Genomic DNA, 57,381 nt, shown 5'->3' on the forward strand with positions numbered 1-57,381 from the left:
TCCATCACTTCCATTGAAACTATGACTGTTCAACGAATTTTTGCCAATTGTTTGGCGAATATACATTTTTCTCAAAGGGATAGACAGTTACTGGGCGATACTGACCATCAAACTCCAGACCACTCTCAACCAGTCTGTGAATACCCATTTTTCACTCATGGTAGCCGTTTCCAGCTGCTCGCAGACCAGTTTCCAGGGGTGTGTGAGTGTGGTGTTATTCACTAATCCCTATGTCATCACCATTATTGTAACACGTTCAACATGGCAGACAAGCTAACATTGCATGGTTGCATGTAATGTTAGCTGTGTCTGGAAAATCTAAATATGACTGTAAATCTTTTTGCAAACACAGATCTCGCCATCTGGTGGCCTTCAGATAGAGTGTAAGTTAAGGAGGTTCTGGAAGCTATGTCCATGTTTTATATGTTTTATAGTGTTTATGGTTGCCACTACATTGATAAATTTGCTCAACTTGCGTATATATATATATATATATATAAAAATTCCCCGCTTGCCCCTGCGAGTGGTCCTCTACGATAGGCCTGGGAGCTTGAGGGTCCTGCGCAGTATCTTAGCTGTTCCTAGGACTGCGCTCTTCTGGACAGAGATCTCCGACGTTGTTCCTGGGATCTGCTGGAGCCACTTGCCTAGTTTGGGAGTCACCACACCTAGTGCTCCGATTACCACGGGGACCACTATTACCTTCACCCTCCACATTTTCTCGAGCTCTTCTCTAAGCCCTTGGTATTTTTCGGGCTTCTCGTGTTCCTTTTTCCTGATGTTGCTGTCATTCGGAACTGCTACATCTATCACTACCACCGTCTTCTTCTGTTTGTCTACCAGCACCATGTCCGGTTGGTTTGCCACCATTTTGTCTGTCTGTGTGTATGTATGTGTATGTGTATATATATATATCTAACGAGAGAGAGAGATACAGATATATAGATATATTCTTTTTATTTATTTTTTGTTAAAATAAAGTAAAATACAGTAGCAGCTTTACTGTTAAACGCCATGCTTGCCCAGAGATTTGTTAGCTACAAAGACAAAAATGGCAATAAGCCCCGCCTACCCGTGACATCAGAGCACAATCAATATTTTGGATTTTGGAGGGGGGGTAGTGTGCGTTCCAGTTAATTGTTGCACTGTGAAATACACTTTTTTTCTGAGTTTTGTTCAGTTAAACCCGGGATTATTTCCCAGCCGTTTATGCCCGTTCCCCACCCCCACCCCTCGGCGGGGTTAACAGAGCCCGCCCTTCTCTCCCCAGCAGCCTCCGCCTCTCTTCCCTGGTCTGTCATCCACACCGCTGTTGTTGCAGCCATTTTACCGTGGAGCGTCGGCAGGCACAGCGACCACCGGAGGATGCCGAGGGAGCACCGTTAAAAGGTAATTCCGCTTTTTTCACGAGCTCTTTAAATTCAATGGGTAATCTTTACATTTCTGACCGTGCAAATGCGTCGGCTACTGTCTGACGAGTGGAGGCCCAGCCGGCAGGAGGGAGCTCAGGGAGCCTCAACAACTCGTAGCTGCTCAAAGAGAAGAAAGATCGTTGGGAGAATGTTTGGCGAGCGAAGCTTTCTGCTGCCACTTCACATATCCGTGCGAAAAATGGCGACGTCTCCTATGAGACTGCTGAAAGTTGTAATATAAGCTTACATGCGTTGGCTTCGTTTGATCCAAGTTTAAGCGCGCTGTAAAAGCAATGTTTTTGTATAAATTGGACTGACTCACGTTGGCGCATTCGGCAAGGGGGCGCACGAGAGCAGCGCGAAGAAGGGGGGGGGGGGGCTCGAGAGCTTATTTACCCGTCGATATTTCCGTTTAATCATTAACTGGCTAGCCTGTTTTTAAATGCGTTCTGTCACTTTTTACTTAATAGGAACAACATTTTTGAGCTTCTTTATTCATTCTAATTAATTAAACATGACTTTAAGTCCATTAGTGTACTGTTGAAAATAAGGTAAGGCTAGCTGAACTTTTTGTTTGGGGCAAGTCACGCCCATCACCCAGCAATCCGATTGTTAAGTGATGACGTGACGAATCCTACTTCCGGGTCTAAAGTAGTCTGCGTTTAATATGGCTTTTGTGTTGTTAACATGTTTAATGTTATGTATTTTCTTCTATTTAATCTCAAAAAGCTCCTAAAACAGTCAGTGATCACTGTTGACCTCCCTCGGCTTTTATTACCGCTAATCATTTATTTAAGCTCGGTTTTTAAAACCTTAGGATGTAACTACAGCCCATCCCATGCAGTAGTATATGAATGACTAACCTCGTATTGTGGATGGATTATCTCAGTTGTTCTCCTGGCTGAAGTTTGGTCCTTTTATAGCATCCTGCCATGCGATTACATTTGTTCCTGACCACCGAGAACACTCACGTTAACTTTTATGGAGTGGAAAAAAAGTTAGCTTGTTTATATTATGCCAACATAGCTGTGTCGCTAGCGGTCACGTAGCACATCGTTATATACCAGCTAGCCCAACTTCAGTAACCCTACAAACGGCACTGCTGTTTAGTTTTCTGTCTTCATTTATGCTGGAAGTGATAACAGAGCTGTACGTTTTAATTTGTTTCCAAAACCCCGCAGTCAGGACATGCTATATTGTATTTAGATAGAAGCTAGCAAGCTAACTCCCTGCTAACTTCTAACTCCGTTAAATGTCATGAATTCCGTTTTCATGGATGCCTGGATGTTAAACTCAATTGTTACACCTGGTAGAGCAGAACGCTGATCATTTTATTAAAGATGAAAGACTTTAGACAGTTTTTCAACTCTCAGTAATGCCATAGTGATCGTTTGATATATGGACCTGCAGCGGAGTTTAGGTCCAGACACGGCTAGTGACGTCAGACTGAACAACCGGATAAGTTTGGAGCGTTGTCAGTTTCATATTGCTAGCATTCATTTATAGTTTCTTGTACTCATTTTCCTTTTTAGGCTTACAAAAGTGTGTTCATGCCAAACAGAAAGTAACTTAAGCTTCATGTTACATCTACTGTTTGTAAAAACCTTAAGATATTTGTTTCGAGCAGCTGGTGGGAGGTGAAGTAGGACTCCTGCTAGGTGGAATCAAGTTGCAGAGCAATGACACAAGTTCGTACACAAATGTTCAGTTTAACTTCTTTGTTGTTGGGTTTTTTTGTGCTCATTAAGTCTACGCTTTAAGTACATCATAACCACAAAGCTCTCAGAAATCCTACGTTGTAACCTGACATGCATCTACACATTACATTGCCCCAACCCGCAACTATTATGATTGGTCTTCTCAGTACTGTTGATTCCTCATTTGTTCTTCTGGTGATTTTATGTCACCACTTTTAGATTTTTATTTTATTTTATTTCTTCAGTAAAAGAATACAAATGTCTGCCTCGACAGAAAGGCTCTGATAGTAGCAAATTCTTGAAGGCTGGTTGCCAAAACTAGCTAAAATGTTTGCAGGGAATGTTGAAAGTGGAAAAATTTGAGCAGTGAATATAAATATATTTTCTTTAGAAAAATATTAAAACCTGACCACAGCAAAGAGTGGGCCTCTTCGTCCGGGTTAGGTATTTAAAAACATCTTGGTGAGTGTTAGGATTAAAACTACTCTGAATTAGGATGTTGTGGTTTGGGTTAAAATACTGTCGTCACTACTTGGTGTTGGGAGCTTCTTTTTTTTTTTTTTTTTCTTTTTTTCATAAATAGAGGCGAGATTTCAAGGAAAAATACAGTTCAGTTTTTAATGGGAATTGTTTGACAATTGTGTTAGGTTGGTATCATGCTAGCTTTACAGAATGAAGTTTGGATTGGACTTAGCTTTTGTTTTTTGAAGGAGTTCCACACAACGCTAGCTGTGTGGTCACTTCAGCACACACGGCACTTGAACGAGCCCTTTTCCACTGACTCGGGTCAGCTTCACATGACTCAACTTGGTTTTTAGTGTTTTCCTTTAGGATGTACTATTTGGTACATGGTACTTTTGTAATACCTACTCTGCTGGGATTCCAAATGATCTGAGGTAATCCAAAAGTCAGTAGACTGCCGATTTGGTACATGGTGGCAGCACGTGAGCCATGAGCGTGACTGCGTTACAAAAATCAAAAGCATTATTTTGCAAACCTGGCAATGAGGGGACTGACTACACAACAAAACAAAAACTGTGGTCACTGTCTGACAAAAAGCCATACAACTAGCAGCAGAATTGCCTCGATGTCCTTTATTGCTGTACTGTTCATGTCGCATAAAAATGACGTTGCAGGACTTTAGGTTGCATATATAATGACCTCACAAGCATAATTACAGGGTTCGTACGGGTGCTTGAAATCCTTGAAAATGCTTGAATTTTAATGTTGTCTTTTCAAGGTTTGGAAAGTGCTTGAATTTCAAATGTGGTGATTAAAAGTGCTTGAAAGTGTAACTGTATTTCATTCACCACAAATAACTATCTGAATAGTTTTCTTGTCAGATAGAGAACTAAAATGAGTCGCAAAATGTAAAAGCAACATATCTCCGCCTGGGCTGCCTTACGTCAGTTTCAATGTGTGACCCCGCCCCTCCCTCGGCCAGTTGGTGATGAGTGCGCTAACATACCTGTAGGTCGCTGTTTTAATGAGTGTTTGATGGAAAACGACAATGGCGGAGTTTGTGCTCTCTAGTCGCATGATAGGTGAGTCCTAGTAAATAATTTTCCAGTACGTGTACGTTACACATGCTATTTTTTTAAAATTATGATTATTATTTTGCTAGCTATCAAACTCACTGGGGAAATGATTGAAATGCACTGAGTGATGCAGTATGGCAGCGCTATTATGAAATATGCTGTGAACTTAGCTAACATTACTTAGCAGTAATGTGAGTTAATTTACTCAAGTGAAAGCTTTAAACATTAGCCCGATACATAACTAGCCAACTTAAGGCTTTCTGATTAACCCTTTGGGGTTGACAGACCCAGAGTCTCCATTTCAACTTGGGTTGAATGTGCGGACTTCAAACTATATACCAGTTTTTAAATTATGTTGATAGGCCACGTAAAACCGATGTGTTTTTTTTTTTTCTGAATAAAACAGTGGCGTTTACTCTGGGAAGAAACGGTTAAAACGCAGTTTTCTAAGGAGAGTGCTAGAAAACACGCTTTGCTTGTGAGTGAAAAAAGAAAAAACACTCCTTCCATATTGGTGGAAAAATGTACCATGTCGACCAATCAAAAAATGATATTGCAACATGTGGCATTTGGTTATTTGGGAAGAGGGGGAAGTTTTAGGAGTGACCGGCAAGAGAGAGAGCGAGCGAGTGAGTGAAAGAGAGAGTTTTGATACATGAGAGATTTGTGACGTTTATCGTGTTTGGAGTCTCAAGTTAGTGTGTTGTCTTGTGTAGTTAGTGTGTAGTGTAGGCGTTGTTTTGTTTTGTGTGTCAGTTCTACTAGTGAATGTCACAATTGCTGCAAAAAAGCCACCAAAGGCAGATTGCAGTGTAAATGCTGAGTGACACACCTGCTGTCAGACCTGCAGGTTTATCCCTGTGCTGTTCTCATCTGTTTTATAGTGGACACAAACTATTTTTTGGAGTTGCATAAATAATTTGTGTGCCTTCTTATTTGATGCAGAACACTTGATTGTTCTCTAAATAGTTTTAAATGGTTATATAAAAAAACGTCTGAGCCTTGGCTGCATTTTTAGGTAAATAGTACCATATAACTTTGTTGTTTGCAAAGCTTGTGCATATTTTTTTTTTAAATGTACAATTTCTATTTGCATTACAAGTTATGAAAATGATTCGTTAAACATGGCTGTGGTTTTTACAGTCTAAAATATCACTTTCTACTCGTATTTTAAATTTTGTCTGAATTTAGATAAATTGTGCTGATACAGTTTGTCAAAATGAGAAAATAACAGATTGGCAAGATGAACAGGTGAAATATAGAGGCCAAATCAAAAGTAGTCAAAAACAGCCAATTATACCCTGGACTCCAGAGGGTTAGAGGCTAAAAGCAAAGTTGTCACCAAGTACTGTTTATATTTGTGTGTATTGCTGCAGCTTTTTTGAGTATTAACTTGGTGCTTTTGGGTGAAGTAATGGTAATATGAGGGAGCGATCCATATGGTCACAAAGAATAGCCACTTGTTTCTGTGCTACCAAAGTTCCCCGGCTTTCATTCTAAATGTGTTTATCGTCAGCACCTACACATTAAACTACTTAAACATTATAAATGTCTTCAAGCTCACACTGAGGCCTGTGGGGCACTATCCAGCACTGAGACTGTAGACACATTTATGTGTTTTTGTATATGAATATTTCATACTTTAAGGTAGGGGTGGGCGATATAAACGATATACAATAGAAACGATATAAAGTTGGCCAACAATAGAGCGGTATAGTCATAATCTCTATCGCGATAGTGCATGTTGATGATGTCATCAAGCTGCGCCTGTTTTGGTCGAAAGCATCGCAGTGGCTCCAACCATTATCATCTGCAAATTATGCCAACAGTCATAGCAAAGAGATGAAGCACTTTTGAAATATGGGGAAAGCCAAAAACTGCGCTTCCTCCACTTCCGTAACATTGACACATTAATCTTGAATTCTCTCGCAGCAGTTCTATTCCCATGTTGTTGCAGTATATTAATAACTAATCTTGTATTGTGGATGAATGATCTCAGTTGTTCTCCTGACTGAAGTTTGCCCCGTGTATAGCATCCTGCTATGCGATTGCATTTGTCCCTAACCACCAAAATCCCTCACGTTAACTTTTATCGAGTGGAAAAAAAAGTTGGTGTTCATCCTCTAGCTTCACTGTGCTAATGTTATGCTAACATAGCTGTGTCGCTAGCAATCACGTAGCACAACATTATATACCAGGTAGTCCAACTTCAGTAACCCTGCAAACGTCACTGCTGTTTAGTTTTTCTGTCTTCATTTATATCGGAAGTGGTAGCAGAGCTGTACGTTTTAATTAGTTTCAAAAATCTCTCAGTCAGAACATGGTATGTCATGTTTAGGTGGAAACTAGTGAGCTAACTTCCTGCTAACTTCTAACTCCGTTAAATTTAATAACTTCTGTTTTCATGGATGCTTGGATGTTAAACTTAATTGTTACACCTGGTAAAGCAGCAACGCTGATGATTTTATTGAAGATTAAAGAATTTAGACAGTTTTTAACTCTGTGTTCGTTTGACTTTGGGACCTGAAGAAGACGGAGTTTTGGACCCAGATTATAGTGATGGGATTTCCGGCTCTTTTTAGAGAACCGGCTCTTTTGGCTTGGCTCTTTAGGTTGTTTTGTTGATTTAATTAATTTATTATTAACAATAATATAAAATTATGCACAAAAGGAATTACTAATGTAAAAAAAGTGGTTTTATTTATATATGTTTATATATAAATATGTGGTGGCCCCTAGAGACAAAGCACGTACAAACTGCAAAACACTTTTTTTTTTTTTTTTTTTTTTTTTTTTAGTATTTTATTTGTTCCTGAGTAAATCGGTTTGGCTGAGATTAAAGTTATAGTTTTTACATCCATCCATCTTCATCCGCTTTATCCGAGGCCGGGTCGCGGGGGCAGCAGCCTAAGCAAAGAGGCCCAGACCTCCCTCTCCCCAGCCACCTCCTCCACCTTATCCGGGGGAATACCAAAGCGTTCCCAGGCCAGCCGAGAGATATAATCTCTCCAGCGTGTCCTGGGTCTGCCCCGGGGCCTCCTCCCGGTGGGACATGCCTGGAACACCTCACCCAGGAGGCGCCCAGGGGGCATCCTTGTCAGATGCCCGAACCACCTCAGCTGGCTCCTTTTGATGTGGAGCAGCAGCTGCTCTACTCTGAGCCCCTCCCGGATGGCCGAACTTCTCACCCTATCTCTAAGGGAGAGGCCAGCCACCCTTCGGAGGAAGCTCATTTCTGCCGCTTGAATCCGCGATCTCGTTCTTTCGGTCACTACCCACAGCTCGTGGCCATAGGTGAGGGTAGGGACATAGATCAACCGGTAAATTGAGAGCTTCGCTTTTACACTCAGCTCCCTCTTCACCACGATGGACCGGTGCAGCGTCTACATTACTGCAGCTGCAGCCCCAATCCGTCTGTCGATCTCCAGCTCCCTTCTCCCATCACTCGCGAACAAGACCCCGAGATACTTGAACTCCTCCACTTGGGGCAGGAACTCATCCCCGACCCGGAGTGGGCACTCCACCCTTTTCCGGCTGAGAACCATGGCCTCAGATTTGGAGGTGCTGATCCTCATTCCCGCTGCTTCACACTCTGCTGCGAACCGTTCCAGTGCGAGCTGGAGGCCCTCACCCGATGAAGCCAACAGAAACCACATCATCTGCAAAAATCAGAGATGAGATTCTGAGGCCACCAAAGCGAAAGCCCTCCGCCACTTGGCTGCGCCTAGAAATCCTGTCCATAAAAATTATGAACAGAACCGGAGACAAAGGGCAGCCCTGGCGGAGCCCATCACCCACCGGGAACATATAGTTTTTACACAGCTGAATAAACGTCAAGCAGACAACTGATTATTAGAAGTGTGAGATGCTCTAGAATATACTCTGGTGTCCCGTTATATTTTAGATAGCAAGGAGTTTATTAAACTTCACCGAAACGATCTGCAAATTTCATTAAAATGTAATAAACTATCATCTTGTCTTTATTTTTAGTTAGCACATACCTTAAACACTTAAAGCTGTAAGCTAATGATAGTTATATAAGAGCAGATGCATGCTGGTGCAATAAGCTGTACATTTTACGTCCAATGGATGCATGATCTGATTAGTCAACTAATCGCAAAAATAATCGGTGACTAGTCGACTATCAAAATAATCGTTTGTGGCAGCCCTAATTGTCACACATCCCTGAGTGCATCTTGAGTTACAGCTGGTGTATAGGTGACTTACAATGCAAGGCATATAAGCTAATTTGAATTCACTAAGACTCAAGATTCCTTGTTACAGGACTATGGGATTATAGTTCTCTGGCTTTTCTGTGTTGTGCAACCTGGATAAATATGTTTTAACAAACGGAGTCTAGTGATGTTGGGGAAAAAAAAAACCTAGTAAAGGATTAATAGTTCTTTCACCTTTTGATGTTTAAGCAAAATTTCTACCACTTGTTATTTGATGGATCTATAAAATATTTATGTGCTTTCCAAAACCTTTCATGTTAGTGAGCTGCACAGAGTTAAAATTTTGTCTGGAAATATTTGGACAGAGACAATTGCCATAATTCTGCTGTATTACCAAGCATTGAGTTGTCTTCTTTGTAATTATACTTCTTCTACTTACCCTAACTGTTCTCAGTTTCTTGTTTTGTTTTAGGTTTTTTGTTTTAAGGCGTACTGTGTCCGGTTGCTTCAATAATTGGCATTGTGTGCTTCAGATCATGAGCCAATAGTTTGAATCTTGTAGTGAGTCTTATGCATTTTCTCCAAACGTCCTCCATTCATAACAGACTTGGATGACGGCCTGATTCGTGCAGTCTCCTCTGAACAGTTGATGTAGAGATGTGTCTGCTGCTAGAACTCTGTGTGGCACTTATCTGTGCTCTAATCTTAGGTGCTGTTAACTTCGGATTTCTGAGGCTGGTGACTTAGATTATTTTTATCCTCAGCAGCAGAGGTGACTCGTCGTTAATAAATGCTAAAAAGAGACCAAGAAAGAATCAGAATCAGAAAGGGGTTTATTGCCAAATGTTGAGCAGGTTTACAACATTAGGAAATTGCTGCGGTGCTTCAGTGCAAACATAGTGTCATAAATAGCACTTAAATAGACATGAAAAAATAAAAGTAAGGATAAGAATTAAAAGTGCTACGTAGAAAGATATGTGCATGAGCTATGCATGAGATATATACATGAGAATAAGAATTAAGAGTGCTACGTTGAAAGATATATACATGAGTGCAGGTGGTGATCAGTGCCAATCATGGAATGATGCAGTGAACACAGCGTAGGGTCATGTGTTAGTAGCGGGAACAGTCATATGGTTATTGTTCATGTGTCCAACAGCAGAGGGGAAGAAACTGTTCTTATGGCGAGAGGTTCTGGTGCGAATGGACCGGAGCCTCCTGCCTGAGGGGAGCAGGTCAAACAGACTGTGTCCAGGGTGAGAAGGGTCAGCTGAGATCCGAGCTGCACGCCGCAATGTCCTGGAGGTGTACAGGTCCTGCAAAGATGGGAGTCTGCAGCCAATCACCTTCTCAGCAGAGCGCACAACACGCTGCAGTCTCTGTTTGTCCCTGATAGTGGCTCCAGCGTACCACACGGTGATGGAGGAGGTGAGGATGGACTCGATGATTGCGGTGTAGAATTGCATCATCGTCCGTGTTGGCAGGTTGAATTTCTTCAGCTGCCTCAGGAAGTACATCCTCTGCTGGGCTTTCTTAATGACGGAGGTGATGGTGGGCTCCCACTTCAGGTCCTGGGTGATGGTGGTACCCAGGAAGCGGAATGAGTCCACAGAGGTGATGGGGGTGTCAGTCAGGATGATGGGGGGGGAGTGGGGCTGTGTGCTTCCTGAAGTCCACAATAATCTCCACTGTCTTCTGGGCATTCAGCACCAGGTTGTTGTGGCTGCACCAGGACACCAGACGTTCAACCTCCCTCCTGTAGGCAGACTCATCCCCGTCCGAGATGAGTCCAATAACGGTGGTGTCATCTGCAAACTTGATTAGCTTGACAGACTGGTGGGTGGAGGTGCAGCAGTTGGTGTACAGGGAGAAGAGCAGAGGAGAAAGAACACAGCCCTGAGGGGAGCCGGTGCTGATGGTCTGGGAGTCCGAGACATTCTTTCCCAGCCTCACATGCTGCTTCCTGTCCGTCAGGAAGTCAGTGATCCACCGGCAGATGGGATCAGGCACATTCATCTGGGAAAGCTTGTCTCGGAGATGGTCTGGAAGGATGGTGTTGAAGGCAGAGCTGAAGTCCACAAACAGGATCCTGGCGTAGGTTCCTGGGGAGTCCAGATGCTGCAGGATGAAGTGTAGGGCCATGTTGATGGCGTCGTCTACAGACCTGTTGGCTCTATATGCAAACTGCAGGGGGTCCAGGAGGGGGGCCGTGAGGGTCCTGAGATGGGAGAGAACTAGGCGCTCAAATGACTTCATGACCACAGATGTCAGAGCCACGGGTCTGTAGTCATTTAGTCCAGTGATCCTAGGTTTCTTGGGGACAGGGATTATGGTGGAGGACTTGAAGCAGGCAGGCACATGACATGCCTGCAGTGAGGAGTTGAAAATGCCAGAAAACACTGGGGCCAGCTCGTTTGCACAGTGTCTGAGGGTGGCAGGAGACACGCCGTCTGGGCTGGGAGCTTTCCGAGCATTCAGGTTCTTAAACTGCTTCCTCACATCTGCTTCATGAATATGAAGAGTTGTGGTGGGAGGAGGTGGTGTGAAATCCTCTTTTGTGTGGGGTGAGGAGGGGGGTGTTGTAGGTGAACAGTTTGAAGGTGGTGATGGCTCTATGGAGGGGGGAGAGGTGGGGGAATTAGTGTCCAAAGTGCCTCTATTGTTGGGGCCGTTGGAGGTGTGAAGGCTGCCTGATGGCTCGTCAAAACGGCAGTAGAAGTCGTTAAGGGTGTTGGCTAAGAGCAAGTCATCAGTGGAGTGGGGGGTTTTAGGCTTGTAGTTTGTGATATTCCTAAAACCTTTCCACACAGAGGCAGAGTCATTCTCTGAGATCTGCTGCTGCATCTTCTCAGAGTGCTGATGTTTAGCAATGTCCACTTCTTTAGTGAACCTGTACTTGGCCTCTCTGTAGCAGTCCCTGTCTCCGCTTCTGAACGCCTTTCTCTTTTCCAGCCACAGCTTTTTGAGTTTAGGAGTAAACCAGGGTTTGTCATTGTTATAACTCACCCTGGTGCGTGATGGCACAATGCTGTCCTCACAGAAGTGGATATAGGAGGTGACAGTGTCCGTAAACTCGTCCAAGCTGTTAGAAGCAGCCTTCAATGTGTCCCAGTCTGTGGTCTCCAAACACGTGCGAAGCTCCTCCACAGCCTCGTTGCTCCACAGTTTTTTAGTCCTCACGACAGGTTTGGAGAGCTTCAGCCTCTGTCTGTACGCGGGGATTAGGTGGATCATGACGTGGTCAGAAAGTCCGAGTGAAGCGCGGGGCACCGCGCGATAGGCCCCGCTGATCGTGCTGTAACAGTGGTCCAATGTCCTCTCCTCTCTGGTCGGGCATTTAATATACTGCTTATATTTCGGAAGCTCATGGCTCAGATTGGCTTTGTTAAAGTCCCCAAGAGCAATGATGAGAGAGTCCGGGAATGTCCGCTCCGTGTGGAGAATCTGCTCCGCGAGTGCGCACTGAGCTGCCTGCGCATCTGCGTCTGGCAGGATGTAAACAGCGGCCAGGATGAATGAAGCAAACTTCCGCGGAGAATAAAACGGTTTGCAGTGGATAAAAAGATATTCCAGAGAGGAAGAGCAGTGCTGAGCAATCACTGTCACATCTGTGCACCAGCCACTATTGATGTAGAAGCAGAGACCTCCACCTTTGGACTTACCGGAGAGAGCGGCCTGCCGGTCCGCGCGCAGCAGATGGAAGCCCTCCAGCTTGAGCGCGCCGTCTGGGATGTTCTCACTGAGCCACGACTCCGTAAAACATAAGACACAGGAGGAGGCAAAGTCTCTGTTCATGCTTCTCATCAGGGCCAGTTCGTCTATCTTATTCCCGAGTGAGCGTACATTGGAAAGGAAGATCCCAGGAAGAGCAGTTCGCAGTTCGCAGTCCGCGTCTCCTCAAACGCACGAGTGCGCCGGCTCGCTTCCCTCTCTTTCGGCGTCTCGCTTTCCTGGTCAGAGTCAGCAGTAAATCTGCCGCAGATGCGACAAATATTGGAAATAAATCCACAGGCGTTGTAGTCCTGTAGTTAAGGAGCTCTTCTCTGGTGTACGAGTATCCAGAGGAGTGCCCAGACACAGAAGAAATGCACAAAAACAAAACAAAAGTAACGCACTGAAGCACCAGGGCGACCATACGCGGCGCCATCTTTGACTGAAAAAAAAAAAAGGGGTGTTGATGTGTCAGACAGGTGTTGTTCAGTGATCTTGCCTGGAAAAAAAACATGTATTTCAGTTCAAGTCAACCCCATAATAATAATAATTGTTATTGTTATTATTATTGGAGGGTTTTTGGTTTTCTGAGAATGGGTTAGGGTCCTCCATCGTAATGTACAAAAGGCTTGAAATTCAAATTTCAAAATCGGAGGACACATCAAAAGGCTGAGTTCACAACAAATCTTCAGTCAGAGTATCTTTTATCATTCCTCTCAATTCAAACAAATTGTATTTATATGGTGCTAAATAACCACAGCAGTTGCCTCAGCGTAGGGCTGTGCGATATGACCACAATCTTATATCCCGATATAAGAATTCTATCGTCCCGATAACGAAATGAATCACAAAAATGTAACATTTTCTGTAAATTCTGTGACTCTCGGGCAGCTGGTCTTGTGTAAAGTGTTTCCAGCTGCGCGTCATGTAGCTGGAGTCAAGTGTTTTAAACGATGCATGAAACTATACATTTTTAGACATAAGTTGTAACAGCCGCCGTTTTCTTTGTGTATTTATTACACGGCGTGCTGCGGGGAAAAGCCTGTTCTAACTTTTGAGTCTAAGGTTTATTTTTTAGCACCTGGCGGCTCCTTTTTACTTCTCATCCGTAAATAATCTGCTCTTTCACGTGATTTAGTTTATTTTGAAAAGTCTCAACAGGCTCTTGAGCTTTATTGTGAAAGGTTTATGTGGAACATAAACAACCGGATACGCGATGGTGTTATCGTCGTTGTTGCTAACCGCAATGCATAAAAACAGGTGCTTGTCCGTCTGTAGTGTGGTTATATAAAATATAAGAGAAAGAGAGAACTTTAAGAAATTAATATAGCCACTACAGTGACCATCAAAACGATGAAAAAATATTGCCGTAAACAGTTTATTTTGCGACACCACGAAACAAACGATAGCGTAAAATGAAACATTGGACGTTTTTATATCGTCATCCGATATATATCGTTATATCGAACAGCCCTAGCTCAGCGTTCTCTATATTGTAAGGTAGAGACCATAAAAGGGTCTTCAGTTGCAGTACTGCTGTAATGTCTACTGTGTGTGAGTGAGAGAGGGTAGTTTTCACCAAATCTATCTATTCCTGATTGTTAATGTCCTCTTGAGCACTTCGCCCAGGCTGAGCTACCTGAGGCTTTGTGGTAGCTTATGTCACCATGTTCAGACTCATGCTCCTTCAAAAGTGCAACAAACTGTCTGGGGTTCAGTGCCATGGCTTTGATGAAGCTAACTGTTTTAGTTAGTTAATTAAAATGTTGCTGACATAACTTTAGCACCGACTTGCAGAACACCTCCCGCTTATAATGCAAAAATACCAGTTTCAGTTCCGGGTTCCTTTCAGCCATATTATTTTGCATCCGCTTAAAAAGTCTGACATTTTGTCCTATCAGATTTTGACAGCAATCACTTTTAACACCTGCTACTTTGTCCCATTTTTGTTGTTTTGTTCCCTGGATGTGTAAAGGTTGCTTAAACGTACTTGTTGCTTTTGCAGCTTTGCTAGCAAAGGTTTTGTTATCTGTTCCAACTCTGCTTAAGTCAAGTTCTTGTATTTCATGGGGTAATCCGGTTGTTCTAGCTTTCTCAGCTTTCCAAACAAGCTGTACTAACTTAATCATGAGTCAGATTTTGTTGTTTGTTTTGTTTTCACCAAATTAAACCATTCAGGTGTGGAAAAACATCTTTATCACCTCCTAGGCAGTACCAAGCAGAATGATTGACAGCAGATAAGTGTTGAGTGATGTCTTAAGTTCTTACAGCACAGAAGAAAAATCTGCATACTTTAAATCTACTGCTGCTACAGTATTGTTTGAATAATACTCATAATTTTGGTATACAGCATGAACTTGGATGCGATCTGTCAAGTCAAGTTGGCTTTATTGTCACTGGCTACTTTGTCTTTGAGTGTCTGCTCTGGCGCATCAAATGAGGCACTTCTTGTTCACTGGTTAACTGGCCAATCCCGGACGTTTGTATCGGCCTGCTTAGACTTACTGCTCTATAACCACACAGCTGCATCGGCTGCTTGCAGCTGCATTTTCACTCTGAATGAAACCTGCAAGTGAAACGGCATCAACCAAATAGGCAACCAGTCCTTTCATTTGGTAGTAGTCTGTGTTCTAGTAATCTCACAGTCGACTAAAGCACATCCAGGGTGTGCTTAGATCGTGTATTAGATTCCTCTTCTTCCTTTTTTATGTGTTGTGTGTGTGTGTGGGGTTTTCTTTCAAAATTTTTTTTTTTTTGTGTGTGAGTTGGGCTTGGTTATATATATTTAGGGTATATTTTGTCTCCGATGTAACTTTGATTTGGAAAATGCTTTGAAATATCAAGCTCTGCTTTATAACTTAACATCTTAATCTTTAAGTTCACTGTTCACTATTTTTCCACAAGAGATAACTGTTGGAATTGGTTTAAATACTAGTATTGGAGCAAAACATACGGGTGGGCACAATTTTGGTATTTTGAAGACAAAGCGCATCAAATGTCTGTCACAATTCTGTTTGAAACTTGGTGGCTTTCCATTCAAGTTAATGGTCTTTTTACTCTGCCAAAAATGAAACCTAAAGCCAGTAGTGGTTAAAAATGTCTGTTTAGCATTTGGGGGGGCATTCTAGGTTAAAAAGACAAAGGGTTTTGTGTATGTGCGGCAGTGTTTGAGATCACTACCTCTGCCACGCATCATGTGATCATTAAAACGTCAGCTGAACACTCAAATCGTCTAGGTCCTCAGAGAAACAAAGTAAGTTTCAGGGGACTTGCAGCCAACTGAAGCATTTCAAGTCAATCGCTCTGGTGTTGAACCATTGAGATAGAACTGGAGAAAGTTACATAATACCCAAGTTTAAAGGCATTTTAGCATTTTTAGTAATGCACCCTGCAGTTTAAAAAAGAATGTGGTTTTTTTTTTTTTATGTTTTGCTTTTTTTGTCAACTAATTTAAGAGTTTCTCATGTAGTTAAAAACTTAAGTCATTGCAGTTGGTTGATGACCTTTGCTACATGTTGTTACTGTTTACTGTCTCTATAGAGATCGACAGACCACGTGACTTTCGCGCGTTGCATTGTAGGTACGAGTGGCAGGAAAATCAAAACACTGCATCAAGCGCTAGCATTTCCAGCACTGGTAACCATTAATTCTGCGGTTTTAATCCATACTTGCATTTTATTTGCCCCAGAAACAGTTATGTACAAAACGAAGGAGAACACGGCAGGTCCGTACAAAGACTTGACAAAAAGGCAAAAAAAAAAGGCAAGAGGAAAAAAATCAAAGGAGTGAAACAGTTAGACCCATACGAGCATACAGAGTGGACTAAAGACGTGAATCACCAATGAAAGGCTCAGAAAATGAGACTAAGAACCCACGCTGAAAATTTAAAAAAGTCTTTGCAGATGTTTAAAATTTAGCAAAAACAGAAATACTGTATTTTCCATTGCCGGTGTTTTTTGCACCTATAAGTGTTATTAGTAACCTTTTAGAAAGTGTTGTTAGCATGCAACAGTTTGCATATCAAAGTACAGATAAGCTTAAGCAAAACTGAAGCTGATGTTAAGGTGAGGTTGATAAACACAGTTGGCAATTTGGTAGGACTTGTTTCAGTGAAACATGGTCTCATGTGTTTAACCTAGATGAGTAACTACCATGTAGCAAGCAGTGGCAAGTCAGAGCTGTAGAGCTGACTATTAAAGAAAGAAAATGGGCTGGTGTTTCAGCATGCAGCAGTCATTATTCCAGTAGCCTTGTTAGACCACAGTTTGCAGTACCAAAACACATAAAATTGCTCTCAAGCTGATGGTAAATCACACACTTCTGGAATGTGGGTATAAATTTAGTCACTTGGAAGCAAATGGTTACAGAGGCTGACAGCCTTTAGCTGTGTTCTTTAAGGTTTTAATTACTAGGTGCCGATAAAAGCGACATAATTTGTGTTACTTCCACTGTATACCTACAAAAGAAGCCCAAACAGTATTTTGAATTATCGTGATAATTATTTTGAATTTTAAATCCTATTCTTCTATTTTATCTACCTAACAAAGAAAGAAGGACAAAAGACAAATTGTAGAAGAGAATTGGAGATGAATAATAACTAATTAAAAAATGGAGAGTCACAGGACAGCCAGTAGCCTAGGCTTTGCAGTGTCATTGGGGGAGAATTCAGAGTTACCTGAACCAGTGCTAACTACATGCTTTATGGAAAGGGGAAGTTTTAAGCCTAATGTCTTCATGCTTGCTCAATCATCCAGGTAAGGATATATTTAAAAAAAAAAGTTGAATCTGTTCATCTGGATGTAGTGTTTTCAGTGGAGAAGCATTTCGTCTCTCATCCAACTAACTTCTTCATTCTAGTAACTTGACTGAAGACAAAGTGACTCCCACTGAAAGAAGTGCTCTCTTGGGGTGATATGATACTATGAGGACTTTAAGATAAGATGGGACCTGATTATTCAAGACCTTGGATGAGTTAAGGATTTCTTGATTCTATTATGGATTTAACAGGGAGCCAATAAAGAGACGTCTGTATCGGAGAAATATTATCGCTTGATGGTCCCTCTCAGTACTCTTACTGCTGGCCAAGGTAATACCATCCAGAATAAGAATCGGACACAAACATTTTTGGCCAAGAATAATGACTTAAGTTTTTTGTGAATTTAAAAAAATAACTTGCATTAAAAATTTATAAGTCATCCAGGTTTTTATGTTTTAACGACATACTGGGAGTTTAACTAATTGGTGTGTGTCGTCTGGGTTCATGGATAGATAAAGCTGCAAGTCGTCTGCATAGTAATAAAATATATGCCATGCCTTCTGATAACACTGCCAAAGGGAAGTGTTACGTTGATCCCGGTGAAGACCAGTGTGGAATTTAATTTGCCTTATGTATTTTAAAAAAGGAGAAAAAAAAAAAGGACTTATTTGAGATCATTAGATCAATATCATTCAAAACGGTGAAGTATCTTTAAATACCTACAGCACAGAGCGGAGTCCACTCTGAGGCTATGAAATCATTTAAGCTTCACTATGGTGAGATCTACTGCCAGCTTGAAGGCCTGTGGTACGCACTGGATTAATATAAAGAGGTTGAGCATATGTAAGCTTGAAGCATTAATAGTACGACGTCTTTGAGCAGTCTCAAAGGAATGGGGTCTAAAAGGCACGTCAATTGTTTGGAGGAAGTAATTGCTGAAGTAACTACTGAAGTTAACTCAAAGAGAAACCTACAGTTGTTATATTTATTTCAGTGATGAATAAGTAAGACTTTTGCAGTGTAGTAGCAGTTCAGGGTTGAAATGGCACATTAGCATGAGAGAGCAGATGTTTCTCTGCTAGACAAATGTACTGCGCTGTTGAGAGCTGTTGCATGAAGAAAGAATGATTTCCTGTCTTAGTGGCAGCGGGAAGTGAAACCACTTTCTTTAACACTTCAAGCACTCACTCTTCATTAAACAAGTGTTCAATTCAATTTTATTTATATAAAATTATATCAAATCATGTTTTTAATCTTGTATCATAATTTTTGGTTGAAATGATTAAATTACACCACCTCAGCTGATAAACACATTTAAAGTTCTCAGTTTAAGGAGCCAGGTGGAAACTATTACATGGCATGACCCATATACACCATTTGGTCTCATTGCTATAGAATAGCAGTGTCTAGTTCTTTTCAGAAAACACAATGTACAAGTATAGCAGTATTTCTACAAACTGGGTGTGTTCACAGAAATATGTTGTTTCTGACTTTTTGCTATGTAGTGCTGCAGATAAATTGTTTGGCCATTTCATGTCTTGAAATATTGTAAACCTTTATTTATTCATTAGTTTTTTGTTTTTTTTGTCTGTCTTTATGCCCTGGTTTCCAAAGTGCATAACGAGGCTTGATCTGAAGAGGTATAAAGGTGGTAAGGTGGCTCTGAAGGTTGATATTGTCTAATAACGAGCCAGCTCTCAATATTTGCTGTTCCAGCTGTATAGTGATGTCTGATTACACTGCTGCTGTCAGTAAACTGACTTCTCCCTCAAGCATTAATCTGCCTATTAAAAGTCTCCAGCCCATGTGTTCGCAGCTGCAGCAGTACATACTGATGTTAACATTTTATGTTCAGGCGCCTCTTATCAAAACATCTCACTGTGAGCTCAGCTGCAGGAGTCCGAAGGTCACAGCATCCAGGCCCAGGAGATAGCACAATGGTAGATGACTTCCCATGCATGGACAGTACAGAATCTAAAAAATGTACAGATGATAAAGATGATGCAGCATTTGCAGTTCTTGTAGTCAGTTTGCCCCAGTTTGAGACTGGGGAAAAAAAACGGTGTGAGAACCAGCGAGATGAATTGTAAAGTGCCCAGGGTTGTTCTCGCTCCTCAAAATCAGGCAAATGCTGCAAAACTGATCAGACAGCATATGATCAGTTTTGCAAATGATGAATGAAGTCAAAATTATTTAACAAACCAAATTTGGCATTGTCCAAACTAACTGACCTAATTGTATTTACACAGACTTAGATTATTAATTCAGTGGTACTAGAAGTTCCCAAATTTCTTTAAACTCTTTTGCTGTCAGTGATAATGTTTATATGTAGCATCAACCTCTCACAATAAAATGGAGATGTCGAGATGTTGAAGATCTAAAATGTATGGTATAAATATTTATTTTAAAGCCTGACATTGCTTTATCATTAAATTACATGATAGCTAAATCTTCAATCTTTTAATGGTGCCAGTAATAAGTTTTACGGACCATTTATAGGGATTTAATGTAATTGTAATGGAAACACAGAGACAAGGGCATAATTTTAATTTTGGCAGTATTGTGCAGAGAAAAGAGAGCTCTACATGTTTGATGGGCAAGTTAACGTATATTTTCTGGTCAAAAACGATGTGGAGTAGGACTTGAGGCATTGATCTGTCTGTATCGGTTATAATTCTTGAATCATTGTTTTCTGCAATTTGTTTTGATCAAATGTGGTAATTTTTTCTCCTGACAGAATTCAAGTCATGGCTTATGAGGCACAATGTTCCACGGTCGGCCGGCCATTGGTGTTTGCTAATGAAGAGCGGAGGGCTGTTCATTCCTGGTCCCGGATCTCATCAGCAGGACATAATGTCCTCCTAGATGCTTTGAAGATTCTCAGCCCAATGTCCCGTGACCTTTCAAGCACTGAGGAGCTTGTCACCTTCCTGCAGGAGCTAAGTGAGGAGGGTCACAAGCCCACCGTGCTTCGCAGCAAGGATGTGTATGACTACCGGTCGTGCACAAGCCAACCCCTGACTGAGGACATGCTGAGACCACCAAACAGGAATGTCAAACCCACAGCTAAGAGGCGGAGGAGAAGGCCTCTGACCAAGAAGAGGGAAGTTCACCCATCCTGGAACACCTCTGAGAGGAGCAACCCCAGGATTCAAGGCATTCGCCCTCCAGAACCATTGGTGGACCATCGCATTATCGTTTGTAGCAGGACACCCAGTCGGATTGTGGCAAATTCAAATGTGGACATGCAGCCGTGCCTCAGACTGACCAGTATTGAAGGTCTATCTGGCTTCCACACAGCCAGACTCCAAATCCACACTACTCCACACTCATCCTCTGAGGTGGCCTCTAGTGGCTTTTTACAGCAACAGTACCCGCCAGCGATTTCAGGAATACCTTCTCAGCCTTCTCAGAACGGTGACGGGGCACCCACCAAAGCTGTGGCCTTGTTCAGCCAGAAGACTCTGTCCTGCCCTATCCGACTAGATGGTGCTCTAATTGGAGACTCTGCACCGGTTTTGTATGCTAATGGTCGGGCATTCCCACAGACTGACACAGAGCTGACCAGCAACGGCTGGAGGAGCAATGGTCTCCATAGAGACGTTCATGGCCCCAAGGATCTGAACAACCCAACCCGGCAGAGAAATAGTTGGAAGGACAAGAAAAGTTTTAGAGGGAAAGTGATAAAGGTAGATGACTCTCGGTCTGTGGAAGAGGCCTGCAGAAAAGCGCAGAAGATACTACAGGTCAACCTTTCCCCAGTGATTCAGATCCAACCTCTCAACCATGTGCTGAGAGGCTTCAGATACCAGAACAAGTGACAATTCCTGTTTCTTTTAGCAGATTTTAGTGTTTTACAGTAGCCTCCACCGGGAGGTATCCGGTGTTGAAGATTGACAAGATGTTGATCTGTTTGTGGAACTGCTGGTTCCTGATGGAGACATCTGGGATTTAAAGGCATTTGAAGTTAGGTGGTATTTTCCTAGCAGGCTGGGAAATGACTATTGGCCAAATGCTGGTACATTTTCACTGTTGATGTTTGTTTATGCTACGCAACACTTCAAGCAAACATCCTTCTTTGCTTTGAGTTGTTTGGGACATAAGTGAGCTTGTACCAGAATCAGCACCTTTAACGGTGTAGAGTATTTAAACTCATTTGAAGTAGAGCGCCATTTTTTTTTTTTTTTTTAATTTAAATATAAAGGTTGTTTCGTCTTTCTTTTTTGTTTCCAACTTGCTATGTCACTCTGCAACACCACTGGAAAGAAGGAAAAAAGTGAAGCTAGTGCTGAGATAACCACCGCTGTTTAATTTCTATAAATAAACTAAATTAAAGGAGGGGAATTGTATCTTCCTTCTGTGAAGTTTTTGTTTCTGCTGGAAATCAGGACGGTGTTCTGTGCATGAGTACAGCATTGAACCAAACATTTAAAACTAGAGACCATCACAAAGTGTTCCTTAGGTTTAGAGAATCAGTAAACAAAAATAAAATGACCATTAAATAATCTTTGTCTTAAAATGACAAAATATGAATTGGTTGAAGAAAATGAGTATGGAAGAGTTCTCAGGTCTTGTTATCAGTCTTTTTGAAGGTACCGGTTATGGTGATATCCAGCTTCAAAGTTTATTCTAACTTTGCATGGTTCACAGTTCAAAATAATAAAAATAATTGAGTTATTTATTACACTGAGCATTTGTGCACTATCTGAAACCATCCAGTTTACCTAGATGGTTTGTAAGCCATCTTTCTTCTGATTGGCTGCCCTTCACATAGTTGGCAAAACTATTACCCACTTACATCTAACTTACTGTGATAAAGCCAGCCAAAGCTGGGTTGGAGATGGCCTTATAAGGACATCCTCTCTCACTTACATCACACAAAGCCAAGAGTGGAGTCATCTTGGTGCACTGGGATTAAAGGGATATTTTTTTATTTTTATTTTTTAAATGTTTGGTTAAATTGATCATGTAATGGTGTAAACCTATTATAGCAAATGAGAAAAAGCATAATAATTCCACACAGATTTCTGATAGTAAAAAAATTCAAGCTTAAATCTCAATATTTTCTCATGTTTTCTAAATTTAAAACCCAGGTTATACAACTTGATTTATAATTTTTAATTAATAATTTCATTTCCTCTACTTAGTGCGTGGCTCTGGTTTATACCCATGAGTTAAAACTATTTCACATGAGGGGGAAAAAAAGAAAAAATATCCAATGCATGTACTCAGGATCAGCTGCTGCTCCAGTTTCCTGTTTTCCAGTACCTAACAGGCAGAAAACAGAGAGGAGTCCTGATGGAACACATTTGTTTGACTGAGTTGGAGACATTTGTGGTGGAATGTGTTTACTTGAGTGGCAGGGCAGTTTGTTTCCTGTCCAGTGTTACAGCAAGTTTGATCTACTACCAGAACTCATGTTCTGTATTTTGTTGAGCTGAATTTGCCCAATTTGTTTTTTTTTTTTTGTTGTTTTTTTTAAACTTCCCAGCTTTGATTTGAGTGATGTCGCCCACCTTCTGACTAAACAAAATGCACTTTGACAGTGTGCCAGTGCTTTACTGTCACCTGTTCCTGACATGGAAGTCTTTAATGGTCTTTTCCGCTGCTTCATTTAGAAGATATCTGAAAATCTGATTTCTTTTAACTCCACACTGGTTTCCTCTACAGGTGCTAATCTTCCAAAGGTGGTGCTGAACAAAAAGATTAGTGCAACATAGTTTCTCGTCTTCTTAGTCAACTTGATGCATTTAAGAGCAGGAACTTCCTGTTGAGGGACTGATAGTTCGTCTGCCGGTTGGGATGAGCACGCCAAACCGCCTTTTGTGCTTTCCAAAGGGTTTCTACTGTGAGCAAGTAAGGAATCTGTTTTCATGTTAGTTGTGACAAACATCTGTATTTCCCTCCAGAAATCCACATTCCACTAGACAAATATTGTTGCGTGCCAACTTAAAAAAAAAAAAAAAAAAAAATCAGTTTGATATACATAAAAGATCTTAAAGTCAGTCTCCATAGATTTTCTGAAGCTTTTAGTGAACGCAAGACCATTAAATGAAGCTCTAAATCCAGAAAATGTAACTTAAATTCCACTGTCTGCCTGTACAATCCCAAGAAAATAGACTAATTTAATCTCCAGCCCAGTAAATAATACCTGTCTTTGGATTTCCGAAACACTGATGTTCAAATGCTGTTTTCTTATGTGGGATCTGTAGCAGAAAGAGCACATTAAATTTGATGATTGATCTAGCAATATGTAATTTAGGTTACAAAGTAAGATTGAGGAATTGGAAACATCCCCACGTTGTTTGAACTGAGACCACATCTGCTGTCTGGCGTCTGTCTTTGCAGATTACCCACATCTGTCCTGGTGAACTTTTTGTTCTGGGAGTCTGGTTTGTTGTACCCCCTCGCAATTGGTCTGTCTTGCTCATGCCCTTTTCTAGATCTGCTTTCTGTTAGTCTTGTTTGTGCAACACTTGTATAATATTGTATTTCCTACATGAACTTTGAAAAATGTTTTTGTTCAATAAAACTGATCTGAAATGTATCTGTACAGTCTTTTATCCACCTGTAGGTCCACTAACGCAGGTGCCCTATGATCAGACATTTCCTGTATATTTATCTAGTAACCCTAACTCAAATCCTGTGGTGTTAAAACATCTTGCTGTGAGGGGGGGAATCAAAACCTCTAATGGTTGAGCCACAACATTTAATTAATGATATCCATGTGTTTCTATGAATTTTTCCATTTTTCTGCTGCTTATGTGGGGTCAAGTTGTGGGTGCAGCGGTCTTAAGCAGACAAGCTCAGACATCGCTCTCCTCAGCCATCACCTCAAGGATATTGAGGCCTTCCCAGCTGAGGGAATCTCTCTCCAGCATGATCAAGCTCCTTACACTATCTCTAATTAAGAGCCAGGTAGATTTTTAGAGGAAAGTAATTTATGCTATCTCATTCATTTGGTCAGTAACTAGAACTTGCAGTCAGGATAGGAGGAAGGTGGAAATACTGACTGGCTGGTAAATCGACAGCTTCACCTAAACATTAATGCAGCGTCAGAGTAAAGAAAATTCTGTACAGAACTGTTGTAAAAGTGATAGCTCAGTCTCCTGCTTCACTTTTCCTTCATTCATAATCAAAACCTCCAAATACTCAGAACTCGTCATCTGGGGAAGCAGCGCCTCCCTGATCTCAAGTGGGCTCTTCACCTTTTCTGGCCAATAATAATGGCCTTGAATTGGAGGTGCCAATTTTCTTTCCCACCGCTTGAAATTCTGCCTCAAAATTGTTGTCACCACCTGAAGCCAACAGAAACAGATCATTGCAAAAAGCAAACACAACACCATGAGGCCACCAAAGCAAAAAAAAAAAAAAATTCTGCAATCTGGCTACATCTGGAAAATTTCCATAAATATTCTGAGCAGAACTGGTGACAAAGGACAACCATGGTGGAGTAAAACACCCACCGGAAATGGGTCGGTCATTAATGGCAATATGGACCAAGCTCTGCGTGTACAGGGATACATATAGGGTCTTGGGGTGAGCATACTAAACGGCGTCCAGAGGATGGTCTGTTTATTCAACCTCATCTCTGGTGCTGGTGACCACCTCTTAATTTTAAATACATGTAGAAATTGAGGGTTCTTGGGAGGGGCCATGCTGACACTGCTGTTATAGGGCTGTTTTGGTTGACACATCTCTACAATGTTGTGTGGAGATCAGGGGCGGTACCTCTGGACTGGTAGACCGGGGTGGTGATTCCCATCTTTAAGAAAAGGGGCCGGAGGGTGTGTTCCAACTATAGGGGGAATCACACTCCTCAGCCTCCCTGGGAAAGTCTATACCAGGGTGCTGGAAAGGAGTGTCCGTCTGTTAGTCGAACCTCTGATACAGGAGGAACAATGCAGTTTTTGTCTTGGTTCTGGAACACTGGACCAGCTCTTTTTCTCAAGGATACTTGAGGATGCATGGAAGTTTGCCCAACCAGTCTATATGTGTTTTGTGGATTTAGAGAAGGCTTTTGACTGTGTCCCTCAGTGTCCTGTGGGAGGTGCTTTGGGAGTATGGGGTGTTTTACCCATTTGTCACAGTACGGCTGTGTGCAGGCAGGAGAGGACCCAAACGCAAACTCACAGAGACAAAAGGTAAACTCAAAAAACACAGCTTTATTGCTGGCGTGGGACACGAAAAACAATACAAAATAAACTAAACTGGGAAAACTAAAGCACAGGGAAAAATCATACAGCTATGATGGAGACTACGACACTGACAAAGAGAAACACAGGGCTTAACTACACAGAGGGATAACGAGGGAATGAGACACAGAAGGAGGGCACAGCTGGGAGAAATCAGGACTGGACGAGACAGAGACGCAAAACTAGAAACACTCACATGAGGCATGGACCTTCAAAGTAAAACAGGAAGTATCACACAGAGACGCGAACTAGACAGTGGAGACAGCAACTAAGAAACAGAGACAAACCATAAGGCAGAGGTCTAAGAACCAAAATACACAGAGGGAAATACTCAGCTTTGAACACAAGAGACTAGACTAGAGGGAGTAACAAAAGACCAACCATGAGAACATAATGCACAATGCAGGGTGACAGAAAACAAGAAACTCAAACATGCAAAGACACACCATAAACAGAACAGAGGGGGCACAGAGAGACATGAAGGGCAGGGGAGACTTAACATGGGTTGAAACACAAGGGGGAACTAATAAGCAAATCAACATAGGAGGCCTAATGAGCTAAACATACTATAAACATCAAAATGAACTAAAACTCAAAACACTGGGTCCTAAGACCCAGGATCGTGACAGAGCCCCCCCTTCAAGGGCGGATTCCAGACGCCCAAAACCAGGAAAAACAAAACCAAACCAAAAACAAACCACCCAGGGCGGGCGGCGGGGGTCCAGGACGGAGGGCCAGAAACAAAGCCACAAAAACACAATGTCCATCAAAAACACAGGAGCGCAGGGAACAGTTCACAACTCCTCAGGGGGCCGACCCGGAGGGTGACTGTCCAGAAGTCCATAGTTCATTTGATCAGGGGGCCGTCCGTGCGGACGGAAACGGCGGCGACACGGAAACGGTTCAGGGGGCCGACCTCGACGGCGGTGACGTGGAAACAGTTCAGGGGGCCGGCCGTGCGGAAGGCGACGGCGGCGACTCAGGCGATGGCGATCAGGGGGCCGGCCGTGCGGAAGGCGACGGCGGCGACTCAGGCGATGGCGATCAGGGGGCCGGCCGTGCGGAAGGCGGCGGAAGGCGACGGCGGCGACTCAGGCGATGGCGATCAGGGGGCCGGCCGTGCGGAAGGCGACGGCGGCGACTCAGGCGATGGCGATCAGGGGGCCGGCCGCGCAGAAGGCAGCGGCGGCGCCCAAGTGTCAGGCGTACCGGCCGAGGCTTGGAGGGCACAGGACCAGGCGACGCTGAAGCAGAGGCAGGACCAGGCGACGCAGAAGCACAGGCAGAGGCCGGACCAGGCGACGCAGAAGCACAGGCAGAGGCCGGACCAGGCGTAGCAGAAGCACAGGCAGAGGCCGGACCAGGCGTAGACGATGAAGCAGAGGCGGCCACAGGTGGCGGCCGGACGGGCTCCTCGGGCCCTCCAGCGGTGGCCGGACGGGCTCCTCGGGCCCTCCAGCGGTGGCCGGACGGGCTCCTCGGGCCCTCCAGCTGACGTGGCGGGAGGCCGGACGGGCTCCTCGGGCCCTCCAGCTGACGTGGCGGGAGGCGGCGTGGGAGCCGCGAAGTGCTGAGCAGACTGTTGAGCGGTTGGTTGTTCAGATGATTGGGCCAAAGAAAGGGGTATGGGCGACAAAACTGAAGCCTGACCTGGAGACAAAACTGAAGCCTGACCTGGAGACAAAACTGAAGCCTGAACACACGACTGAGCTAACTGAGCAACAGACTGAACTATGGAAAAAATGAGAGGTTGTAGTGATTGTGGTAGTTGTTGCTGACATATCTCCGAGCCTACAGAACACAAGGACAGGGGCTGGATAGGCTCGTCTGAGACTTCAGCGGACACAGGAATGGGTGCAGGCACCCGCCGGACACGAGCCGCTCCCACCCGAGGAGTAGGTACGGGTGCGGAGGTAGGCTGTGCCCTGGCTGGCCTCACCCTGGGAGCCGGGACAGGTGGTGGAGAGCGGAGCTCAGGAGCGGTCACAGGCGTAGGTAGGTTTGCAAAGGCAGTTTCTGAATAAGCTGACTGGTGAGCAGCAAAGTCCAGGGGTGAGGCCACACCCAAAACAGTCACTTGAGGTGCAGGTTGAACTTGGTCTGACTCTAAAACATGGTGAGTGTGTTTGAACATGGCTGGCTGTGGAACACAAAATTCAACTTGATTCATGAGCTCAGTGGCATCAAGTCCAAGTCTTCTAGCCAGTTTAACTATGGTGGGAGGCACTCTGTTACTGTTTACACCTCCCAGCTGAGGCACAGAAAAAATAACTGCCTGAGATACTGGAAGAGCGTCACGTAGAGTCCCAGACACAGGATTGGAATCATGAAGGTTCGGAGGAGCTGGTTGAAAAACTAAAGTGTTCATAGGAGCAGCATGACTAACAGTGGATGAAATGGCAGAAGGTTTGGAGTCAGAATGTGGCAAACAGTCACTTTTACTCACAAAAACGGTCTGCTCAGCTGCTGTGGAGCGATGGCGGCGTGAATGCCGCTTTCTCCTGGAAGAGGGAGGAGACGAGTCGGCCCGCAAATCCTCAAGCGGACTCGTCTGAAAAGCCTCCGGCTCTTCACACAGGAGTGGCTGCTCAGTGCAGACACGCACAGTAGAAACAAGGAAGTCCTGGATTAAAGGGTGGAGCATGCCAAATAACCAGGGGAGTCCAGAGATCATCCGTTGTAAGCGGAGAGCTAGTTCCTCCTGGTATTCCTTAAATGGCAGCGCAAACCACTCCTGGCAGAGAAATTCTACCGTGTAGATCATGTCCTCCTGGAGCTCAGCAGAGGGATTGTGAGCTGCTGGGTCCATTGTCTGGTCGTAGTCTTCTGTCACAGTACGGCTGTGTGCAGGCAGGAGAGGACCCAAACGCAAACTCACAGAGACAAAAGGTAAACTCAAAAAACACAGCTTTATTGCTGGCGTGGGACACGAAAAACAATACAAAATAAACTAAACTGGGAAAACTAAAGCACAGGGAAAAATCATACAGCTATGATGGAGACTACGACACTGACAAAGAGAAACACAGGGCTTAACTACACAGAGGGATAACGAGGGAATGAGACACAGAAGGAGGGCACAGCTGGGAGAAATCAGGACTGGACGAGACAGAGACGCAAAACTAGAAACACTCACATGAGGCATGGACCTTCAAAGTAAAACAGGAAGTATCACACAGAGACGCGAACTAGACAGTGGAGACAGCAACTAAGAAACAGAGACAAACCATAAGGCAGAGGTCTAAGAACCAAAATACACAGAGGGAAATACTCAGCTTTGAACACAAGAGACTAGACTAGAGGGAGTAACAAAAGACCAACCATGAGAACATAATGCACAATGCAGGGTGACAGAAAACAAGAAACTCAAACATGCAAAGACACACCATAAACAGAACAGAGGGGGCACAGAGAGACATGAAGGGCAGGGGAGACTTAACATGGGTTGAAACACAAGGGGGAACTAATAAGCAAATCAACATAGGAGGCCTAATGAGCTAAACATACTATAAACATCAAAATGAACTAAAACTCAAAACACTGGGTCCTAAGACCCAGGATCGTGACACCATTGCTACGGACCATTTGATCCTTAAACAACCAATGCGGATGGGCTCCACCAGGGCTGCCCTTTGTCACCAATTCTGTTTGTAATTCTTATAGACAGAATTTCTTGCGCCACTTGGCTCAGTCTTGGGTGATCTCAAAATCTCATCTCTGCTTTTCTCAGATGATGTGAGAAAAGCTTCATATCAGGATTCATCGGGTGATGGCCTCCAGCTCACACTAGAGCGGTTTGCAGCTGAGTGTGAAACGGTAGGAATGAGAATCAGCACCTCCAAATCTGAGTCCATGGTCCCCAGCCAGAAAACGGTGGAGTGCCCACTCCGGTCAAGGACTAATTCCTGCCCCAAGTGGAGGAATTTAGGTATCTCAGGGTCTGTTTCATGAGTGACTGAGGGAGCAGGAGATCAACAGACAGATTGGTGTTGCAGCTGCAATGGCTGCAATGATGCAGACGCTGTACCGGTCTGTCGTGGTAAAGATAGAGCTGAGTGTAAAAGTGAAGCTCTCAGTTCACTGGTTGATCTACGTTCCTACCCTCACCTATGGTCACGAGCTATGGGTAGTGACCGAAAGAATGAGATTGTGGATACAAGCAGCAGAAATGAGCTTCCTCCGAGGGGTGGCTGGCCTCTCCCTTAGAGATATAGGATGAGAAGTTTGCCCATCTGGGTGGGGCTCAGAATTAGAGCCTCTGCTATTCCACATTGAAAGGAGCCAGTTGAGGTGGTTTGACCATTTGATAATGATGCCTTCTGGCTGCCACCTGAGTGAGGTGTTCCGGGCATGTCCCACCGAGAGGAGGTCCCAGTGTAGACCCAGGACACACTAGAAAGATTGTATGTCTCGGCTAGCTTAGGAACGCCTTGGTGTTCCCCTGGACAAGCTGGAGGTGGCTGGGGAGAGGGAGGTCTGGGGATCTCTGCTTAGGCTGCTGCCCCCACGACTTGGCCCGATAATCGAAATAAGATGGATGGTTTATAGATGGATGGATGTTGACATTGTTTTCATGTACCATTGGGATCCAGTTTGACCATCTCTTGTAAGCAAGAATAGATATGATTATTAAGGTTAAATGTACAGTACCTTGGCAAAAATATTCGCTCATGCATCCAAATCATTAAATTCAAGTGTTCCAACCACTTCCATCAGCACAAGTGTATCAAGCACCTAGTATGCAGAGTACATCTGCAAACATCTGTGAAAAAATGGGTTGCTCTCAAGAGCTCAATGAATTTCAGCATGGTACTGAGATAGACTGCCACCTGTGCAGCATGTCCAGTTGTGAAATGTCCTCACTACTAAATGCTCCACTGTCAACCAATAGTGGTGTAAGAACAAAGTGGAAGTGATTGAGAATAAAGCAATTTAGCCACGAAATGGTAGGCCATGTAAAACCACAGAGTGGATCAACTTCATGTGGCCTTCAGATTAGATCAAGAGGTCTAACCCAGTCTGTAGAGCGCTTTAGATTGTACAGCAGAGGAAATGTGTTATCTGGAATGACAAATCATGTTTTTCCATCTGGGTTTGGCAGTTGGCAGGAGAAAAGTACTTGTTAACTGTATTGTCCTAATGTAAAGTTTAGTGGAGTGAATTTATGGTATGGGGTTGTTTTACAGTAGTAGTAAAGTGAAAGGAATTCTTAATGCTTGAGCATACCGAGACATTTTGGACAATTTCATGCTCCCAGTTTGGGGACAGCCCCTTCCAGTTCCAACATGACAGCGCACCAGTGCACAAAGCAAGGCCCATAAAGATAAGGATGAGTGAGTTTGGTGTGGAAGAACTTTCCTGACCTCACCAGACCTTTGGGATGAATTAGAGCAGAAACTGCGAGACAGGCCTTCTCATACAGCATCAGTGTCTGACCTCACAAATGTACTTCTGGAAGAATGGTCACAAAAACCCATGAACACATAAATGCACCCCTAAACCTTTTACAAACTGAGCCACGAAATGGAAAGCCTTCACTGGAGAGTTGAAGTTGTTATAGCTGCAAAGGGTGGACTGACATTATATTAAACTCCATGGATTAAGAATGGAATGTCACTCAAGTTTATATTAGGGAATACTTTTGGCAATATAATGAACACTGACCTCATTAATTAAACTTTGGTCTATGCTCATATTAAACTTGGCCAATGTAACTACACACACCCACAGGAAAATTAGTAAAACCATAAAAGATTTTTCTTTTTTAAAAAGGAGCTGATCAATAAGGCATATGGGTGGGGTTTTACCTTTTTCAGGGCCCAACAGAAAGCACAAAGCATGAACTCCATGGGGGCTTACACGTGGAGTAGCATCCGATTTCTCAGACTCCCAGAGGATGAAGTCTCCACTCCTCGGGAACAATCACAGATTTCAATGCTGTGAGCTGCTTTGAAACAGCAGGTAAAGTGATCAATGGACTCCTACTGTTTTTAAAACAGACTGAAGATAACACTGTTTAAAAAAACAAAACAGAAAAAAACCACATAATCTTATCAAAAACTAACAGACAGAATTTGTTCTTCCATCTAAATAAACAAGCCACCTAATCAAAACACCTTTTAAACTAAAGATTTGTTTGAAGAAAATTTTCGCTTATATAGGTTAATGAGATATGAAAAGCTTGCTCTATTCAAATATGTAAATTCAGGTTTTGACCGTTTGAAAGGAAAATGATCCAAGTTACTTTTGTCCTCAGTGATGTACCCCATTGTTTTGTGACATTGTGCCTTAAAGTCTCAACTGGAATATTTCAGCCACACCCATCTTTGTGTACTTTCCTTCCTTGGGTCAAAGATTATCTGAGCATTAGGGTTAGTAGTTAATTGACGTATTCGTGCTGCAAACACAGTAAGAATGTCAGCAATCACAGGCTGTTGGACTGAGTGTGGCTGGTTGCAAATTTTTAACTACCCAACCTGAACAGTTGGGTTGGTTTACACCATACAGCTGCTTCCCTTCACCATTTGAAATAATGCAGGATTGAAACACTCAAATTGCTCATCTTAAACTCATCGTAGTAACTATGTCCATATTTTATACTCAATACCAAAATCAGAAAAAAATACCCAATGCTCAATTGCACTTTCATTGGGTTTTAAATGAAGTTTAGGACTGAACATGTCACCCATTTTCTAAGTAAACACATTTTTAAAGTTGCTATTGATGAAAAATTCACACCAGATTCTATTAACAAATTTTGTACTCTTCATCAAATCAGCAAAGAAACACAGAAAAGAAGGTCAGACACCAACTGGGAAGAATCCGAAGGACAAACGGAACAATTGTCATCCCTTGTGTAGTAGGTTTATCAGAGAAACTCAGGAGAGTCTTTTCCAAGCATGACATCCCATTGTACCTCAGACCCAACCATAGACAAAAAACTGGATCATCCTAAAGACAAAACTCTCAATCACAAACTTAACAGCTTAGTTTATGCTGTACAGTGCAGCAAGTAATGCTTAGACGTCTACGTTGGTTAGACCAAACACTTCATAAATGCATGGCACAACATAGAAAAGCGATCTCGATAGGTCAAGACTCAGGTGTACATCTGCATCAAAAGGACAATGGCATCCTCGAAAGAGTGAGCAAATATTCACATTTTGGACCAAGAAGACTGTTGGTTTAAAAAAAAGGAGTGAAAGAATCTATGTCCACTGTGAACAACCATCCTTGAACAGAGATGGTGGCTTATGACACCAACTGTCTGCCATCTATAATCCAGTTGTGAAATCCCTTCCCAGACACCTTAATGCCTACTCACGCCTGGGGTCATTTGATCCCAGTAAGTCACATATAATAGGGTGGGGCAAGGGCTCACAATGGGTTCACCTGAAACCTTGTCTGATTGTGCCCACATCCGTTTTCACACTTTGGCGTTAGTTTAGGCAGAGGATCAACAGAGGTCCACGACCCTCTTAGGGACGCTCTGGGACTCTCCACCAATTGCTCTTGGAATTGAAGAAACTTCTTGGATGAGAGGTGAAACGTCTTCAAGAAACTTAAAGAGGTCCAGATGCTTTTCAAGCTCTTTAGACAATTTATGGAATCCATATATGCAAAGAAATCAAACCATAGAAGCCCATAAATTATGTGTAACAATGAGAAATGACACAGGGAAAAAGGAAAAAGTATTAAACACATCAAGGCTGTCATTCCATACAATACAAGTTTGCATACAAGGCAAACAGGTTGACAGGATACCACAATAGCAACCCTCATACATCTGGACAATAGTAATGCTGTTTACTTACTGATAAATTGTATTCTTCTGCCTATTGTCTCAACTCCCTCTTCACCACAGCCAGTACAATTACTGTGTATGCCTTCCTGAATTAACTTTTTTATAAAACGTTTTACATAAATTTGTTAGTATGACTGTGGAGGAGCTTTGCACGAATCTACAGACTGGGACACATTGAGGGCTGCTTGGAGGAGTTTACGGACACTGTCACCTCTTATATCTAGAGTCCCCCGAGAGCAGCCATTTGGCTTTTCTACCTTTAAAACCCGCCTTCCAGCCAAATGGCTGGTAGGTGTTTAGCTAGGCTTTAGCTTCAGCCAAGTGGAAGCTAAATTGGCTAGTCATTCATATGTAAATTAGGTTGTTACCTGAGAATTCTGGAGGGGAGTGGGGGTGTGTGAATGAGGGGGTGGGGGAGCTGCTAAAAGCTGTGAACTTCCTTTTGTGTTCGTCTTGATGCATTCTCAATCATCCAGGGAAATAAATCTCCAAAAGTCACCAACTTGGAGTGGTTAGTTTCCTGAGCCACAAGGAAACTTGGAGTGTTTCAGTTTGCCATCTTAGAGAGAAATCAACACACATGGGTGTATGTCCTTTGTTGCTGAGATTTATTGATAAAAACAGTACAAAAAACCAACCATTTGTACACATATTTACAAATAATAATAAAAAGTGAGTGAGTACATTTCAACATTTTCAGCAATCACTCACAATCCTGGCACTGCCATGGTATCTGTAGTCTGCATTTACCACATGTGTATCTGTAGTAGAGATGGCACGATACCACTTTTTTAATGTCCGATACCGATATCATAAATTTGGATATCTGCCGATACCGATATGAATCCGATATAGTGTTTTTTAATCAACAAAACTGTTTTTTAAATATCTTGCTGCATTTTGTATAAGTTCATACTCAAGTTTAAAACAACAACTACACTAAAGCTATTCTGTTATACCTGTATGCAAAAAAAATATTTCATAGTTCAGCAATACTGATCAATCTAATAAACTTAAACCTACACCATCCTCCCTATTCTGGTATTTTAAAGAGTACTTAGCATAAATATTAAGCAACCTAACTAATAGGGTTCCAACTCCCAGCAACAACAAAAATAAATAAATAAAAAATAGGGAACCACCCCTCACGCTCCACCTCATGATGCTTAATCGACGTAATCAACCTTAATTTGATGCAGTGTGAAAAAAAATGCACAGAAATCAATTATTTTTCAAGAAATATTAAATAGATTCAACAGCTTTCTTCAACAAAATTGCAGACTGCACAGATGGTACCTTCCCAAAGGAAAAAGTACTATAGCTTACTAGGGTATATATATTAGACTTAATAGTCACTATATACAGTAATGGACTTCTATTCATTTTGCATCAAATTAAAACTTTGGGTGTCAGATAATTATTTATTAAAAGCTAGACATTTTAAATGAGAATAAGAAAGAAAAGTATGTCTTTGTGCCCCCTTTTCCCTGTTAATGCCCTATCGGCCCCCCTGGCTAAACTTTGCTAGATCCGCCCCTGCACAGTTACCAGCGTCAGCTACGTAGAAAAAGATCCTGGTGTAGAAAGTAATATTAAATAAATTCTAACAACAGCTGATCAAGCTTAAACGTGCTGCTGTTGTTCAGCCGCTGGTTTCCTCTTTCTGGTGCAAAGTGGGCCAAAAGCAAACTAGAGACACGGACTCGCGACAGAAAAGCCGATCAGCTGATCGTTAAGCAGTTTCATGATCGAAGTAGCAGCAAGAAGAGGCAGTCGCTTGTTAAGCTTAACGCAGGAATGCTTTACAAACATTCAGAGATGGACTTACAAACTTGCTTTACTTCTCTTGGGATAACTTTGTCGGAGATGAAATGCCGGGTTGCTAGCGAAGCTCCACATGCTATCCAGACCACCACAGGTCCCGCATGCCACAGCCGCTCTATCACGTGATGCATACTGCTCCGACGTGCTAACGTTCTGAGGTGAGTTACGGCGTGTTGCAAGTTTTGTGAGGTGCTTTCGTGATATTTAATGGATCGATTACATTTTTTATTTTTCTCCGATATCCGATCCAGTAATTTAGGTCAGTATCGGACCGATACCGATACGTAATATCGGATCGGTCCATCTCTAATCTGTAGCAGTGAACACATCGCACAGTGGCATGATTGTTCTTGCATTTGTGTTTGACCTGACACATGGCTCTTTTTCCAGGGCTAGGTGTGGAGGGTTGTGTCCAAAGCAACTGTTCTTTTCTTGCCTTCTTCCCAACACTACCAGCTTCCCAACACTACCAAAAGGAAGCCAAACACTGTCACCCTTTACAACAAAACAAAGTGTGGCATGGATGTGATGGACCAGATGGTTCGGGAGTACACTGTCTGCAGAGGAACACAGCGCTGGCCAGTTGCCGTGTTTTACAACATGATTGACATGGCAGCACTGAATGCACATGTGCTGTATCAAGCATGCACCGGGACGAAGGAAAGACGGGTGGACTTCCTGGTGGAGCTTGCAAGAGAGTTGGCTCACTCTCATGTAGCTGGGAAGAAGGCAAGAAAAGAACAGTTGCTTTTGGGTTTTGATAATTGATTTATCAATTAAAATCGATTCTGGCTTGGATAACGTGATATTGATTCATTAAAATCCTGAATCAATTTTTAAATATAAATTTATTTTTCCTGAAACGCCAGAATCTCAGGTTAAACCTCACAAAATTTCTACAACCACCAAACAGCTAAAACAGTAAATGAGAGCAGGTACACGGATGGCGCTTTGTGTTTACGTCATTTTTGCGCTAGATTCTGAAGCTGCAGGTTTTATCTCTCTCCAAACAATATTGACTGAACCAGCAGTCAAAGACAATGCAATCTATGCTTCACATTTCGCTTCACGTAAACATCATCACAAATTTCCTCTTACTTTTGCCGTTTTGCTTCCACCACGATAAAATCACACTTCATGTAGAGCTCTCTCTCTCTCTCTAAATCGATAATCAAAACACACCCCTACTTATTACCCACCAGTCTACGGTGTCAGCTGCTGTTTTCTTTTTGTTTTTTTTACTTACTTCCAATAAGAAAGCCTCATTTCTGCAGTTCAAAACTGAACAAATTTAAACTTTTTAAAATTATGCAAAATTGCAAAATGCTTAGCTGTGTCTCTAGTCAAACCTCTGTAACTTTGCTCTGCTTCACTTCATTTTTGACTGCACAATATTTTTAAGGTCATCTGTTATAAAAACCCAGACCAGGAAAACCACCTTCATGTTTTTCTGTTTTATCCTCAGTTACTTTGACACAAAGGAATCTGCTGTGATGCTTACACCTTTGATAAAGTCTCACAAGTGTCAGGTTTCTTTTTATAGATATAAAAATATAGATATGTACTGATAAGCGATCACAATTATAATATTTCTGACTGTCTGAGGCAAAATTTCACCGATTCAAATCAAATCATATCGATTCAGGACCTTGTGAATCAGAATCGAATCGATTCTGGAAATTAGTGACGATACCCAGCCCCTACTTATATTCACTTGTGCGAGGACAGCATTGTGCCATCAAGCACCAGGGTGAGTTATGATAATGACAAACCCTAGTTTACTCCTAAACTCAAACAGCTGTGGCTAGAAAAGACAGAAGCCGTTCAGTAGCGGAGACAGGGACTGCTACAAAGAGGCCAAGTACAGGTTCGGAAAATAAGTGGACATTGCCAAACACCAGCACTCTGAGAAGATTCAGCAGCAGATCTCAGGCTACGTCCACACTAGCCCGGATAGATTTGAAAACAGTGTTTTCATCTGAAAACGCTCCGCGTCCACACTAGCGTTTTCGGTCATTTTCACAGAGTCGTGCGTCCACACTGAAACGGATGAAAACGCTTACGTTCCAGTCCTGCGCATGCGCAAAAGCGAGTGAGAATTAAAGAATTTGAAGAAAAGCTATCTGGAGGATATACAAACTGATATTCATCTTCTTTAGGGCAGTCAAAATTGAGAGCAATCAAAACAACCGGGAGTGAGCTGGTGTGTACCTGGACGCCCATCCCCGGACCCAAAGAACCACCAATGCACCGATGTCTGAGGGCGTCTGCCACTGGTAGGGGAAGTGGTGGGGGAGATAGGCCTCCATACCTTGAAGGACCTGGGATGTCCCCAGAGAGGTGGCGTCTGATACCCGACCTGACATATGGACAGTGTTAGGAAGGTTACTTTTAAAATGTATTCCATTACAGAATACAGAATACATGCCCCAAAATGTATTCTGTAACATATTCCGTTACGTTACTCAATGACAGTAACGTATTCTGAATACTTTAGATTACTTAATATATTATCATGCTTTTTACAACAACGTGAATGTACTATTGCTGTGTGATTTATTACTATTACTGAAGGTCCGCGACTCCGAACTGTAGTAAAGGGACCTCTGACTAATACGGCGGGGTCCCTGTCGGCTCGTAGCCGAAAAATAGCTTTACTTTGTTGTGTGGGTCAACTTTTATTGCAAGAGACAGAGAGAGGCGTTGAAAGGCTGCTCCAACGGAACTTATTGTTTTCGGAGGAAAACACGAACACGGTGTACAGTCGAGTCTTAATAGCTTACTTACAACTGGGCTCGTCAGGCACTCTTCTTGGCTGAAGTGGTTATTATTATATTTACATGCTTCCAGCTCCCGTTTTTGCTCGATGACAGCTCGTACTTTTCCACTCCCCTTTTTCTCCCTCCTCGTGCTCACAGACCCATAACGTGTATGGCAGTCCATTCTCCCTGCAACACGGACTACACTGCCCATGATGCTACATTCTTTAGAGCTATGCTTGTAGCATTCTGCCTGTTAGCTTAGCACAACAACAACAACAACGAAAAGGCGCTCTCTCACCCAGGAAACACACAGTCGCAGAGAGAGAGAGAGAGAGCGTCGCCCTGTAACCATGGCAACCGTAACCGCCTGGAACAACAGAACGTAGCTGTCAAACAAAACCCAAACAGTCCTGACCCGCGACAAAATGAAACGGGAAAGTACCGCAGTGTAATCCATTTATTTCAACAAAGTAACTGTATTCTGAATACCACCTTTTTAAACGGTAACTGTAACGGAATACAGTTACTCATATTTTGTATTTTAAATACGTAACGGCGGTACATGTATTCCGTTACTCCCCAACACTGCATATGGACACAGACAAACAGGCACACACAGATACAAACATCCATTCCCACCCTCATGCTTTCATATGCAATTACTCAACACTCACCCAACGTGGAGACAGACATAGAGAGACACTGTACACACAATCACACTCCCCAAGCATACTCTAAGCCCTGGGTCTAGGTACCCTTGCCCCTGGAGGGGGAAACTGCACCCAGACCCAGGTGGTGTTACCCTTTTCCCTGGGGTGGGGAGAAGCAGACCGCCCCGACTCCGCAGCAGCAGGGAGGCCCCACATTCCAGACCCCAGTTGGACGGCTAACTTCTCCTCCTGGCCCCCCCCCTGCTCCAGCAGGCCGCAGAGAACGGGGCTGCATTTTTCCTTGAGGAAAGCGCCGTCTCAGTGTGGACGGGAGGTCAAACTGGAGAGAAAACGAAAACGCACAAACGCATTAGTGTGGACGTAGCCTCAGAGAACAACTCGGCCTCTGTGTGGAAAAGTTTTAGGAAGATCACCAACTGCAAGTCTAAAACCCCCCTCCACTCACGGCTTGGTCTTGGACAACACCTTCAACGACTTTTATTGCCGTTTTGATGAGCCATCAAGCAGTCTTCACACCTCCCCCAGCCCCAACAGTAGAGACACTTTGGACACTCATTCCCACACCTCCCCCACTCCCCCACCACAGAGCCATCACCACCATCAAAGACTTCACCTACAGCACCCCCCACCTCATCCCACACACACAGGATCTCACACCAGCCTGAATGCTCGGAAAGCTCCCGACCCAGACAGTGTGTCCCCCTGCCACTCTCAGGCTACATCCACACTAGCCTAGATCAGTGTTGCCAACTCCTCAGTAAGGAAAATCGCTATTGGCTGTCCTAAAAGTCGCTAGAAGTGGCTAAATGATGTCATCGTCTAATTTGCATAATTGGTCATACTAATATAATTGTAACCTACGTTGTTGGAGAGAGAAATAACATCGTGGAAGAGACATAAAGTGAGTAAAAAACGTCCTAAATGCATTTAGAATTTATTTAATTCAATTCAATTCAATTTTATTTATATAGCGCCAAATCACAACGAAAGTCACCTCAAGGCGCTTCATAGATACAGAGAAAAACCCAACAATCATATGACCCCCTATGAGCAAGCACTTTGGTGACAGTGGGAAGGAAAAACTCCCTTTTAACAAGAAGAAACCTTCGGCACAACCAGGCTCAGGGAGGGGCGGCCATCTGCTGTGACCGGTTAGGGTGAGAGAAGGAAAACGGGTAAAAGACATGCTGTGGAAGAGAGACAGAGGTTAATAACAGATATGATTCAATGCAGAGAGGTCTATTAACTCATACTGAGTGAGAAAGGTGACTGGAAAGGAAAAACTCAATGCATCATGGGAATCCCCCGGCAGCCTACGTCTATTGCAGCATAACTAAGGGAGGATTCAGGGTCACCTGGTCCAGCCCTAACTATATGCTTTAGCATAAAGGAAAGTTTTAAGCCTAATCTTAAAAGTAGAGATTGTGTCTGTCTCCCGAATCCAAACTGGAAGCTGGTTCCACAGAAGAGGGGCCTGAAAACTGAAGGCTCTCCCTCCCATTCTACTTTTAAATACTCTGGGAACAACAAGTAGGCCTGCAGAGCAAGAGTGAAGTGCTCTAATAGGGTGATATGGTACTACAAGGTCATTAAGATAAGATGGGGCCTGATTATTTAAGACCTTGTATGTGAGGAGCAGGATTTTGAATTCAATTCTGGATTTAACAGGAAGCCAATAATAATAATAATAATAATAATAATAATAATGGATTGGATTTATATAGCGCTTTTCAAGGCACCCAGAGCGCTTTACAATGCCACTATTCATTCACTCTCACATTCACACACTGGTGGAGGCAAGCTACGGTTGTAGCCACAGCTGCCCTGGGGCAGGCTGACAGAAGCGAGGCTGCCATATCGCGCCAATGAAGGGAAATCAAAACAGGAGAAATATGCTCTCTCTTTCTAGTCCCAGTCAGTACTCTTGCTGCAGCATTTTGGATTACTTGAAGGTTTTTCAGTGAGTTTTTTGGACATCCTGATAATAATGAATTACAGTAGTCCAGCCTGGAAGTAATAAATGCATGAATTAGTTTTTCAGCGTCACTCTGAAACAGGATATTTCTAATTTTAGAGATGTTGCGCAAATGGAAGAAAGCAGTCTTACATATTTGTTTAATATGTGCGTTGAAGGACATATCCTGGTCAAAAATGACTCCAAGGTTCCTCACAGCGTTACTGGAGGCCAAGGTAATGCCATCCAGACTAAGAATCTGCTTAGATACCATATTTCTAAGATTTTCAGGGCCGAGTACAATAACCTCAGTTTGATTTGAATTAAGAAGCAGAAAGTTAGCAGCCATCCAGGTCTTTATGTCTTTAAGACGTTCCTGCAGTTTAACTAATTGGTGTGTGTTATCTGGCTTCATGGACAGATAGAGCTGGGTGTCATCTGCATAGCAGTGAAAATGTATGCTATGTCTTCTAATGATGCTGCCTAAGGGAAGCATGTATAATGTAAACAGAATTGGTCCTAGCACTGAACCCTGTGGAACTCCATAATTAACCTCAGTGTGTGAAGAGGACTCTCCATTTACATGCACAAACTGGAGTCTATTAGATAGATATGATACAAACCACTGCAGTGCAGTACCTGTAATACCTACAGCATGTTCTAATCGCTCTAATTGGATATTATGGTCAACAGTATCGAATGCTGCACTAAGGTCTAGCAGGACAAGCACAGAGATGAGTCCACTGTCAGAGGCCATAAGAAGATCATTTGTAACCTTCACTAAAGCTGTTTCTGTGCTGTGATGAACTCTGAAACCTGACTGAAACTCTTCAAATAAACCATTCCTCTGCAGATGATCTGTTAGCTGTTTGACAACTACTCTTTCAAGGATTTTTGATATGAAAGGAAAGTTGGAGATTGGCCTGTAATTAGCTACAGTAAGACTGCTGGGTCTAGAAATGGCTTTTTGAGTAAAGGTTTAACTACAGCCAGCTTGAAGGCATGTGTTACATAGCCGATTATTAGAGATAGGTTGATCATATTTAAGATCGAAGAATTAATTAATGGCAGGACTTCTTTGAGCAGTTTTGTAGGAATGGGGTCTAAAAGACACGTTGATGGTTTGGAGGAAGTAATTATTGAAGTTAACTCAGAAAGATCAATTGGAGAAAAAGAGTCTAACTTAACATCAATGGTACTAAGAGTAGCTGTAGATAATATTACATCTGTGGGAGGATTATTGGTCATTTTTTCTCTAATGATAAAAATTTTATTTGTGAAGAAGTTCATGAAGTCATTACTAGTTAAGGTTAAAGGGATGGTTGGCTCAACAGAGCTCTGACTGTTTGTCAGCCTGGCTACAGTGCTGAAGAGAAACCTGGGGTTGTTCTTATTTTCTTCAATCAGTGACGAATAGTAAGATGTTCTGGCTTTGCGGAGGGCTTTCTTATAAAGCAGCAAACTATTTCTCCAGGCTAAATGATGATCCTCTAAATTTAGAACTACAATTCCAACCCTGCTCCTTTATCCGGGCTTGGACCGGCAAAAGTGACCCGAAACAGGCACTCTGGTGGAGTTACTTTGTGTGTGTGTGTGTTTATAAGTAGTTTTAAACCTCGTGATCCACAAAACAGCATAACAGTAAAAGAAGAACTGACTGCGTTACAGTCAGTGCGGGAGCAGCGGCTTCGCTCATGCGCGATTCATTTGCAGTTCAGACGCATAGGTGTGAAAATCTTCTGCCCTGATAGCAGCTGGGGGAGGACTATCCTCCGCCCGTGAGCGCTTTGGAACGGGCGAGGTGCCCACGGCAGCACCCACTGCTTGTTGAGAGTAAAACCGGCCGCTTTCACGTCAAAAAGTCGTGATAAATAAGTCTCCAATAACGCCAGAAAAAGTCGTCAGATTTGTCGCTAGTCACTTTTTAGAAAAAAAGTCGCTAAGGGGGTCTTAAAACTCGCTAAATATAGCGACAAAGTCGCTAAGTTGGCAACACTGGTCTAGATAGATTTGAAAACAGCGTTTTCGTCTGAAGATGCTCTGCGTCCACACTAGCGTTTTCAGTCGTTTTCACAGAGTTGTGCATCCACATTGAAACGGCCGAAAACGCCTATGTTCCAGTATAGAATAGAATAGCCTTTTTTGTCATTGTACAGAGTACAACGAAATTGGAGTGCCACTCCCTTGGTGCAAGTTTCAATAATAAATATAAATGTAAAATATAAAAAGTACAAAAAAACAATCGTAAGTACTCAAACAATAGTATGTACAATATATACAATATATACAGGATAGCAGCATTAATATAATGACAGTATGAATAGCAGCATAATATAATGACAATTACTACGGTGATAGCTCTGGGAAAGAAGCTATCCCTGAATCTGTTTGTCCTGGTTTTATGTGACCTGTACCGTCGGCCTGACGGTAATAGTTCAAACAGTTGGTTGCTGGGGTGAGAGTGGTCCTTGATGATATTGCCAGCTCTGCTGAGGTACCGAGAGTTTGCAGTGACCTCCAGGCTGGGCAGAGAGCAGCCAGTGATCTTCTGGGCTGTGTTGATGATCCTCTGCAGTACTTTCCTGTCCGCCGATGAGCACCCTGCATACCATGTTGTTATGCCGTACGTTAGGATGCTCTCTATGGTGGCTCTGTAAAATGTCACCAGCAGCCTCTCCTCCAGGTTGTTCCTCCTGAGCACTCTCAGAAAGTGGAGTCGCTGCTGGGCCTTTTTAACCACCGCCGTAGTATTTGCAGTCCAGGAGAGGTCATCGGAGATCTGCACGCCCAGAAACCTCATGGAGCGTACCCTCTCCACACAGTTCCCGTGAATGTAAAGTGGGGCCGGGTCTGCTCTGCCCTTCCTGAAGTCCAAGATAAGTTCTTTAGTTTTCGTGGTGTTCAGTTGGAGGTTGTTAACTGAACACCACTCAGTCAGTCTGTTGACCTCATCTCTGTAGTCCGACTCATCCCCCCTTGAGATGAGTCCAACCACTGTGGTGTCATCCGCGAACTTTATGATGGTGTTTGAGAGATGGGTAGGGGAGCAGTCGGATGTGTAGAGCGTAAACAGGAGGGGACGCAAAACACATCCTTGTGGAGACCCGGTGCTGAGTGTGATGGTGCTGGACCGGTGGGGGCTGAGTCTGACAGACTGTGGTCTATTTGTCAGGAAGTCCTTGATCCAGAGGCAGATGGGGGTGGAGAGTCCCAGGTGAGACAGTTTCTGGACCAGGATCTCTGGGATGATATGATTGAATGCTGAGCTGAAGTCCAGAAAGAGCATTCTCACATAGCTTCCTCGGTGCTCCAGGTGACTCAGCGCAGTGTGGAGCGCTATGGTGATAGCGTCCTCGGTGGAACGATTTGTCCTGTAGGCAAATTGGTGGGGGTCCAGAGTGGGAGGCAGACCGGCCCTGATGTGCTGACAGACCAGTCTCTCAAAGCACTTCATCACTACAGGCGTAAGTGCAACAGGCCTGTAGTCATTTGGGCTGGCCACAGCTGTCTTCTTGGCGATGGGGATGATGGTGGAGGTTTTGAGGCAGGACGGGACGGTGTTTGATGAGAAGGAAAGGTTGAAGATTTTAGTGAAGACTCCGGTCAGTTCGTCAGCACATGCTCTGAGAACCTTTCCATGTATTCCATCAGGACCTGCCGCCTTCCTGGGATTCACTGACCTTAGAACACACCTCACTTGATGCTCCCTGAGTGTTAGTGTGCCAGTGCTGGGGGCGGGTGGAAGTGGTGTGGCAGCTGGGGGCCTGGTCGTCTCAAAGCGGGCGAAGAAACGGTTTAGATCCTCAGCCAGTGAGGCATCAGTCCTAGATGTCGCCTGGTTATTGCTTCTGTAGTTGGTAATGTGATTGATCCCCTGCCACATTTTTCTGGGGTCGTTGTCAGCAAAGTGATCTTCAATCCTCCTCCTATAGGCAGCCTTAGCTTTCCTGATGCCTCTACTCAGGTCTGCCCTGGCCGCCCTATACGCAGCCCTGTCCCCTGACGCAAAGCTACAGGTCCGGACGGGATTCCCGGCCGCGTCCTCAAGTCATGCGCGGCTCAGCTGGCTGGAGTGTTCACGCACATCTTCAACCTTTCCCTCTCTCTGTCTGTAGTCCCAGCCTGCTTCAAAATGGCCACCATCGTCCCTGTACCCAAATCCTCCACCATCTCCTCATTGAACGACTGGCGACCTGTAGCCCTGACCCCCATCGTGAGCAAATGCTTCGAGAAGCTGGTCAGGGACTTCATCTGCTCTGCACTACCCGACTCACTGGACCCTCTACAGTTCGCATACCGCCACAACAGGTCCACTGATGATGCCATAGCCCTGACACTACATACTGCCCTGTCACACCTGGAGAAGAGAGACACGTATGTGAGAATGCTGTTTGTAGATTACAGCTCAGCATTCAATACCATCGTTCCCTCGAAGCTGGACAGGAAACTGCAGGATCTAGGACTGAGTAGCTCCCTCTGCAGCTGGATCCTTAGCTTCCTGAGGCTGAGGGTCGCAGATGCCAACAGACTTAATAAACTGATCCGTAAGGCCAGCAATGTTGTGGGGATGGAGCTGGACTCCCTCAAGGTGGTGTCGGAGAGGCGGATGCTGTCCAAGATAAAGACAATGTTGGATAACACCTCCCACCCACTCCATGACATGTTGGTCAGTCACAGGAGCTCGTTCAGTGAGAGACTGAGATTACCGAAAAGCACCACTGAACGACACAGGAAATCATTCCTGCCTGTGGCCATCTCCCTGTACAACGCATCCACTTAACACACTGTTTGCTGCTACAACTACACATGTTTCTTTTCCAAATATTTATTTATAAGTGACTTATGTATGTATGTATGTATATATATGTATATATTGTACTATTCTTAGTTAGCGTATTTTCTGTCTTGTCTTAATGTTGGTTTAAAATGGAGCACTGTAACAAAAAATAATTTCCCCCAGGGATCAATAAAGTATTCTGATTCTGATTCTGATTCTGATTCCTGTCTGACAGACGCCAAGTGGTCAGACTGGGCAGCATCACCTCATCCCCCATCACACTGAACACTGGTGCTCCACAGGGGTGTGTACTGAGCCCTCTCCTGTACTCACTCTACACCTACGACTGCACAGCCACTAACAACTCCAACATCATTGTGAAGTTTGCGGACGACACTACAGTGGTGGGTCTTATCACCAACAGTGATGAGACAGCTTACAGGGAGGAGGTCAGCGCCCTGACCCACTGGTGTCAAGACAACCATCTCACCCTCAACGTCGCAAAGACAAAGGAGTTGATAGTGGACTTCCGGAGGTGCAGAGAAGTACACACCCCCATCACCATCAACGGCGCTGCTGTGGAGAGAGTGAGCAGCTTCCGGTTCCTTGGTGTACATCTGGCTTACGTGGTCAGTACACACAAACAAAACAGTGAAGAAGGCGCAGCAGCGCATCTTCTTTCTCAGGAGACTGAAAAGATTTGGCATGAGCCCTCGCATCCTCAGGACCTTCTATCACTGTGCCATTGAGAGCATCCTCACTGGATGCATCACCACCTGGTATGGCAACAGCACCGCCTACAACAGCAAAGCTCTCCAGCGAGTAGTGCGGTGCTCTGAACGGATAATTGGAGGTGAGCTTCCCTCCCTCCAAGACATCTACAGGAAGCGGTGCCTGAGGAAAGCGGGGAGGATCATCAAGGACTCCAGTCACCCCAGCCATAAACTGTTCAGACTACTTCCATCAGGAAGGAGGTTCTGCAGCATCCGGTCCCGTACCAGCAGACTGAGAGACAGCTTTTTCCATCAGGCCATCAGACTGCTGAACACGTCATAGACACCTCACCTCCACTACTGGAACTTCAACATTATGCACTCCATACTGTACAGTAATGCCACTGTTTTGCACATGTCTCAACTCTGTATATTTTTATATATTTTATTTATTGACTCTATTTAATTTGTAAAATATGTGTATACACACACACACACACGTAGAAAAACATTTAGTATACACATCCAGAATTTTTTTTTTTTTGCATATACTATTATATATTGTACATATATATTTATTAGTTTCAGATTTAGCCATTCGTATATTTTGCCTGTTTATGTTATTGTATTTTGCACAACTCTGTTGCTTGTGAAGCTCGGACACAAGAATTTCACTCGCATGTGCTGTACCAATGTACCTGCACATGTGATGTGACAATAAAAGTGATTTGATTTGATTTGATTTGACTTGAAGGCAGTGTTGCGGCTTTTTAGGAGGGATTGCACTTCGCTATTCATCCAGGGTTTTTGATTTGGAAACACCCTGACCCTTTTGTTGATGGTGACATTGTCAACACAGTTCCTGATGTACGAGAGTACAGTGTCCGTGTACTCCTGGAGGTTGTGGCTGGAGAATAAATCCCATACAGTTGTTGAGAAGCAGTCCTGCAGTTGAGAAAGGGCTCCTTCAGGCCAGGTTTTTATTGTCTTTGTCTGGGGCTTTGTTTTTCTCAGTACTGCACATGCGTGAAACGCAAGAAGATTCGACCTGCCTCATTTCTGTCTGCTGTTTATCAACTTACCGGCTCTTTTGCGGCAAAATGTCGAGGAAAAGCACTGAGTTTTTTAAATGGACTAACAATGAGGTGGAGTTGTTGCTGCGAGTAACACAAAAGTACAAAGTTGCAAAAGTGAGTGAGAATTGAAGAATTTGAAGGAAGCTATCTGAAACATGTACAGACTGATATTTATCTTTAATAAGGCTGTCAAAATTGAGAGCAAACAAAACAACTGCTGCATAATGCCCTACGCTATCTTAGTTTAATTGGTCACTTGACTGCATCACATGACTAAAATGTGTCATAGTTTTCAAAAAGTCTCAGTTTTTGCTGTCCACACTGTGACGCGAAAGCACCGTTTTCAAATGTATGCCTTTTCGACAGCGTTTTGAAAACGCTGCGTTTTCCATGAGCGAAAACGCCGTCTCAGTGTGGATGGGAGGCCAAAACGGAGAGAAAAAGATGCGTTTTCAAACTAAAACGCATTAGTGTGGTCGTAGCCTGAGCCTGGCTGGCCCCAGTGTTTTCTGGCATTTTCAATTCCTTTCTGCAGGCATTTCATGTGCCTGCCTGCTTCAAGTCCTTCAACATAGTCCTGTCCCCAAGAAGCCAAGGATCACTGGACTAAATGACTACAGACCTGTGGCTCTGACATCTGTGGTCATGAAGTGTTTTGAGTACCTGGTTCTCTCCTATCCCAAGACCCTCATGGCCCCCCTCCTGGACCCTCTGTAGTTTGCATACAGAGCCAAAAAGTCTGTAGACGATGCTATCAATGTGGCCCTACACTTCACTACACTTCAGCATCTGGACTCTGCGGGAACTTACGCCAGGGTCCTGTTTGTGGACCTCAGCTCTGCCTTCAACACCATCTTTCCAGACCTTCTCCAAGGCAAACTTTCCCAGATGAATGTGCCTGATTCCATCTGTCAGTGGATCACTGACTTCCTGATGGACATCAAACAAAATGTGAGGCTGGGGAAAGCCAAACGAAGCTTACAACCTTTAAATAGACTGAGCATCAACTCTTCATGAGCACAATCTGTAATGTGTGTATAAAATGATTATAGCCGCACCTTTAATAAAAATTTTAATCTAACGCCAGTAGCCTTCACACCTCCAACGGCCCCAACAATAGAGACACTTTGGACACTCATTCCCCCACCTCTCCCCCCTCCATAGAGCCATCACCACCTTCAATCACTTCACCTACAACACCCCCCTCCTCACCCCACACAAAAGAGGATTTCACACCACCTCCTCCCACCACAACTCTTCATATTCATGAAGCAGATGTGAGGAAGCAGTTTAAGAGTCTGAATGCTCGAAAAGCTCCCGGCCCAGACGGTGTGTCTCCTGCCACCCTCAGACACTGTGCAAACGAGCTGGCCCCAGTGTTTTCTGGCATTTTCAACTCCTCACTGCAGGCATGTCATGTGCCTGCCTGCTTCAAGTCCTCTACCATAATCCCTGTCCCCAAGAAACCTAGGATCACTGGACTAAATGACTACAGACCCGTGGCTCTGACATCTGTGGTCATGAAGTCATTTGAGCGCCTAGTTCTCTCCCATCTCAAGACCCTCACGGCCCCCCTCCTGGACCCCCTGCAGTTTGCATACAGAGCCAACAGGTCTGTAGACGACGCCATCAACATGGCCCTACACTTCATCCTGCAGCATCTGGACTCCCCAGGAACCTACGCCAGGATCCTGTTTGTGGACTTCAGCTCTGCCTTCAACACCATCCTTCCAGACCATCTCCAAGGCAAGCTTTCCCAGATGAATGTGCCTGATCCCATCTGCCGGTGGATCACTGACTTCCTGACGGACAGGAAGCAGCATGTGAGGCTGGGAAAGAATGTCTCGGACTCCCGGACCATCAGCACCGGCTCCCCTCAGGGCTGTGTTCTTTCTCCTCTGCTCTTCTCCCTGTACACCAACTGCTGCACCTCCACCCACCAGTCTGTCAAGCTAATCAAGTTTGCAGATGACACCACCGTTATCGGACTCATCTCGGACGGGGATGAGTCTGCCTACAGGAGGGAGGTTGAACGTCTGGTGTCCTGGTGCAGCCACAACAACCTGGTGCTGAATGCCCAGAAGACAGTGGAGATTATTGTGGACTTCAGGAAGCACACAGCTCCACTCCCCCCCATCATCCTGACTGACACCCCCATCACCTCTGTGGACTCGTTCCGCTTCCTGGGTACCACCATCACCCAGGACCTGAAGTGGGAGCCCACCATCACTTCCGTCATTAAGAAAGCCCAGCAGAGGATGTACTTCCTGAGGCAGCTGAAGAAATTCAACCTGCCAACACGGACGATGATGCAATTCTACACTGCAATCATCGAGTCCATCCTCACCTCCTCCATCACCGTGTGGTACGCTGGAGCCACTATCAGGGACAAACAGAGACTGCAGCGTGTTGTGCGCTCTGCTGAGAAGGTGATTGGCTGCAGACTCCCATCTCTGCAGGACCTGTACACCTCCAGGACACTGCGGCGTGCAGCTCGGATCTCAGCTGACCCTTCTCACCCTGGACACAGTCTGTTTGACCTGCTCCCCTCAGGCAGGAGGCTCCGGTCCATTCGCACCAGAACCTCTCGCCATAAGAACAGTTTCTTCCCCTCTGCTGTCGGACACATGAACAATAACCGTATGACTGTTCCCACCACTAACACATGACCCTACGCTGTGTTCACTGCATCATTCCATGTTTGGCACTGATCACCACCTGCACTCATGTATATATCATGTATATATCTATCCACTTAGCACTTTTAATTCTTATTCTTATTTTTATATTTTTATGACAGTATGTTTGCACTGAAGCACCGCAGCAATTTCCTAATGTTGTAAACCTGCTCAACATTTGGCAATAAAACCCTTTCTGATTCTGATTCTGATTCTGATTTTAATGAACGTTTTAATGCAATGATAATGATGAAAGCCATATGTAGCAGTAAAATATTTTCTTTATTCCAACAACATTAATCAATTGTGCTAATTTTCTCCTCTGGTAAACAATAACCTCTTTCAGCCATCCCAAACAGACATAGTCTTTCAAAATGGCACAAAAATGATCACTCAATTCATTTGAGGCAGTAGAGAAAAGTCATAATATTCCAAAATCCCTTTTCTTTAAGCATTTCAGGTTTCCATATCTGCCAGCCAATTATGCTATTGACCATATTCTTGAATTGAATTGATATACCTTTATTAGTCCCACAAGGGGAAATTTCATAAGGCTGCCGACCTATTCCACGCAATGGCGGCGCCATCTTACCCTCCGACCATACATACATTACAAAAAATATCACATGGGGAAGACAGGTCAGAGAGCTATAACAATGGAAAATGCACCACATGAGGAAAGATAAGGAGGAAAAAATAACTCCCCCCAGACTGAGCTCCAACAGGGAGATCAGTTTGAGAACAGAAAAAAAACACCTCTGCACATAGCACATGAAAAAACTCTTAATACACCAAAGAAACACATGACAAGCAACAGGGGTGGGTAAAGGGTGAGAGACAGCCGAATTAGACAGTACATCCGGGCCTGCGTGCGCTGGTCTCCTTGATCCACCGTCAGCATCGGAAGGGAATAAGCATCGAAGGCTTTTGGAATAGGGACGGGGGATGAGTGTGTGCATATCAGTGTATATGTATGTGTGTGCGTGTCCAGAGTTCAGCTGAGACAGTGTCCTTCGCCCTGCTAGGCTAAGTAAACAGTCTTCCAGCCAACCCAGGTGGCCTTGCATGGAATGGGAAGGAACAGACTAAACACAGTCGTTATCAGGGTGTTGTTGTTCAGCTCCAGCCTTGAGACCGCAGCTGGCGCCAAAGGGGTATCCGCATGAAGTGATGGTGGTTTTTACTTTAGTGCGAACAGCTCATATGAATTTCAAAGCAGTTCTACAGTCCAACTCTGGTCTCTCAATCTCCCGTTGCAGAGCCGCGAGCTTCGCCATACTTGCGTTCTGTGATGTTGTCATTTCTTGTGCTCAAGGAGCTGATTCTGAGAACTCACGACAGTTGCTTTATACTCTACAGAAAAGGCAATATATCTAGATTGTAAACTAAGACTCAGTATTATCTGCCCTCAAGGGGTAAAACAAATACTTCTTGTATCTAAACACTGAACCCCCCCAGGGTTTTGGCAACACTGAGTAGAATGTACTCATTCTTCCTCCTTTTGTTTCAAACAGTGCCTGATGCAATTTAACGTAGCATGAGGGTGATCGTGGCTCAAGAGTTGGCAGTTCATCTTGTAATCGGAAGGTTGCCGGTTCGAGCCCTGGCTCGGACAGTCTCGGTTGTTGTGTCCTTGGGCAAGACACTTCATCTACTGTTGATAGCCAGAGGGGCCGATGGTGCGATATGACAGCCTCGCTTCTGTCAGTCTGCCCCAGGGCAGCTGTGGCTACAACTGTAGCTTGTCTCCACCAGTGTGTGTGAATGAATAGTGGAATTGTAAAGTGCTTTGAGGGTCTCGAAAAGTGCTATAAAAATGCAATCCTTTATTATTACTGCATCCTTTTATTTAAATGATAAACTTGCAAAAATATATCCTAATGTCAGCCCAACATTTTCACTCTGCCATCAAGGCTCAGCTACACTCACTTATATGTTTTGCAATCTCCAAATGGGGTTTTGGAAGACCATTTCTGAAGGAAGGTCATTCTTGTGCAGAAAATCAGTGGTACCTTTTCCATCTGTAGCCCCCCCCCCCCATTCAGTGCTAAATTAAGATCATGAAATCATGAGACAATCAGTATTTACCTTATTAGTGAACATAACTGTGTTGTACTCAAAGTGTTTGAAATGCCCTCTGAAATGTCACCCTGTGTGTTTTCCATCTTTAGCTCTGGTATCTCACCCCCCACCTGCTCCAACTACAGCAGATAGATGATGTCAGCAGCAATCTCTCTGAATCTCATAGCAGCTGTGCAACAATAAAAACACTGCGCCATCACCCAGGGTGTAGTTTCCTCTCAGTGACTCCCCCAGCTACAGGATTAAAAAAACTACACCAACAGAGTGGATGAGCTGTAACAGTTGAGTTATTGGGAAAAACTCAAATCTGTGTTTATGCTTTTGTCCCAAACTCAAATTTTCATGCTATTTGATGAGTTTACCAGAACTTCTGTTTATTTAGTACCAGACGTCACAAACTAGCAACTAAAAAGGGTAAAAGCAGTTTGAGATCAGTTATCATAGACAATGACTGCAATGGAGGGTTTAAAATTGTATTTAACAATCTCTTTTGCTTTTTATGGTTTTTGTGTTCTCTGCAGCTGATGCTAAGCTGACAATAATGAGTCACCAACATTACTGATTCTTTTGCATATTCCTGACATGGTCCCTTATGGGACAATAAACAGCATGAAAACATGGGTTTGCAAAGCTTTACGTATGACTAATATACTATCAAACCATGACCTTTAAGAAAACTGCAAAAATGTGGCCTTTTTACAGCACTACCTATAGGTGTTGTCAGGCTCAGGAGGGACTCGGAGTCAGACCGTCACTAAAGTTCACGTTTTATTTACACACACAGACACCAGGTGCGAATATATACAGGTGAGGGGGCACAGGAAGAGGGTCTCTGGGAAGCACAGGCACGGGAAGAAGAGGGCTATGTACAAAATCCACTGAAGCTCAGGTAGCTCGGACTCCGGCTTTAGCTCACCAACGGCGGTCCTCAGGCTGGCGAGAATCCTGGCACAGAGAGGAAAGGCAGGTAAGTAGTGGCACGACAGAAACTCAGAAAAAGGCTCAGATAAGTGATGACACTGACGAGTGTTACACAATAATCCAGCGAGGAAGCACTCTCAGCAGCCGCCTTAAGAAGTGAGTGATATGATTGCTTGCAGGTGTCCGAGCCAGGGGCTGGAGCCGTCATGACTCTGCCCCGGTAGAGCGCAGTGCAGGGGAGAGAGAGAGATGCAGCACAACAAAAACACTTGTAGCCATACAGAGTCAGCCGAGAAGGCACAGGGTCATGACAGGTGTAGTATACACAAATGTTTGGGTTTGTGTACCAGAGATAAAAATAAGAGGAAGAAGGTGGATGGAAAACAAAAATGTGACCTTGATATCAAGCAGAATGACCCATCAGGTCTTCAGGAGGAGGCGTGTTTCTTGTAAATTGCAGGCAGACTGGCATTAAGCTCACCAGTCCATCAGCTGGATGAAAATTACACACAACTTTAGCTCTTTCCAAGCAAGTTGTCCATGCAGAAGCTAAGCTAGCCAGACAGCATGCTACCACTAAGCTAGTCTATAAAATAGAGTAAATGCTGATCCCAGCCCAGCAGCCAGATGCTGAACTTCAAGAGGTAACAAACTAATGAGAAGACCATATATACCAAGACCCAGTATATGATAGATAACCATCACTTTTAACTCCCATTTATGCAAACCTGCTCTGAAGTCCCAGGAAAAAATGTAGAGATAGTTTAACAGGTTCCCTTTGCAGGGTTTATCTGGTTAAGGAATCTCTTGAATGTCTTGTAGTTACACACGCAGTGTGGTGTCAGTGATCTGGCATCTTCTGAACTGGACCCACATAGCAAAATTAGTATGGTCCTTATCTGGCCCACACAATCTGCTTACGCATGGCCCACATACCGCAAAGAATGACAGCCCTTTGGTGGCCGAGATCAGGTTTGCTAGAGGTGGCCCACACATGGGCCAGCACAAGGCCAGTTGCAGACACACTGGTGGTCCTGTGCTGGCCCATGTGTGGATTACCTCTGGCAAACCTGATCTGGGCCACCAAAGGGCCATCATTCTTTGCGGTATGTGGGCCATGTGTAAGCTGTGGGCAGCCATGGGCCAGTTGCAGACACACCGCTGGCTCTGTGCTGGCCCATATATCAGCCTAATGTGTACCTTAATCAAGCCATGTAATAACAACATGTGCCAGAACATGATAGTGCAAAAGTGACATGACAAAACTCTGTTCAGAGAGTGAACGGACTCACTCTTTTCTATTCTTCCAGATTACTCAAAGTACACTATACATAATCACACAATTTCTCTAAATTGAGTGCTTCCTAACTACATTCATACGCATTCTTGACATGCAGACTGGAGGAGCCAGGGATCGAACCACTAACCTTCTGATCAGTGGGTGACCTGCTCTACCTCCTGAGCTACAGCCACCCACTGGCAAAGATGAGTAAACCGTCACTAGGTTTTGGATAAAGTGTACATTCACAAACCTGTCAAACCTGCATTTGAAACATTGGCTACCATAGCAGTATAGTATTGCAACATGGCATTTGGGTCTTCTAACTAAAATAAGAAAACAGGAACATAAATAGTGCCATCATTGCCAGACATGGCGCACATCTAGTTGACATACACTCTGCTATAACACTGGTCAGTCAGAAGTGGTGGGCCTGATCTCCGATAACAACGAGACAGCCTACCTGAAGGAGATTAGGAATCTGGAGAACTGGTGCCAGAGGAACAACCTCCTTCTAAACGTCAGTAAGACAAAGGAGCTGATAGTGGACTTCAGCACTAAGCAGGAGAGGAACTACCAGACCCCTGTCATCAACGAGTGCCCAGTGGAGAGAGTGGACAGCTTCAAATACCTCGGAGTTCACATCACGCAGGACCTGTCATGGTCCTGTCACATCAACACCGTGGTGAAAAAGGCCCGTCAGCGTCTCTACCACCTCAGACGCTTGAGAGACTTCCAACTGCCCTCCAAGGTGCTCAGGAACTTTTACTCCTGCACCATAGAGAGCATCCTGACGGGAAACATCTTAACCTGGTTCGGGAACAGCACCATGCAGGACAGACGAGCTCTACAGAGGGTTGTGCGGTCAGCTGAGCGCACCATCCGCTCCGAGCTCCCTGACCTGCACTCAATCTACAGCAGGCGGTGCTGGACCAAGGCCAGGAAGATCGTGAAGGACCTCAGCCATCCCAACAACGGACTGTTCTCTCTGTTGAGGTCAGGAAAGCGATTCCGCTCCCTGAAGACCAACACAGAGAGACTGAGGAGGAGCTTCTTCCCGCAGGTGATATGGTCTCTCAATCACACCACCACACAGTACTGACCCACACATACAGTTCTTACACACACTGGACATTCTGGACATTGTTTTCACTTCATTACTTAAATCACGCTGCTGTTATTGTGTATATATTTATTTATATTTCTTCATACATTCTTATATAGTTCTATATTGTGTATTGTGTATTTTGTTGTACAGTTATTTTATTTTCAACTTTAATTTATATATTTATCTTTATCTTATTCTCCCAGTTAAATTACCCTTCATTCTAATTTGTGTTGTACAGTTATTTCATTTTTAACCTTAATTTATATTTTATTCCTTCCTAGTTAAATTTACCCTTTTTAATTTTTCATATTTATTTCCTATCTTATTCATAGCCTTTTCCTTTTTTGTTTTCTTTAGGTCACGAGCAGTTGTCCAAGCATTTCACTACATATCGTACTGTGTATGACTGTGTACGTGACAAATAAAATTTGAATTTGAATTTGAAGTGCCAGCTTGATGCCAGATCCAGCCCAGACCTGATTTCTTTGGGCCTGGGCCACATAAACCAAACTACAATCGAGCCAGATATGGCATGCCATCACATAGACATTGCCATTGCCTGGCCCATATCTGGATGCCATATATCTTATCATGCCAGAAGTCAACCAGCAGTGCTGGCTTGATACCAGATCCGGGCCAGACCTGCCTGCTATGTGGGGAATCTGTTGTTTTGTTTGGTACTTGTTTGACATCCTAAGTATCTGAAGCAAATTGTAAATGACAACACTGTTTTAGCTTTTGGAAAATATACTATGAGCTGTCAAAGGAGCTTGCAAAGAAAAGCGTCTGGACTTCTTTAAGTTGCTTGAAGACGTTTCACCTCTCATCCAAGAAGCGTCTTCAGTTCTAAGGTCAAATGGTGGAGAGTCCCAGATTTAAACCTAGGGGGAGTATCCCCCAACAGAGGGACAAAAGGACCCTCTGTGGGGGGATGATCCTCTAATCGCCTGAGCCAAGGTGTGAAACTGGGGTGGGTCCCAGTCAGCCAGGGTTTCGGGTGAGCTTATTGTGAAACCTGGCCTCACCTTATCATGCAAATTCCTGAGGTCAGATGGCCCAGGATGTGAGTGGGCGTTAAGGTGTCTGGGGAGGGATCTCAAAACTGGATTATAGATGGCAGACAGTTGGTGTCGTAAACCACCGCCTCTGTTCAAAGATGGTCGCTCACAGTGGACATAGATGGCTTCTTTCACTCCTCTTTCAAACCATCTGCCCTCTCTGTCCAAAATGTGGACATTGGCATCCTCGAAAGAGTGTCCTTTATCCTTAAGATGCAGATGGACTGCTGAGTCTTGTCCTGTGGATGCCACAGTTGAAGCTCTGCGCATGTAACAAGTCTTGCATGAGTGGATACAAACCCAGCACCATAAAGTGTTTGCGCTCTGATTTTCACCTCTATATGCTCCAAGGTCTTTATGAGTCTTTCCAGATTTAAAAATTCGATCATTACGTTCTGTGACATTCCAGTGTAGCCATATGTTCGGATTATTTCACCTGGGATGTTCTTGGCTACTAAATTAGTCTTTTAAATGAGAGGAAAAATTCAGCTAGTAAAAGTAAGAAGTGCCAAAGATGAAGACTTGGATGGAGCTCTGAGTGACTTGAGTGAGGTGGAGATGGGGATGTGTGTTGCATGAATGGTTTACGTATTTGCCTAACAAGTGAACAATCCCTTTTTTTTCTTTTTTTTTGATGGATTTACAGGCGCAGCTGAAAGAAGCTTCATTAAGAATTTATGTAGATGTGATCGCATCTCAATATGGAACAAAATAATTGTGATTACCATAATCATAATTTACTGTCCTTTAGCAATGCAGAGAAGTTGGGTGAGGTTCAGTATCTGACTGGTAGAAGTGACGGCCAAGCAGCTCGTGAAACTGAGAAAGGTTTACTAGTCGAGGGGGAACAAAGGGTTAGGGCTTCACAATCTTCTAGACTTTGGAGACTCTGAAGGGGTGAATAAAAGAAGTGATGTATGAAAGCTGGAGTTGTGTCAATTTGAGAAAAGAACTGAGTTGAGTATAATCACATGGTTGATGCCTGCAAGCTTCAGGGATGAGAGACACCAACTCGTAATAATTTAGAAACGAGCTCCTTGTTCCACGTGAACAGAAACCAGCTGTTACTTTGAGCTCCTCGGTCTGACTGAGCGTTACCTCGGCTGAACATCAGGTGTGATCAGGATGTTTTATCAGAAAGGATGTCGGACGTGAGCCGACATTGCCTGTTTTAAATGAGCTCTGCAGTG

General features: G+C 43.8%; 1 protein-coding gene across 2 annotated transcripts; it reads left to right on the forward strand.

The window, feature by feature from the left end:
• The first annotated feature begins 1,136 nt into the window (after positions 1 to 1,136).
• ccdc71 (coiled-coil domain containing 71) lies at positions 1,137 to 23,836 on the forward strand. 2 transcript variants are annotated; one of them, XM_004547376.5, is made up of 2 exons: positions 1,137 to 1,389; positions 20,027 to 23,836. In XM_004547376.5, exon 2 carries the CDS (start codon positions 20,037 to 20,039, stop codon positions 21,108 to 21,110), a length of 1,074 nt encoding a protein of 357 aa, XP_004547433.1. In that variant the 5' UTR covers positions 1,137 to 1,389; positions 20,027 to 20,036; the 3' UTR covers positions 21,111 to 23,836. The 2 variants fall into 2 exon arrangements, with proteins under 2 accessions (XP_004547433.1, XP_076740315.1); XM_076884200.1 differs by lacking the exon at positions 1,137 to 1,389 and adding an exon at positions 1,844 to 1,963.
• Positions 23,837 to 57,381: the final 33,545 nt, after the last annotated feature.

Source organism: Maylandia zebra, linkage group LG5, assembly GCF_041146795.1.
Source record: "Maylandia zebra isolate NMK-2024a linkage group LG5, Mzebra_GT3a, whole genome shotgun sequence".
Taxonomy (NCBI): domain Eukaryota; kingdom Metazoa; phylum Chordata; class Actinopteri; order Cichliformes; family Cichlidae; genus Maylandia; species Maylandia zebra.

What these genes read in the sequence shown, in the direction of transcription:
- ccdc71 (XM_004547376.5), top strand. Translation starts at nt 20,037, where the DNA reads ATGGCTTATGAGGCACAATGTTCCACGGTCGGCCGGCCATTGGTGTTT.